At 41.8% G+C, this 72,089-nt stretch overlaps 1 protein-coding gene across 1 annotated transcript; it reads left to right on the forward strand.

Annotated features, from left to right (window-relative positions):
• The first annotated feature begins 1,956 nt into the window (after positions 1–1,956).
• Positions 1,957–40,949, forward strand: LOC126187913 (uncharacterized). Its single transcript, XM_049929270.1, has 5 exons — positions 1,957–2,006; positions 15,086–15,205; positions 21,794–22,086; positions 24,448–24,630; positions 40,630–40,949. The coding sequence occupies exons 1-5, from the start codon at positions 1,971–1,973 to the stop codon at positions 40,670–40,672; spliced, it is 675 nt and encodes a 224-aa protein (XP_049785227.1). The 5' UTR covers positions 1,957–1,970; the 3' UTR covers positions 40,673–40,949.
• Positions 40,950–72,089: the final 31,140 nt, after the last annotated feature.

The following is a 72,089-nucleotide window of genomic DNA, read 5'->3' on the forward strand; positions in this document are numbered from 1 at the left end:
CAGATCCCATGAATGTATTCGAGATATAATCATTTTTAATTCTCTAGCCGATGGCACACGGCTTCTTGAATATTTTTTGACGTGTTAAACCCTTCTGACTGAATTGTTTCGAGCCCGTATTTCTCAAGCGGTGATCTCTGGGGTAAATTATCCCAACTTACTTCTGGAGCAAATTACAACTTCTTCAACTTTTTAATACTTTACAGATAAACAATGATCATAGAAAAGTAACGATGAGTTTCAGTGCAATAAAGCAAGACTGTTGCACGAGTACATGGGTGTGCATATTGTTTCCAGTCTTCACAGTGATGCTGGAAAAACTCTACATGAGTCCAGCTTCTGGGTTACTGCACTCTGATCGTATCGACTCTGTCAGGATTGTGCTTTCATGTTGGTTTTAATCTCGAGAGCAAGACGAAAATCACACAGAATTTCAGCAAATAGCAGGTTTAATTAAGTATATAAATGTTATTTGAAAAAAAAAAGAATATTCGTGGAAAAAAGTGTAGAACATGGAGCGTCAAAATGTCCACTGTGTTCGATCGGAAGCGATTCAGTGTTTTTCTCTTTCCGGTACTTTTTTAAAAGAAAATTGCTTGAGAGTTTCTTCTGAAGGCAACAGTAAAAGAAAACAAATATCTCGAGAATCAGTTACATATCGCAAGTGATTCACACAAGTGAAGAAATCTGGATTATTTTTGATTCTGTCTATAATGTCTAGTAACACATTCGTCTCATTATCTTATTATTCAATTGAGCTGTTTAACAGTCTTAAGGCACATCTTTCTTAGCCTTTATTTCCAATCGCGGGAAAATGCTCCAGCGACTGAGCTGTTCAGGGATGAAGGCAAAGGGTCCTCATTTGCATCCTGGTCTGGTACAAAGTTTAAATCTGCCCAGAACTTACAATCAGCGCACACTCCATTGCAGAGTGAAATTTCTGTCAGCTAACAATATGTACCATAAACCGTAGCTAAGTCATTTTCTCCGTAATATACATCCTTCCAGGAGTGCTAATCCGTAAGGTAGCAGGAGAACCTCTGTGAGCTGGTGGAAGTAAAGCTGTGGTGGTGAGAGTTACAGAGTGCAGTGGTTGCTTCAGGAAAGAGACATACAGGACGAAATCATCTGCAACAGTCATCTACGGCGGTACTACACAGATCTGATTAAAAGCAAAACAGTATATAACGATCTAATTCTTTATTATGCATACGATTAACGAAGCTGTGCATATCGGTCTGAGAATGGTATAATTTACTGAAAGCTAATTGTAGTCTTAAAAGGGCTTTGAAAAATTATTTTAAACTAAATATACTGTCACGTATTATCTGATGTCAAGGAACTTGTGAAAAAAAAGAAAATGCTACTGTCTTTCCGCTACATAACAAACAATAATTTGAATGAATTACATGTTTGCTTATTGCAAGGCCAGTATTGATATTGTACAAAAGGAGAACAAACGTTTGTTTGATAAACTAAGTGAAATAGTGAAGAAGTGTCAGTATAATGAACTACTGGAGTAGTATTAATAATACTTATCCCACAGATATTGTCGTGAAGATGACTTCTATTATGAAGTAGGGACTGATGACTCCTTCGTTTGGTCTCTTTATACCTTAAACGAACCAACTTTTATGAAGTCTTCTACTCTGCTGTTGTGCAAGAGGCCTACTTGAGATGCATAAAACATTACATATCACTTCAGAGTGTGATATACCTGACGGTATACATCACTACTCTAGACTCATCTACTCCATATAATCAAATCCCACTTACGAATCTATGAAGTTTCGTAAACCCCTCCAACTTATACGGCATCAAGTGATTCGATAACAGTTATCAGATCTTCAAAAGTGTCAGCAAGTATTTTTCTGATACCAACACTATCTCGTACATCCCTTGATAAACTCAAGATTAGTCATAAGTATTTAAATAGCTAGTCCAGTACATCCGAAATCATTCAGGTCAACATGGAGCTGCTGACAGGTGTAAAGATAGCGTTTTTGGTAAGTGAGCTTATATGTTTCTAGTTAAGTTGCACGTTCTCATCTACACCGTTAGAGGCGGAAAAATTGTACAATTATTCTAACATGAGAGGAAGAATAGTTCCAAAAGTTTTTAAAACGAATGTCATAATAATTACTTAAAATGATGTTTGGGAAACTACGCTCAGATGACAGAGTGGTCATGTGTCAGTTAGCGTCATATTTGTCTAAAATAATAAGCCACTTACTGTGTATGTTACTACACAAATCATCTAATCGATTACTTTTGTCATATATATATACAATTGTAGTAACTGAATTGGGGAAGGAGTTCGGAATACCTTACACAGAATTATTTTAATTAATACAAATTAATGAAAACACAATATGAAACAATTTATTTCCTTCCAATACACTGTCTACACAAAATTTTATTCTAGAGTCATATTCTGCAGAGAAAATGGTATCGTTTGATATACATGAAAATGAAATAACAGTGAATTTTATTTTGATAATATCCTAGTAACTTTTGTATACTTATGTCTAGCACTATCGTTCTCATCTCAACCCGATTCAGTCATTATGTTAAAAACGTGGTCCACATGTATATCCAACCAGCACAATATGAAGGCCTGCCTTTTACATTATGAATCAGTGAACTCTAATATAAGTTGGTTGTCGCTGTAAATTAAGACTATATTAACTAATAATAGAGATACATGTCAAGGCGGAACTGTGACATATAGATGACAATGCATGCTACACATTTTGTGTGACACAGATTTTACTTTGGCAACATATATTTGATCCTTTGAAACTGTAATAGAATGTCGGTGCAAGGAACACACACACAGAGTGTAGAAGTCCAGTACTTGTTTCTGATAACAGCTAAAACCGTATTGGAACAAAGAGAGTACTTATGCTAATTTCAATCCGTATATCCATGCCTTATGAGGGTACAGGTGTTTAATCATCCACTCCCGCACTTGTAACTTTTAAGGTCACCCCCTCCACCCTCCGACCTCTTCCCCCTTCTTTTCTACGCCATTTCGATAACAACCATGCGATATTCCTCTATTGCTATTCTCCTATTGCCTGGGATATACTCGTGGAATAATTTATGATCCACTCCCTCACGTACCACTCTTAATGTCATCCACTTCCCCGTCCACCTATCTTCTAGGCCAATTAGTTATTGTATAATTAGCTGGCTCTTCTGCTGTTAGTTGGTGCAGTGATGAATGACTCATCACTTTCAGCCACATCCTCTCAGAACCACTTGTGCTGTTATTGCTGTAATTTATTACCCAATTAGTATAAATTATGACCCAAAGTCGCTATGAAAACTTCGGATGCGATAAGTGTTACGTAAGTCGGCATAAGGTCATGCCTATGGTGTTACAGGGCAGGCAATTAAAATAATGTGCATACCAGTTTCACTTTAAAAACTATGCTAAAGAGCTCCTCAGGCGCGGTGGTAATTAAAAATGCTTAGAAATTTAAAATATCAGAACTGTATTAAGTAAAAGTCTGTTAGGCTAAGATAACTAGCTTGTTAAAACTATTGAAAACATGTTTTAATGCACTGCAGCTGTTATACTTGGAGCAGGAACGTCTTAATGTGTCCATGTCACATATCGTACCTTTTAAGGACCACAAATCGTGTTTTTAACACTCATTAGTAAATATTTATTGCATGATATATCTATTCGAGGATTGTAACACTGAAGAAGGAAAGTTCAGTTTTTTTAACCCTCGGGAAATCAATGTTTTCACGTGTCTATTTCAACAAACAAGTTCGTCAAGAGCACACAATACATTGCGTATTTCTGGCGGCTTTGCAGATGTGACTGGATAGCTATGTCCATCAACTCATACAGGTTGCCTAGAGAATTCCTTTGTGTACATCTTCCACGAGATCAGTCACTGCCAGATATGCCACAGACACAGGGGAGTGCAAGATGCTGCACCCACGTCTCCCATATGTGTGTGTGTCTGTACAGAGGTACAAAGGAAGAAGATGAAGAACGATTGAGAAGGAGGTTGCGGAATTCCCATTATGTCAGAGCTAAACATCGAATGTTGCATGTTTAATTACTGTCCAATGCAACACGAATTCACAGTATTAATTTTAATAATTTATTCTTCCTTTCCCTACTCCGTGTTACCACGAATAACATATAACTATTTTCATTCGACTAGAAATGCGGGCATGCGAGGGACCTGGGCGTATTGTACCACATCAGATTACAGATTCTGTTATACTCCACTAAACTGAGGTCATCTATAGAAGTCTTTGTTCCAGTGAAAATCTAATGCTGATGTCATATGTTCCGAAATCTTGATTATCAGGCCTGCAACACAAACCATACTGTGCACCCCTTGTGCCTGGCTGACAAGCCAACCTGAATAACTTCGTGTTGTATCCGGCTTTTGGCGGGAGCAAAAGACCTACAAAGTGCTTAATCTTAATATCGTTATGCAAATGTGAACAAGATTTGTTACAAAAATGAGTTCCGACTGCTGACATAGACCATTAACGCCAGATTTCGCCGCACTGTCCTAAGGGATACGTTTGTCGTACGTCCCACATTGTTTCCTGCGGTTATTTCACGCTGTGTTACTTGTCTGTTAGCACTGACAACTACGCTATACGTTGGCGGACGACAATGAAAGCATTATCAGTACATGTAGTATTCCCGCGGTGGCATGTGCCGTCGTCAGATCAAAATCGACATCGTCTTTCTAAGTGTACTAATTAAGAGCAATCCATTGAATTACAGATCCGTATCATTAACGTCAATTTGCAGTAGGATTCTGGAACAATTACTGTGTTCGAACATTATGAATTACTCTGAAAAAGAAAAACGATTTATTAACAAATACTCAGGACGGATTCACAAAAAAAAACGGTCTTCTGAAACACAAATACCTCTATGCTAACGTAAAGTAATGAGTCTATCGCCAGGGGATCAGAAATTGACTCCATGTTTCCTGATTTCCAGAAGGCATTAGATACTATTCATCACAAGCGACTACTAATCAAATTTTGTGCTTATAGAATATCGTCTCAGTTGTGTGACTGTATTGACGATTTCCTGTCAGAAAGGTCAGGCGATATCCTGTCAAAAGGGTTCGTAACAACTGACAGAAAGGTACTGAGTAAAACATAAGTGATATCTGGCATTCTCAAGACAAGTGTTATAGACCCACAACTGTAATTTTGAAATGAATCCGTTGAATTTACGTTAGATGACAAATTGCACAAACCTAAAGACTGTCGGTTCAACTAAATGATTAAGGATTACAATTCCAAGTATTTTAAACTGCAACAATTACATAGATAATCTGATGGAGAAAGCTAAACAAAGACTGCGTTTTGTTGGCAGAACACTTAGATGATGCAACACGTCTACTAAAGAGACTGCCTAGACTATGCTAGGCTGTGCTCTTCTGGAGTACTGCTGCGCGGTATGAGATTGGCTTCAGATGGGACTGGCATCAGATAGGTTTGACGGAGGACATCGAAAAAGTTTAAATAAGGGCAGCTCACTTTTTATTATCGAGAAGTAGGCAAGAGAGTGTCATAGATATGATATGCAAGCTGGGGTGGCAATCATTAAAACAAAGGCGCTTTCCGCTGCGGCGGAATCTTTTCCGTGAAATTACAGTCACCAACCTTCTCGCTCAAATGCGAAAAAATATTTGCTCGCACCCACTGTCAAAGGGAGAAATGATCATTGTCATGAAACTGGGAAAGGTGCACTGTTCGAGAGTGGAATGGTAGAGAAATAGCTTGAATATCGTACAGGGTATCCTCTGCCAACCACTCAGTTGTGAACTGAATGGTAGTCACGTAAATGTAGATGTGAAAACATCTGCACGTACCATAAGTAGCTGTGGAAAGTCACCATACGTTACAGTTACATCCCTAACTAGGAGTTTCCGAGTGTGAATAACACTGTGGAAACAAAAAGTACATGCCTGTTGCCTATCGTAATACGCAAGTATGATTATAGATCTGTGATGTTGTATGAAAAAATTTAGTCACACATCCAAAAATAAACATTGTCTGCATTATCTACCAAAATGCGCTAATCACGTGTATCACGACTCTTGTAGCTATATTGTTCTACAGCGGTGAAAAAATACGCATGACCCACATGTTGCCACTATTATTATAACTTACATGCAGGTGACAAAAGTCATGGTATAGCAATATGCATATATACAGATGGTGATAGTATCCCTTACACAAGGTATAAAAGGGCAGTTGATTGGTGAAACTGTTATTTATATTCAGACGAGCCATGTGAAAAGATGTCTAACTTCATTACGGCCACACGATCTTGGGCCACAATATTTTGAACACGGAACGGCAGTTGGAGCTAGATGCAGGGAGTATTCCATTTCGTAAATCGTCGGGGTATTCAGTATTCCAAGCTCCAAAATGTCAAGAGCGTGCCGAGAATACCAAATTTCAGGGACTACCTCTCATCACAGACAACGCAGTGGCCGACGGTCTTCACTTAACAACCGAGAGCAGCAGCATTTTCGTAAGAGTTATCGATGCCAACAGACGAGAAACACTGTGTGAAACAACCACAGAAATCAATGTAGGACATGATGAACGCGTATCGATTAGAACAGTGATGGGCAATTTGGCTTTATGGGCCATGGCAGCACATGACCGACGCAAGTGCCTTTGCTGACAGCTTGAAAATGGCTGAAGCAGCTCTCCTGGGCTCCTGACCATATCGGTTACTCTAGACGACTGGAAAATCGTGGCCTGGTCAGATGAGCTCCAATTCAGTCGGTGTGAGCTGACGGTAGAGTTAGGGCGTGGCACAGACCTTATGTTGTCAACAAGGCACTCTGTAAGTTGGTGGTGGCTCCAGAGTGGTGTGTGATGTGTTTACATGAAATGGACTGGGTATTGTGGTCCAGCTGAACCGATCATTGCTGAAGTGGCTATTTTCGGCTACTTGAGACCATCTGCAGCCACACGTAGACTTTATGTTCCCAATCAAAGACGGAATTTTTACGGATGACAATGCGCCATCCCACGGAGCTACAGTTGTTTGCAGTTGGTTTGAAGAACATTCTGGGCAGTTCGAGCGAATGTTTTGGGCACGAGATAACCCAACATCAGTCCCATCGAACATTTATGGGACATAATCGAGAGGTCAGTGCACAAAATCTTGTACTGACAACACTTTCGCAATTATGGAAGGCTGTAGAGTCAACTTAGTGTTTCTGGAGAGCACTTCCAAGGGCTTGTTGAGTCCATGCTACATAGACTTTCTGCACTAACTAGGCAGAAGGAAGTCCGACATGATATTAGGATGTTCAAAAAATGGTTCAAATGGCTCTGAGAACTATGGGACTTAACATCTGTGGTCATCAGTCCCCTAGAACTTAGAACTACTTAAACCTAACTAACCTAAGGACATCACACACATCCATGCCCGGGGCAGGATTCGAACCTGCGACAGTAGCAGTCGCGCGATTCCGGACTGAAGCGCCTAGAACCGCTTGGCCACCGCGGCCGGCTATTAGGATGTATCCCATGATTTTTGTCACCTCAGTGTACAGGTTGGCCATGATTTGTTGACAAGCTTAGCTTGATCTTTGTACCACGCATCACTGCTAATTGTGACTGCAGCTGTTCTGATATTTGAAGTAACCTGGAGGTTGAAAATACCGCTTCAGTTTTAAATTTCTTTTATTATCGCGACCGGTTTCGGGCTCTCATAAGTCCATCCTGAGGTGTCGCAACTGTACTGTGGTCCCCGAGCGCCGCAGTGGACGTGTACTAGGCAGAGATAGCAAACCGCGCCTGGTACACGTCCACCGCGGCTCTCGGGAGCCACAGAAAAGTTACGATACTGGAGGATGGGCTTATGAGAGATAAAAGAAATTTACAACTGAAGCGGTATTTTCATCCTGTAGTATAATGCTCAGTTGCGGTTGTTCGCCCAACATGATTGTTTGATTTGAAGTAAGAATGCTTTTATGACTCTCTCAGGTTGTAATAATAACATGGAAATGTGTCTCATCTATAAAAATATTACAGGGAAATGTAGTACTCTGCTTGATTGTAAATTAAACACATGTAATTATTTAAAGACAATGTTAATTTTATCTATCTCATACATATAACATAATCACATGATTATTCTTCTTCCTTGTTTGCCATTAATCTTATGATCAGATACTATCAAGTCCTTCCTATTTGTTACATCTGTTATCACATATTTGATGGTAGCATCTGCCATTACACATAGAGGAAATTTTGTTCTCGGTTTTATGCAATTCCTTACGATTGTCCAGTGATGATACTTTCCTCTACATAGCAACAACATTAGTTGGCAATCATATAATACTGCTGATCCAGTCTGCTAAATCGTTTGTGTTGAGATGTGGGAGAGCGATCTTGCAGTATAATGCACTGTGTTCCGTCACTTAAGTATTCCTTGCCAAAGACTTACAATGTTTGAAGTAAGATGGTGTTATAAAGTATTATTCCTGGCAAAGGTATTACATCTTGTTATAAAGTACACCGATCTGTCTATAAAAGGTATAGGTACCTCCTTATCTCAGTCTTTTATGACACATTAAAAGTTGTTAGAAAGTACATCGATCCATCAATAAAGGCTGTAGTTAACATCTCGGTAGATAAAAATGTTTAGATTATTATTTGTACGATAAGACATTTGCGGAAAACCTCGTTTCGTTATCTTGCATCGGTTTTACCGATGCTGACAACGTTCAGCATGACGTGAATGGTCTTCAGTAAACATGATGCCGATAAAGGCGCTTCCTTTTGATTGCTTCCTTGTGTGAGAAGCGTCAGTGAACATGGAGGAAATAGACCGATATTCAAGAGTGGTTGCAAGATCAGTGACATATTAACGCCATAAAAGATTCTGTAGATGATCTTCACACGGTATACATCTACGAGATTTGATGTGCATGTGACAAATTCCACACAGACGAAACAAATAGAGCGATTAGACTTCACATGGAGTATGAACACAATACAGTAAAAGCTGTAGAGGAATACCACCAGCAATGTGGCTGATATATTAATTTCCAAGAACCCTGCGTGCTTCCTCAGCAGCTGTAGATGTAGCAACAGAAAATAAGAGAATTTATCGAAATAATTAAATGCCAGAACAGTACGAACAGCATGGCTATAGGTTACTGATGGCCTAGCTGCCAGCAATCCCACTCCATCGTGTCTTCGCTGGCCTGCAGCGCCACATGACCTGGGTAGCACAGTATAAATAAGGATTCACAGCAGTAATGGACAATATTTCACTCCAGGAAAGATGAAGCAAATATCTGAATTATGTAGCTGACGTCACCTTACGTCATCTATAAATCACCCTCAGTACATCGATACTTTTTTATTTTTTCGAGAGAAAAATGCGAAACAAAACTAATTTACTATGAGAGTGTACTGTTAATAATATGTATAAATACATTACACTTTGTGCGAAATACGTTATTTTATGCTATGAGAAGTCTCATATTGCCCTCGAGGGTGGGGTGGAGGGAGCAGGTGGTGCGTAAAAGAAAGTGCTGGCACATACTTGCATATAAGTATTTAGGGGATCAATTACAGGGGTGGTGGCACTGACGTCATCTTGGCTCTCCATGTTTGAGTATGACACCATACAGATAGCCATCTTGACGAGATTTTGACCTTGGAAGAGAGGAGCAAGTTTTGGAAGACCTAACATTTCCAGTTGCAGGCCGCTCACATATGTTATGTGTCAACTGCTGTTGCATATCAACCCGCGTGCTGAGTGATTAACATGCAGTGGTCCTGGTCCCACACTAAAATCACTGTTAGTGTGACATAACCAGAAGTAGGTTGAGTGTTAATTATTGTGGCCGAGCGGTTCTAGGCGCTACAGTCTGGAGCCGCGCGACTCCTACGGTCTCAGGTTTGAATACTGCCTCGGACATGGATGTGTGTGATGTCCTTAGGTTGGTTAGGTTTAAGTAGTTCTAAGTTCTAGGGGACTGATGACCTCAGAAGTTAAGTCCCATAGTGCTCAGAGCCATTTGAATCATTTTTGTTAATTATTGAGATTTAGGTGTGTGGAACTGGCTGCAGTGTTCGATGGGGGCTGCATTAATAGCGTTGTGGGTGGGGAAGTCGAAGGGAGGCACGGTCAGTTGCTGTGAAATAGTCCAGCTGCGAGGGGTGTAGTGTGAGGGGGTCAGGCAGAGACGTAGATGCAGCATCCTTTGCTGCCATGTGTCAGGGCACATTTGACCAGCAGCTGTCTTCCACAGAAGACCTGCAGGTGAGAATTAATGCATTAAAACATCAAATTTTTAACGACACTGAAGCTTAAATAAATGCACCACACAATATATATATATATATATATATATATATATATATATATATATATATATATATATATATATATATGTGTGTGTGTGTGTGTGTGTGTGTGTGTGTGTGTGTTTCGAGCAAGTCTGGAGGCCCTTAAAAGGTGCGATGTGTGACATTAAGGCATCAGAACGTTCATGCATCATGTTTAACAATACAATATAACACATCAATAATAGTTTTAACAAGCAAACTATCTTGGGCTGTTAGATTATTACATACACCATGATATTTTGAATTTACAGCCATTGTACGTAACACAGTAGCAGGGGTGCCTTGAAGTATGGTTTTGATTGTGGTACTGGTATACGTATGTCGGAAACATTCCTAAAAATTCTGATTTTTTAAAGCTAACCACTATTTTTACAATGTAACATTGTAAGGATGTACTTGGGCGGACTCACACATTTCGTATCCGATGTTTTGACATCCTGACTTGAGTCAGAATTTACACTGGTAAATTGGGTAATAAATTATAATGTTAATAGTCCAACTTGTCTACAAGGAATGTGGCTGAAAGTGACAGGACATGCATTATTGCACCAGTATGCCCCAGCCAGTAACAGATCAGCCTAAAATTTGTAAGGCACTCAGTTGGACTAAAGGGGAGGAGAATGGGGAAGAGGGTGACCTTTAAAGCGACAGCCTCTGTATGTCCGTCTTATCTGAGATGGTTGCGGGACTCGACTGTTAGGCCATATCAAACAACTTTCAGCCATCTAATTTCCAAACTGTTATTTTACTGTGCTACTAGTTTTGGCGATATATTATGCCATCTACAGCCCCCTGACCGACGTGTACGTAGGTCTCAACCTCGGTTCCGGTCAAAATATGTGCCAGCATTCGAATGCTGGTCTCTGTAGATATTTGCTAGATACAGCGATCCCTTCAAATATCAGCTGCCGAGTAGGCAGATGTAGCTATGATGTGATCAGGAGAGCTCACAATCTATAAATGTCACAAGCAACGACAACTGATCCCTAAAGGCACGTGCAAACAAGACGAGAAATGGCAGGTTATTGTAATTGATGAAGAATTGCGTTCCACTATAAGAACAGGCTACACGGGTAAGGAAGCTACTGTCGAACTGCCAATAGAATCTAGCCTGACTGAGAAACAACGTTGCGGAGTGCTTTCAAATCAGAAGTGGACAAAAGACTGAGTAAGTAGCCCATGGTAAAACAATGTATCAACACTGGGGATCATCCATCAACTAGCCAGTGTTTATACAGGATGTCGTTGGGTGAATGATGTATCATCTGGGAGGAAGTGGAAAAGATGTTGCCATCACTGAACCTTCAGATAGCCGTTCGTCCTCTCCTTTGGTTCTTGTGAAGAAGAAGGACGGCAAAAGACGTTACCGCATCAAATACCAATGACTGAACGAAATCACGAAGGAAGACATCTGACCACTGACATTCCTTGGTGACATTCTAGACTGCCTGAAAGGAGAGAATTATTTCTCGCTTATGTACATGCGCACAAGCCACTGGCAGTTGAGGATGATGAGGCTGGTCGGGAGAAGGCTGCCTTCATAATTCCTGACTTAAGGTTAGGCCATGTGGACAGTGTAATCCTTCGGCCACCTTCAAACATATAATGGACGACCTGCTTCAGCACCTTAAGTGAACTTTGCGTCTTTATTACTTAGAAGACTTATTGTTATTTTGAAGAAATCTGGAGAACATCAAAGCCTTTTGCCATCCGTTTTTTGACTGCAGGTCTGAATTCGAAAAATACGTCTTCGTCTCCCATGAAAGATATTCCTTGGGGTACCTAGTGAATGATGATGAAGTCTGATAATTAATTGATACCGTCAGCTGCCGACAGGTGTTGTTGATATACCTCGATGGGGACAGCTGAAAATGTGTGCCCCGGTCGGGCACACGTGTTCAGCTGCCCCCATCGAGGTATATCAACAACACCTGTCGGCAGCTGAGGGTTTCAGTTAATTATCATTTATTCTAGAGAAGCTACACGGTCATCAGTGGTATCTGTTCTTTTGAGAACAGTTACTATCTTCATATATGAAGAAGTCTGTTCCAGCCCGCAGGAAATAACAGCAGTCACAGGTTTTACGACTCCGCAGCACATATGTGATGCGGAAAGTTTTCTCGGATTATCTTTTACTACCTACGATTCATATTAAGGAGGGACTAAAATTTGCTCCTGTTCTAGCATTATGTGACGAGAATGGCAAGACAGAAATTCCCACCGATGCTAGTGGTTTTGGAAAAGAGGCAATTCTAGTACAAATGCAGAAAAGTGCTGCATAGACGGTAGCTTATGCTGCCAAATTAATCTCTTAAGTCGGAGATGAACTACTGTGTAACCAAAATAGAGTTTCTTGCAATTGTCTGGACCATTAACAAGAGATGGATGTATTTTCTTGGCAAACCATTCTCTGCTGTGACGGACCACCATTATATCTCCTGAGTGACTAGCCTAAAGCGTCCATCAGGTCGACTGGCAAAATGGGCACTTTGGGTCTGGGAATACTTCGTCACAGCGGGATACGAAAGTGGACGCAAACACAAGGAAGCTTACTGCTTTTTAAGGAATCATTTAGCAGAATACACCAGCACGGATGAAATCTCAGTCATTGGTCCATTATATGGCCATTGAACAAAGATCCAGCACTGCCGAAAACCTTGCAGGAAGAACTGACCAAAGGAGAATGCCTATTACTTAATGGATCATTGTATAAGAGAAACTATGATCCAGTGGGGCATAAATAGTTGCTCATCATCCAAGCTCATCTCTGGCTAGCTACCGTGAAGTTTCTCTATAACATTCCAAGATATGGTCACTAGGGATTCGTGAAGACTCTAGACGAATCAGATGCAGGTTATCACAGGCGAGGTCGCTACGAAACCATTAGACATTATGTAAGCCACTATAAGGAATGTCAACGATCGAAGCATACGCTGAAATTACCTCTGCAATATCGCTTACAAATCCCCATGCAGCAGTGCCCTTCCCTCTCTTGGCCAAGTTGCCAAAGTCGACAAACCTGAATCGATGGATAGTAATCTGCAATGACTACCTCACCAGGTACGCTATCACTAAAGCTGAGCTGAGTTCCAAAGCTCTGGAAATTGGATAGTTTCTTGTAGAAGTCATTATTTTGAATCATGGAGCATGCTCTGTGATGATCTCTGCTCGTGGGAAAGTTTTCCTGTCGAGACTAGTACCAGAGGTAATTTCGGTTTGTGACATCGACACTGAACGATAACTGCCCACCATCCACAGACGAATGGCCTCACAGAATTCTTTAATAAAATACTGGTAGACAAGGTTTTGATGTATGCTGATGTGGAGCAAAGACATAGGGACACAACACTGCCCGTTATGAGATTCTCACAAAACACCGTGAAGCAAGACACTACAGCATCACACCGTTCTTTCTGCACCAAGGCCATAAGGCCAAAACGACAGAGGATGCACTGTTTCCATTTCAATCGGATGATAGTATGGCTACGTGAAACATTCAATCGCCAGCACCGAAGAAGCAAACAGCTGGTCTGCGTAGAGACCCTGGACGCAAAGGGAGTAGCAGCCAGAGCCTAGCACCGAACAGTGAGACACAGCCCAGGCGACTTGATTTGAATTTTTACGCTTGTATGGAAATTCGCATAATCGGAAAAGTTACTAACATGACGTATCGCATCATTTTCTCTTGTCAGAAATCAGAAATGAAGTCGAGGATTATGATAATCAATAATTTGTTATTTAGTATTTATCATTTCTGGAATTAACTTCAAATATGTCTGTAATGTTTGTATATTCTGGAATATTCGATACTTGTATAAATACTAGCATCATGGAATATTCCTTGGGTATAAGCTCACTCTATCAACGGGTGCGCTTCTGTTCTGGCTTGAATTTTCTCATCTTGAGAATACCGAAGGAGAGATGTGTTTTACTTGCTGAAAACAATCAACAGCTTAGATTGCATCAATATTTATTTAAGACATCCGGTTGCGACAGACTTTGCTGTTTTCTTCAGGTATTAAAAATCTTTTTGTTGTGAAACGTGTTCATTTTACGTTGGACCTCATGCCAAGTTGTCATGTTGGCGTATGGTCCAACGTAAAATGAACACGTTTCACAACAAAAAGGTTTTTATGACCTGAAGATGACAACAAAGTCTGTCGAAACCAACTGTCTTAAATAAAGAAGTATTTATTCGATCTAGGCTGTTGAATGTTTTCAATTTTTTCCAGCCGTACATTTGTGTCAGCGATAAGCTTGCTTTCAGTTCTAAGTTACTGACAAACTAGCTTCGTATTTGGGCTTGATTGTTGTTTCAGCCTGACTATATCCACAACAGTCATGCATTTGACGATGTCCGAAGTAACATGCAGCTTTAAGAATAGGAGAGTTAATTAAATCTAACTGCTACTTGTTTTTAATAACTTCAACATTTTGTGTTTGTATAACAAAGAAATTTGAGGCTATTACAAATGAAAATGTAATTAATCTGTGTACAAAGCATGTTAAATATTGCATGATGCATAGTTCATAGGTCTATAAAAGCTAGGAATTTTTTTCCCAGTTGACAGTAACAAAAGGTATCGGAACCATACATTGAATATCATTTCAGTGACCGACCTGTCAACCATACTGCAATTGTTGTGGGTTGTTATGACACACAATGTAGACCTCCTACCATTCTTTGTTGCAGCTGCTGAGCGCCGCCTATGCCAGCCCGGACGTCACCGACGTGCCGACGTCGTACATATTCAATCCACAGGTAGTCTGCACAGCGCCTTCTAAGGTTATCTGCAGCACCGACTGTAAGCAGGTGAGTTTGCTTTTTCTGACCATGTCGCAAGGGGTAAAGTCCGCATAAAATAACTTGGCCCATGTGGAGGGAGAGATTCTCGTCCTGAGCGCTGGACGAGTCTATTCCACTGTGTGAAAGGGGCGGCCGCGTCACTTACTTGTAGTCTTCTGCGGTATGGGCCTCACGCGTTAGAAGTGGCCGCATCAGTTCTTTTTGCGATGACACTACTAATTTGTGAAATCTGTATTTTTCACATTATTAGTCATACTGACATAAACTGGGGTGTAATTCTTACCTGCTGTAGCTCAGTAGCTCAGTTCCGCGAGATAAGCATCTCTGCGATGGTTTTAACTTTCGAATTGCATCTATCTTGCTGCGCGATGGCCATTAGCAATACCACACGGAACAATATGGAGCAAACGCCGTAGAATCCGCCAATTTGGACCAAAGATTTTGTACCGATGCCTGGACGACGCATTTGTGGTGTGGCCACATGCAACGAAAAAACTTTACCCAACATATAAAATTTACGAGGTGACTTGAACAGACAGCCAGTCAAATTTCCTCGGCATGTTAATTAACAGAAGAATACTTTGATCCCTGAGTCATAACTTATACAGAAAAATCACAGACGCTGACCTATGTCTCCACGTTTTCGCGCGAGCACAATCTGTGTATACTCTAAGGAATCTAGTCAAGTGTTACAGCACCAACGAATAGTATTCTGGAGCAATGGGTACCCATAGCGACGAACTGAGTGGGCATTATAGCGAAAATTAACAACGTCTGTGAAAGCAATTACTAAACAAGGAGAAGCTAAGAATCGCTTATCTGTTTTATGCCGGCCAGATCTCTGAAAGATCGCTAGAGTCCTATGTGAACATGACTCACAATTTACTTCAATCTCGTCAAAAGGAAAAAAACAAAAACAAAATGTCTTCTCTGTAATGTTAAAGACGGTCTAGATCTCCGAAAGCCGGGTGTGTACACTATGATATGTGACGCACCATGTCTTACGTGACCCACACTATTAGAACAAAAGAACAGTGGTGCAACGAACATCAGCGATACACCCAAATAAAAGAACCAAAGAAATCAGTGATCACCCGGTACTATCTGGATATATTCATGAAAAGAAATACGACGAGATGAGTATCGGGATGTAGAAGCCATGGTTCTGGGACAGCGTAAGTGAGAAGTGTATCGAAATGCAAATATCAGAAAACCTGATATGCCAAGAGGGGGATTTCCAGTTAAGCAAGGCTTTGGGTCCAGCGCTCCCTTTATCAAAGTTCCATCGATCATGTCATCTACTGGAATTGGAAAACGCTGGGAACTCTGAAAGACAAATGAGCACCAAACGGCGTAGCGGGAACCAGGTGTCGTACTAGCGGCGCGATACTAGCAATACATTACAGTGTGGTTGGACTCCAGGCAGCGAGTGGGCACAGCGATACAGCTCGGAGAAGCTGGGGAAGGCGGCTAGGTCGGTCGCCGAAATATAGTGCTTGAAGTAAAATCAACAATTCGGCTGAACATCCGAAAGCACACGAAGAACCAATATCGCCGAGAAAAAAAAAAAGATTACATAGACCAAAAAATATCTGGGAACCATTAGCATTACCCATAGTCGTGAACTTCATGTTTCAGTTGAATTTTTGTGTTCAGACCAGTTTCCAATTTACAGCCCCGCTTTTTTAAGACCTTATGATGGCGGTAAAGCCGAAACCGACTACATTCAAAAGAACTGTGACCATGATTGCAAATTCCTCAGATTCTTTTTATATCACGGTCAACGGGCTTCTAAAAACATAAGAGTAGCCTCATTTGAAAATAACGCAATACATTTTAACTTTTGTGTTCTTAATAAACCCACAATCCCTTATAACTAGGGAAGACTAGCTTAGCAAAAAAAATGGTTCAAATGGCTCTGAGCACTATGGGACTTAACTGTTGAGGTTATCAGTCCCCTAGAACCTAGAACTACTTAAACCTAACTAACCTAAGGACATCACACACATCCATGCCAAAGGCAGGATTCGAACCTAGCTTAGCACCCTCTGCTTCATGCACGTAGACTGTGTGATCTGCACAGATTTCTTTTTTAATCGGATTCGTGAGTTTTTATGTTGTTCAGAAATTGCAACACCTTCTAAGCTTTTCACGCTGATTAAGGTCTTGAAGCATGGTTGGTTGGTTGGTTGGTTTTGGGGAAGGAGACCAGACAGTGAGGTCATCGGTCTCATCGGATTAGGGAAGGAAGTCAGTCGTGCCCTTTCAAAGGAACAATCCCGGCATTTGCCTGGAGCGATTTAGGGAAATCACGGAAAACCTAAATCAGGATGGCCGGACGCGGGATTGAACCGTCGTCCTCCCGAATGCGAGTCCAGTGTCTAACCACTGCGCCACCACGCTCGGTTGAAGCATGGTCTTTTCCAACCAAAAAACGACTGTGGTAACTGGAGACCAAGGTTTTTGTTAATCATGCCTTTTAGATTCTTATGCTGATATTTACATAGAAACTTTCATCCTCTAATACATATTCTTTTATATCTAACACAGAAGTGAAATACGAGTTTTCATAGATTTAGCTTCAAATATTTTTTAATGTAAGGAAATATTTTCTCAACATTTTTAATCCTCTATTTCACCCTCTTAGGGGCTGATTTTCCAAAAACAGTGAAACACGCATTTTGTAAAATTTCTGACAGAGAAGGCAAATATAAATTTTCATACATTTAGTTTTGAAAATACTTTAGTAATGAAGTAATTTCAGTCCCTGTCCATTATACCCCCGTTCGCTACTCAGAGTTTCCCACAGGAGGTCGGATGTATTTGTGTAGAGGGGATCCATTTCTCAGTTAGGCTTATCAGTTATATGAATGTGCGGTGTCTCTCCGGAAGAACTCACGTAGAATCCACTGCTGTGAAACATTATATGTAAGATGAGGGGAGATTAGTGCTGTCAGCCGCAACGGGAACCAGAGTTACATTGCCATCATCGACAATGGGATCGGATCGAGTCCTTGAGAAAATTGAACATTTCTCAGCTTTCTTCTTAGCTCGAAAAATCAGTAGGACAGCAAATCAGATAAAGATAGAGCTTCCAAAAAATCACCTAGGTGCACCTTCACTAATTCTCTGATTGTACTTTCACGTTGTAAGTACCAGTGTAATCGAAAAAATAAAACCAATGGCAACTCGCCCGTTGATCTAACTGTTTATATCCTTCATTTGTCTTTGTTAATATTCTATTTTCTGCTGTTCATCCTTTATATTAAAGTTGCAACAAAATCAAGTTCTAACTCAAGTTCCATTGGTGCATATACACAAAATAAAAATACAGGACTAACAATTAATCAGTTCCAGGAGACATCACACCGCTAACAGCTTGTAACACCGACTCTAGCTTTGATAATGGCTTCAGCTGGGCAAGGAAGGAAGTCCATAAGTTCCTTCAGTTATGCCATATTCAGCTGAAGACACTCATCGATGAATGGATGCCATAGAGCTACCAAATTACGCGGACGTTGATTCCTGCACTAATCCATTTTATCGTACAGTCTCAGATATATCTATATGATTGAGTGTCCGTGGTGGAGCCTGGATGTTCGTCAGTCGAGGAACCAAATTGTGCATTCCTGTGAAAAACGGACGTTGTCGTACTGGAGGGGTCAGTATCCATAGCTTATTCCTGTGTGTATGGCACTATTGGCCCGAAGTCCCCTTCTTGGCAGTTCGCCGTTCACAGAGACGGGAGCTCCTCTTCATTTTTGAAAAAGTACAGGTCGATTACTCCTCCTTCCTCAGAACTCACACCACACAGCTGTGGATGTATCTCATCTTTCACAGTCAATCAAGGATTTTCATTACGCCAAATCCTGCAGTTCTGCTTATTAACTGAGGTGGAAGTGCGCCTCATCTGAGGAAATTATTCTTTCTGTGGAGTTCTCGTTCTCCGATTGTCGACCCACGACCCTTAGAGCAAATCTGATGATTCGGCTGGAGCAGCAGTACGTCCCAGTGTCACACGCAATTCACGAACGGTTGTCGTGGGATTTTCATTGTTTTTGTAATAGCTTTTTATCACTTGCCTACGTGTTCAGTTGTCATCTGCTCCATGACGAAAATAAACATCAAACAACGATACTCACCACACAAAAGCTATCAGGCTACTAGAGGGAAGGATCGCAGATAACAAACATGAAGAAACCACGGCTGCCAGCCGTCATATGACAAAATGAGGCAAAATTCAAATAAACCCTTACTTCCCAGTCACCTGTTACGTCGATCACCCAAGCAGTTTGATCTAGGACTGCTTCCTAATCAGCTGAACAAGAACAGGAGTGACAATCGGCCGTGATTTACTTGAAATTAACAACCCAAAAATCACGTGAAGTGCATTACGGTATCTGTGTATATCTCGTATGGGTAGCCGAACGCAGGTTTGAAATACGTCATTCCCAGACTAAAATCTCCCACTCTTTTCTTCTTCCCTTTTTTTTATTTTTAAGGAGAAAATCAGTTTTGTTGTGTTCGTGTGTTGGAATATGTGCTTGTGCTTGTGCAATTGAGAGATTCATACCTCATAAATTCGTAAGAGATGGAACTGATCCCCCATGGCACACAAAACAGGTCTGAAGCCTGTAGCAGAGGCAACGGATAAAAGCATGCGAAGTTCAGAAGAACGCGAAATCCCGAAGATTGGCTAAAATTTACAGATGCACGAAATTTGGCACGGACTTCAATGCGAGATGCCTTTAATAGGTTCGACAACGAAACATTGTCTCGAAATTTGGTAGAAAATCCGAAGAAATTCTGGTCTTATGTAAAGTACACAAGCGGCAAGACGCAGTCAATATCTTCGCTGGGCAGTGCCGATGGTACTGTTACCGACTACTGTGCCGCTAAAGCGGAGTTATTGAACCCAGTTTTCCGAAATTCCTTCACCCGGGAGGACGAATGGAACATTCCAGACTTTGAAACACGAACAGTTGCTAGCATGAGTTACTTAGAAATAGATACCTTAGGGGTTGCGAAGCATCTCAAATCGCTTGATACGGGCAGGTCTTCAGGTCCAGATTGTATACCGATTAGGTTCCTTTTAGATTACGCTGATACAATAGCTCCCTACTTAGCAATCATATACAACCGCTCGCTCACCAATAGATCTCTACCTACAGATTGGAAAATTTCGCAGGTCGCGCCAATGTTTAAGAAGGGTGGTAGGAGTAATCCATCGAACTAAAGACCTATATCATTGACGTCGGTTTGCAGTAGGGTTTTGGAGCATATACTGTATTCAAACATGAATCACCTCGAAGGGAACGATCTATTGATACGTAATCAGCATGGTTTCAGAAAACATCGTTCTTGTGCAACGCAGCTAGCTCTTTATTCGCACGAAGTAATGGCTGCTATCGACAGGGGATCTCAAGTTGATTCCGTATTTCTAGATTTCCGGAAAGCTTTTGACACTGTTCCTCACAAGCGACTTCTAATCAAGCTGCGGGCCTACGGGGTATCGCCTCAGTTGTGCGACTGGATTCGTGATTTCCTGTCAGGAAGGTCGCAGTTCGTAGTAATAGACGGCAAATCATCGAGTAAAACTGAAGTGATATCAGGTGTTCCCCAGGGAAGCGTCCTGGGATCTCTGCTGTTCCTGATCTATATAAATGACCTGGGTGACAATGTGAGCAGTTCTCTTAGGTTATTCGCAGATGATGCTGTAATTTACCGTCTAGTAAGGTAATCCGAAGACCAGTATCAGTTGCAAAGCGATTTAGAAAAGATTGCTGTATGGTGTGGCAGGTGGCAGTTGACGCTAAATAACGAAAAGTGTGAGGTGATCCACATGAGTTCCAAAAGAAATCCGTTGGAGTTCGATTACTCGATAAATAGTACAATTCTCAAGGCTGTCAATTCAACTAAGTACCTGGGTGTAAAAATTACGAACAACTTCAATTGGAAAGACCACATAGATAATATTGTGGGGAAGGCGAGCCAAAGGTTGCGTTTCATTGACAGGACACTTAGAAGATGCAACAAGTCCACTAAAGAGACAGCTTACACTACACTCGTTCGTCCTCTATTAGAATATTGCTGCGCGGTGTGGGATCCTTACCAGGTGGGATTGACGGAGGACATCGAAAGGGTGCAAAAAAGGGCAGCTCGTTTTGTATTATTACGTAATAGGGGAGAGAGTGTGGCAGATATGATACGCGAGTTGGGATGGAAGTCATTAAAGCAAAGACGTTTTTCGTCGCGGCGAGATCTATTTACGAAATTTCGGTCACCAACTTTCTCTTCCGAATTCGAAAATATTTTGTTGAGCCCAACCTACATAGGTAGGAACGATCATCAAAATAAAATAAGAGAAATCAGAGCTCGAACAGAAAGGTTTAGGTGTTCGTTTTTCCGGCGCGCTGTTCGGGAGTGGAATGGTAGGGAGATAGTATGATTGTGGTTCGATGAACCCTCTGCCAAGCTCTTAAATGTGAATTGCAGAGTAATCATGTAGATGTAGATGTGCAAAACTAAGCAATAACTGCTGCCACTTTCTCAATTTGTTACACTTCCTGAATGTTTGTTACTCTGTTTGCGCAGGTGATGGTGTGTTTAGGCAATACTACTGGTGGGTACACTCCTACGGTGGTGGCAACGTGCCCCACCACCGGCAGTACGAGGTGCAGCGCAGAGCAGGCCGCCTGCGTTGCAGAAGAGGACTCCGAGTGCCACCCTCCAGTCGCCGCAAGTAGGTTTCCGTGCAACAGCGTCGGATCGTTCCCGGACCCGTACGACTGCCAGACGTACCACATCTGCACTGCGGCCGGCGGAGTTTCTCAAAGAGCTACATGTAGCGGCACTACTGCGTACAACCCTCTGAGAGCAGACTGCAGGTGAGCCACAGCATTTACGTTTAGCTCCAAGAATACGACGTCTTTTCACAGTGGGTTCCAGGACTCATTTCGTGATTACGAAGGCTTTTGGTGACCTGGTTTGATGCAACTCTCCATGCTGGTTTAATGTCTACAAGACTATTCATGTCTGCAAAGCTACTGCAAACCACATTCATTTGAATCTATTGAGCCTTCGTCTTCCTCCAAAAATTTTACTCCCAAATTTCCGTCGATTGCCAATTTGGTGATACTTTGAAGCCTTCAGATATGTTCTGCTGATTGATCCATTATTTTAGACCAGTTATGTAAAATATTTCTTATCTCCTCATTTAGATTCAGTATCTCCTTTTCAGTTGTTCGATGTAGCAGGCATTCTTCTGTAGCCTTACATTTTCAAAGGCTGCTCTTCTTCTCTTGTCTGGATTGCTTATCGTCCATTTATACTTCCGTACAACATTACACTCCAGACCCATTCCTTATTGAGTATTAACAAATTACTACTTTTCAGAAACGATTTTTTGCAGTTGCTACTTTCCATGGTATACAACAACTACAGTATGACCGAGAACTCTCCGTAACTCTGGGTGAAAAAAGTGTACTGTACGAAGAGTTCTTACATGTAAAAATTATACACCGAGGTGACAAAAGTCAAGACATATGGCTGCAATATCGCGTACAAGAAGTATAAAAGAGCAGTATATTGGCGGAGCTGTCATTTGTACTCAAGTGATTGATGTGAAAAGGTTATGGCCGCACTGCGGTAATTAACAGACTCTGAACGCGGAATAGTAGATGGATCCAGACGCATAGAACATCCCATTTCGGAGATCGTCAGGGAGTTCAATACTCCGATATCCATAGTGTCAAGAAAGTGCCGAGATCAGCAAATTGCAGGCATTATCTCTCGCCACGGGCATGGCAGTGGTCGACGGCCTTCGCTAAACGATTGAGAGTAGCGGCGTTTGCTTAGAGTTGTTACTGCTAAAAGACAACCCGCAGTGTTTGTAATAACCGCAAAAAAGAGCGATTACGACGAACGTATCCGTTACGACACTGTGGCGTTGTTAATGGACTATGGCTGCAGGCGATCGACACGAATGCCTTTGCTAACAGTGCGACATCTCATGGGCGCGTGACCACGTCGGTTGGACAATAGACGACTGGAAAGCCATGGCCTGGTGAGATGAGTCCCGATTTCAATTGGTAAGAACTGACGGTGCAGACCCCACGAAAGCATGGACCCAAGTTGTCAACAAGGCACTGTGAAAGCTGTAGGTGGCTCCATAATGGTGTCGGCTGTGTTTATACCAAATGTGCTGAGTACTCCGGTCCAACTGAACCAGTCATTGACTAGAAGTTGTCATGTTCGTCTACTAGGAGATCATTTGCAGCAAACAACATTGGAATTTTTGTGGTGACAATGCACCATGTCAACGGGCCGCGATGGTTGTCGATTGGTTTGAAGAATATTGTTGACAATTCGAGTGAATGGTTTGGTCACCTATAGCGCCAGATTTGAACCCCGTAGAATATTTATGAGACATAATCGAGAGGTCCATTTTATGCACAAAATCCTGTACCGATAATACTTCAGCAAATATGGACGGCTACAGAGGCAGCATGACTGAGTATTTCTGCTGGGGACTTCCAACGACTTGTTGAGGCCATGCCACGTCGAGCTGCTGCACCACCCCGGGAGAAAGGATGTCTGAGCAGGCATACCGTGACTTTAGTCACCTCAGTGTATATACAGTGAATCTGTACGTGAGTAGTCATGCTTTACAGAAAGATGTAAATGACTCTATGTGCTCCTTTACGTCTTGCCTAACATCTCAGGAGTTGTGTTTCGAAAGGCTTCCTCAACATTCTCGCGCTATTCATTAGAGTTGTATCAGTGTTAAGACTTACTTATTCCCAGAATGAGTTGTCTCTCGTAGTAAGTACTGAGTTTCGTGGTGGCCATATTAATGGGACTGGCGATGTTGCTAGACGCAAATCCGAAAAACGGTGGCTCAGAACTTCGACTGCACAGATTTGAGGTTTTTTGTGGCTCGATTCAGGCGAACATTGAATTGTTTTGACTCCATCGTCGGCGGTACATTAAACCCTGATTTTTCTTCCTTTAGAGTTCTTGCCAAGCACGTCTGATTGTAAAGGAGAAAGGAATTAGTTGACGCTGGGATCATGGCAGGTGGGTACAGTTCTTAGTAATGTGTGCCAGAGATCAGAGGTGTTAATGGTGCGTTTCGAACAACGTTCGGCGTACTTAAAGCGAACTGCTGTCTCACCGCTGCTAGCCTGTATTTCTGAAGTGAAACGGTCAGTAACTGTTCTAAGTCAAACCCTGTTTTTTGTTGTCAGCCTGTCGACATCCTACCTGGTGTGCACGAGAGGCCCCATCAAGCCTTGTTCTCAGCTGGGGCAGGTGGGCGTCGTCCCAGAGAACCAGGCCATCTACTACATCTGCACTCAGAACGGAGACGAAATCTTTCCAGAAATGTACAGGTGTACTGGCAACGAGATCTTCGACATTACCGTTGCTGCGTAAGTATCCACAGCAATTAACAATATGCAGTTTGGGGTTAAACAGTATTTTTTTTACTTTCGCAGTACTTACAATCTGCTGTGTTATTATTTGACCAGTTACTGTATTTACTACACTATGTGATCAAAAGTATCCGGACACCCCCAAAACATACTTTTTTCATATTAAGTGCACTGTGCTATTACCTACTGCCAGGTACTCCATATCAGCGACCTCAGTAGTCATTAGACATCGTGAGAGAGCAGAATGGGGCGCTCTGTGGAACTCACGGACTTTGAACGTTGTAAGGTGATTGGGTGTCACTTGTATCATACATCTGTACGTGAGACTTCCACACTCCTAAACATCCCTAGGTCCACTGTTTCCGATGTTATAGCGTAGTGGAAACGTGAAGGGACACGTACAGCAGAAAAACGTACAGGCTGACCTCGTCTGTTGACTGACAGACAGCCAACAGTTGAAGAGGGTCGTAATGTGTAACAGGCAGACATCTATCCAGACCATCACACAGGAATTCCAAACTGCATCAGGATCCAATGCAAGTACTATGACAATTAGGCAAGACGTGAGAAAACTTGTATTTCATGGTCGAGTGAGTGCTCATAAGCCACACATCACGCCGGTAAATGCCAAACGACGCCTCGCTTGGTGCAAGGAGCGTAAACATCGGACGATTGAAGAAGGAAAAACGTCGTATGGAGTGACGAATCACGGTACACAATGTGGCGATCCGATGGCAGGTTGTGGGTATGGCGAATGCCTGGTGAACGTCATCTGCCAGCGTGCGTAGCCCCAACAGCAAAATTCGGAGGCGGTGGTGTTACTGTGCGATCGTGTTTTTCATGGATGGGGCTTGCACCCCTTTTTGTTTTGCGTGGCACTATCACAGCACAGGCCTACATTGATGTTTTAAGCACCTTCTTGCTTCCCACTGTTGAAGAGCAATTCGGGGATGGCGATTGCATCTTTCAACACTCTCGATCATCTGTTCATAACGGCCGACCGGGGTGGCCGAGCGGTTCTAGGCGCTACAGTCTGGAACCGCGCGACCGCTACGGTCGCAGGTTCGAATCCTGCCTCGGGCATGGATGTGTGTGATGTCCTTCGGTTAGTTAGGTTTAAGTAGTTCTAAGTTCTAGGGGACTGATGACCTCCGCAGTTAAGTGCCATAGTGATCAGAGCCATTTGATTTGTTCATAATGCACGGCCTGTGGCGAAGTGGTTACACGACAATAACATCCCTGTAACGGACTGGCCTGCACAGAGTCCTGACCTGAATCCTATAGAACAGCTTTGGGATGTTTTGGAACGTCGACTTCGTGCCAGACCTCACCGACTTGATATCGATACCTCTACTCAGTGCAGCACTCTATGAAGAATGGACCGACATTTCCCAAGAAACCTTCTAGCACCTGATTGAACGTATGCCTGCGAGAGTAGAAGCTGTCATCAAGACTAAGGGTGGGCCAACACCATATTGAATTCCATCATTATCGATAGAGGGCGCCACGAACTTGTAAGTCATTTTCATACAGGTGCCCGGATACTTTTGATCACAAAGTGCGTGTCACTGTTAAAATGGCTCTCTTTTTCACCTGCCAATAGGAATGTTTTTAGAAGAGGACATTAGCCCCCTGGAATATAACCATTTACTGAGCAAATAACTCAGAATAATGTAGGAAAACTATGCGTGAGTTACGTAAGGAAATAAAATCTTCCTTAAACTTTGCTTTTTAATAATGGCTGTGTGTTTACTGGTCTATATACTTCGCCAATAGCGCGCATTCGCACTTTATTATACGTCCATCAATGATATTAACTTGTACTATCAGTTATTCTCTCCCTCCCTCCCTCTCCCTCTCCCTCCCTCCCTCCCTCTCTCTCTCTCTCTCTCTCTCGTGTGTATCCGTTTATTGTTCATCATTAATTCTCTTGCTCTCTCTCCTCTTCTCCCTTGAGTGTCTGTGTTCGTTTCTTTGTCACCATTATTTACTTTATGTTTTGTATGCTTCCTATTTCAAACGCTTCTGTTGTCAAAACCTGTTGAGGAGGTACTTAAGGAGGTGGTGAAATACAGCACTATACGAGGGACGTACAATAAGTAATGAAACACATATTTTTCTTAATGCAGGTTGGTTTTATTCAGGATTTCAACACACCATACTATTTCCCATTCTCCTGCCTACAAAACTCTATTTTTCAGCAAAATCTCCGTTCAGTGCGATAGCCTTACGCCACCTTATTGGGAGGACCTGTATGCCCACATGCTACCACTCTGCTGGTCGAAGTCGGAGCCAACGTCTTGCGGCGTCACTAACTTCTCCATTATCCACTTACTGCCTGCTGATGAGTGGATTCTCCATTAGGCCACACAGATATAAGTCGGAAGGTGTCGTAGGTTGGATGAGGAAGAATAGTCCAACGAAGATTTGTGAGCTCCTCTCTGGTGCGCAGATTTCTGTGAGGCCTTGCATTGTCATGGTGAAACAGACGTTCGTTTGCATTTTTGTGGCTAGGAACACCCTGAAGTCGTTTCTTCAGTTTCCTGAGGGTAGCACAACACACTTAAGAGTTGACCCTTGCACCATGAGGAAGGATATGAAACAGAACGACAACTTCAGTGTCACAGAAGATCGTCGCCATGACTTTAGCGGACGAGGGAACGGCTCTGAGCTTTTTTTCCGGAGGAGAGGCAGTGTGGCGGCATTCCACGGATTGCCGTTTTGTTTCCGGTTCGAAGTGATGAACCCGTGTTTCAACACCTGTGATGATGATCGACAGAACTGTCATCATCAGCCTCGTAACGCGCACGCAGTTCCTCACAGATGGTCCTCCGTTGCTCAGTCTTCTGTTAGGCGGCGAGGAATCCAGCGAACATGCACCTTTGAGTACCTCAACTGGTGGACAAGTGTGTCAGCACCACCGACAGAGACGTTCAGTTGAGTAGCGAGGTATTTGATGGTGATCCCTCGATCACCTCGAGTGAGAGTGTCCACACGTTCCGACATTGCCGGAGTCACAGTTGTGCGCGACCGGTCGGCACATGGGAGATCTGACAGGTTTGCGCGACCTTGCTGCGATGATGACAGGCGCCTCGCTCAAGGACTTACCGCGCTTTTGTTCACTGCCAGGTCTCCATAGGCATTCTGCAACAACCTATAATTATCTGCGATGCTCTGGTTTTTCGCGAAAAGGAACTTAATGACAGCTGTCTGCTCTGGAACGCATCTCCGTTACAGACACCATTTTGAAGGCCAAGTATAACGCCGCCAACTGTCGGAACTTCATTAAACTATCTAAGAGCAATCCGCTGAAATGCAGACCTATATCACTAACGTCGATTTGAGTTAGGAATCTGGTACATATGTTCGAATATTATGAATTACCTCGGAAAAAAAGGTTTACTGACAAATAATCAGCGTGGATTCTGAAAATATCGTTCTTGTTAAATACAACCGGCACTTTATTCTCACGAACTAATGAGTGTTATTGACATGGGATGTCAAAGTCATTCCATGTTTTTAGATATCCGGAAGGCTTCTGACACCGTTCGTCACAAGTGACTTCTAAACAGATTGCGGTCCTGTGGATTATTGCCTCAGTTGTGCGACTGGATTCGAGTTCCTGTCGGAAGGGTCACAGTTGGCAGTAACTGACGAAAAGTCAACGAGTACAACAGACTTAATAACTATCGTTCCTCGAGTAAGTTTTATAGATCGACTGCTGATACTGATCTACGTAAACGACATAGGAGGCAATCTGAGCGGCCCTGTTTGCAGGTGCTGCCCTCATTTTCCTACTTGTAAAATCGTCAGATGATCAAAAACAATTACAAAAAATTTAAAGAAGATATCCGTATGATGCGAAAAGTGGCAGTAGACTATAAATAATGAAAAATAAGAAGTCATCCACATGAGTACTAAAACTAATCCGCTAAATTTCTGCCACGTGATAAATCACAAAATCTAAAGGCTGTAAAACCATCTAAATACTCAGGGATTACAATTACGAATAACTTCGATTGGGACGATCACATAGATAATGATGTTGGGGAAACCAACCAAAGACTGCTATTTATTCGCAGAACAATTATAAAACGCTTACATAACACTCGTACATCCTCTTCTGGAGTACTGCAGTGTGCTGAGGGATCTGCATCAGATGGAACTGACGGAGAACATCGAAAAAGTTCAAAGAAGGGCAACTCGAGTCCTATTATCGTGAAAAAGGAGAGAGAGAGCTATGGACATGATACCTGAATTGGGATGGCTATTATTAAAACAAATACTTCTTCGTTGCACTAGGACCTTCTCATAAAATTTAAGTCACCAAATTTCTCCACCGATTGCGGAAATGTTCTGTTGCCGCCCGCCTACATGGGGAGAAGTGACCATCATGATGAAATAACAGAGATCAGAGCTCGCACAGAAACATTGAAGTGCTCGTTTTTCCTGCCCGTCTTTGGAGACTGGAACGGTAGAGAAGTAGCTTGAAGGTGGTGCGATAAAACCTGTGCCAGGGACTTAATTGTGGCTTGATGTATAATCATGCAGATGTAGACCCAACCATCATCGGTCAAAGTGATGCTCAACAGTTTTTGCAACTGCCGTTACGTGGCTCTGGCAGATAATGGTGGTAGAGAGCTAACCACCACGGGAGGATACAACCTAAATTTCCTGATGAGATTGCGGGATGATGTCAAGACGAAGCGTCCACTGGGTGTTTTTATTCCACGACTACGTCCAAACTCCCGTACAGAACGCAACCACACTCGTTTGGGCTGATGAAATGCAATTTCAAATATCTGCCGAAACACCATAAAAATGTGCTGATGACTCTTCGGAAGAATCGCTGTACGTAAACACAAATTTTAGAGTTATGTAGGGGTATGGCACATACTAAATACAGTTTAACATCGGCGATTTCCTAAGAGCGTCGACTGAAGATTACGCCCATCTCAGTTTAAAACTTGGAAATCATAGATACCTCAACACTACAGGTTAATGATCAAGTTAGGATTCAAACTGTAACTGGCTCGTTAAAGCAGTACCAGTTAATCTCCATTCACAGTTTAAAAAAGCTTTAAACCGATAAAACGAAAGTAATGGCGTTCTTGGGAATAGATCACATAATGAAAGGTCGTTATCGATGGGATAATACTGCCATAAATATTATACATATAGTGCCTTTGGTGTGAATTAATTAAGAACCCTGACGACCATCGAATGTTCCGTGGAGCATCTGCAAGACCTGTCAAACGGAAAGATGTACAAAGATCAAACAAAAAATAAATGCGCGCAGAGGGAGCCTGATGTGTTCTCAATGAAGAAAAATCAGGAAAAGAAATAAAATTTAATGGAATGGATGTGTTCCGCGAATACAGGAGAGCAAGACTGCATAGAAAATCCTGCATTATAACCTATCAGAAAGCAGATTTGTTGGAAGACTGAAGAAATGATAGTACGCTGAGAAGTCAGATGAAGAATGAAAAGAACAGTTTCAGTCTTTTATACATTTTAACTACAGCAGCTCTCGAGCAATCCGAAAGTAAAACTATGCCAAAGAAAGGGGTGGTTAGAAACTAACTAATTCTCTGTTAAATGCTTAGTTTCTAACAAGAGAAAATTAAATACAACTATTCGATCGATTTTTAGTTGCTACACGGCTGCATGTTGTTTAATTGTATGAAACGTCCCCTTAGAAAAATTAATGAATTACTGTGCTGATAAACCTCTTACGTTATTTAATTTTCAAACAGTTGATCAGAACTGAACGTACTCAGACAATTCTGTCTCTACTAATTCTGATCAACACTAAACTGACACACAATATTTTTAGCGCAACGCAATCTGACCTTCAACAATCCCTACAAAAGAATGGCCCTGACTGACAATAACCTACACCTCTCATGAATCACTTACCTCACAAAAATCTTCGTTACTCGAACTACTGCAATACAGTGAGCGCCAACACTGCCAGCTAAATAAAAGATTTTAACTACTGAAGGCACACTTAGCAAATGAAAGATTTTGATAGAGAACAAACAATGTATTTACCTTAATAGTGTTCAAAAATATATATATATATATATATATATATATATATATATATATATATATATATATATCAGTTCATGACATCCAGTCTTTCAAATTTACTCTCTCTGATGGACACACGTCCAGATCATCCGCTCTCAAAACTCCGCCATCTCACTCCCCACATCCACCACTGCTGGCGGCTCACCTCCAACTGCCCAACGCTACGCGCTGTTCGCATCCAACTGCCCAACACTACAATAGCGAATATTCCAACAATGCCAACCAACCACAGACTTCACACAGCACAGTCAGTGATTTTCATATAGAGTCCTACGTGGCGTTACCAACATAAAAACCTAAACAGCCTACTTACAGTTGTTAAGTCAGTGTAGTCGCAGAATATGTGTATAGTATGTTGAGGTAGATGTAATTTATTAATGGATGAATATATTTGACTAAACTTTTTTATAAACTGGTAAATACAGGAAAAATTTCTTTCCCACTTACACTGTATCTGAAGGCTATCTAAATATGCCTCTTTCCTACGTTTTTCTTTCATGGCATTGTCCAAACCAATTAGAATCTGTCATTATATCGTATGCATTCAACAAATATGGTTATGTCTGGGTTGCTTTGGCATTACAATGGCTCAGTATTACAGCGGGACAAGAAGAGCCATTGTAATCACCGAGATAATTTAAGTGGCCCACTGCTTAACCAATTATACTCGAAGAGCAATCGGTGTTCTGCGTTACCGAACAACAAAAATGAGTTCAAATAGTGTGATGCCTCGAGAACGTGATATATCTAAATTTGTGATACGGGTGGTACCATTGGAGCTTCCCACAATCAGAGTTACGGGGAGGGAGTGGCTCTGGAACAACAGGAAACATACGAGGTGGCTTAGTATGAGATCATCGGAGATCTTGAACGAGGGACGGTAGCTGATCACTTGCTCACAGCCCACCGGAATAGACTGCAGGCTACAGATCAACGGCAGTGAGCCTTGCGAACATCAATGGCAACGCCAGCCCAAAATTTCGTTTATCTTTCTAAGGAAGTATTTATACACATACGTCCACAACTTTGGCTCTCATTAAGAAGACGCTGCAGTAATGGAGTAACAGTCTCGGTGACGACAAACCCAGAGCAGTCGCGCTTTGAACTGTGAACGAGTTTCTGACGTGACAGTCTTTACTTGTATGTCTACATGCGATATGTAATGCGGAATGGTATCATAACTGAGACTGAAGCATCCCAGTGCTCCTGATCATGCTCCTAGAACCAGCTCAGGCCAATGCTTGTATCCTCAAGTTCTATAAAACAAGCCAATATTTGTATCCCCACCTCATACAAAGCAGTTGTTTGATGGCTTGAATCTCTAGAGACAAAATCCTTTGTGCTTTCTGTTCCGCTGTATTGTGGTACCACTACGAATTTTTATCTTTACATAGTCGATAACTGTAGCCCCATAGAGGTCAATTTAGTAATGATATATTAGAAACTGAGATTACCACTGGAGCGTTGACACAGGCAAACGCCCTGTACCTCAATTCTGTTGAAATCTGATTATTCACTTGGACGACATATAACAGCATTTTTCGTAGTTGTCCCTCAATGGAAGATTGCTATTCTTCACTGGTGACAAAATTTTTGTCTTGATTCTCATCAAGTAGTGTTGGCCAGTAGCAATGTTTGCACACTGTTATAGTGGACTGTGATCGCTCGTTTCGGTGCTATTACAGCAGCAAAAAAATTATTCCACCTGGACTTGATCACTGTACGTAAGATTTATGGAGCACTTTCGTCGTTATACTGGGTGTAACAGGTATAAGCGCAGACATTTTTATATGTGGTACGTTAATATGTACACATATCAGAGTGTTGGTTGTTATTTACTATGTATCGAACACTCTTCCCACAAACACGTCACAGATTTTACGACTGATACTTTTCACATGGTCGTACTGCACCTCTAGGTGGACTACACCCGTCACTATAAAATAAACGTTCCGTGTCAACGTCGCCACATTTCAATACCTGACCTGCTACTTAGGAAAAATACGAATTAATGGCTCGCTCTTGCCACATGTATTTCGAGGTACTAACCAACCCAAACAAATATGACTTATAATGTGTCTAATTATTAGTCTGAAAACGACTGAAATATTGATGTAATGTTGTTCAGCACCCGGTCCTCAGTCACCAAAAGAAATATTTGCACTTATATCCCTTAAACTCATAATAAGACATAATAAGACATTTGGTATCCACTTCTGGAAAAAAGCCACCTTCAGATTTTTACATGCAGTCTTAAGGAATATATCCATGTTGCTCTTGCATGTTTTCTAATGTCACCTACCGGCCTCCCATTCAATCATCTTCTCTTGTACACTTGATTCAATAGAAGACCTTACTCGATTCCTCTATGATCCACTTATTTGGCAACGTGTTCCGCATTCCTCCATTTTCAATAGAGTCATAATTACGTTTTCTACCTCACTCCGCTTCGTCATGGATTTTTTTTTTTGCTTCTCGTTGTAATTCTCATTACGCATCTCGCCCTTCGTGTTTCATTGCCGCAAGTCAAGACTGGTAATATGCACTGACTGTGAGCTTGTCCTAACACAGCAAGTTTAAATTCGGAAACTATTCACTTAACGAAAAGCACTCCAGGCTGCGACGCTACCAAATGGTTTTCTGCTGCTGAGTAGCCGCTCTCTAACCAGAAGTCCATGAGAAAAAAACTAGTTTTGACCTTACTTGATGTTGCTCGCACTTTAGGTAGTTGAGCTCTGCAAGACCCTGTTTAGAAAAGAATAGCTCGATGGGGTCATAGGGTTGTGCTGCGCGCGTCTGCTTTCACGCCCAGCAGCTTACTCACTGCAAATAACAATCTGCACCCGTGATCTCGCAGTCAAATAATCTACGCATTGGCTGGAATTGCGAAATTAATAAAATACACAGAAATATTTTTAAAATAAAAGAGAAATCAGTCATTTAATAAAAAAGAGTTTTCTTCTAACTTTTGTAACTGATGAAGATGACAAAGAATAATGCTGAAAACTGTTTATTCAAGAAAGGACATCTCAAATAACAGAAAGTGGTCCTACGACGTCCATTTGAATTACAGACAGAACATACTCTTATCAAATACAGTAAAGTTAGGTTGAGAGAGTTACGAGAATGGTAGCAAAATCGCCAAACCAAATACTCATCAAAGGCACGCGAAAACTAAGTCCATTTCGTGATCACAGTACACGAAATATTCACAGCTCAAAACAATTGAGAGGCCAACATGATTATTTACAAATTAACACTTGCGATACAAAGAATAGTAGCTCATACGCTGTCTATTCTCAATTCTGTAATGCAAGCGGAAAACGTTAAGAGTTCTACACTGGAGCACATTCAGAAGCTAAAGTATAGTATCAGCCATTTACCACCCAGAATCAATCAGCTACACGGTCGAATAACAACCGCTACTACAAGAAAGTCCACCTTCTTCCAGAACTTACGTAAAACTGTCCCCTGCAAGCTCTCAATGAAAAGTGTCAAGAATCGCTCCTTTAATCGTACCACCCAAAACGTTTGTCTCCACTTGACTCCAATGGTGTTCTAGCACTGCCTGGTTGAAAGAAGTGTCTTTTGGCACTCTTTTAATAGTGGTGTCAACTTGCACAAGAGCCTGACCACTTCTTAAATTGCTATGATGTTGTGTTAGTAATCTTAATTAATACGACTGCCTGCTTGTCCACTGGCTGAAGGCCATCCCCACCAAAATAAATCGTTCTTAAGTTTTAATTACATGATTTGACTAAACTTGACCGTTTCACGCACTGAACAAATATATTATAACAATATTTAAATAAAGAAATATTATAAACATTCAGTCATATTCTGATCATTTACAATAAATTATAAATAAAAATTTGTCGATAAGTAAATAACCTAATATTGTTGCACAAGTGCATTCACATTAAATGACAACTAATTGTTGTTAAATATTGTGTAAACATTTATTTTTGCCTGCTTGAGATAAGCGTTTTTTGACCCTATTTTAATAGTGGTGTCTGCTAACACAAGTGATTGACCACTGCTTAAATTAAAATGATTTTGTGTTAGTAATCTCAGTTAATATTTAAATAAAATTACTGTCAAAATAGTAAAATATTCATTAAGTAAATAGACAAGTATGACCAGGCAAGAGGCGTTGGTGGTGCATTCATTCGCTTTGTTATTGTGAAGAGTGCGATGTTCTGACAAACATCTGCGTCATAAAGCAGGTATAAGAGACGTTGTAAGGCAATAAATTCCCTTAAGTGTTATAGCTAAAGTGCAAAGCTGTAATTTGAGACACCGCTTGTTGAAATGGATGAAGCGTTTAAAAGTTGTTAATTCAGACGTTGGTGGTGAAAATGTTGAGTAAATATTGACTCCTGTTGTTTTATTATTATTTTCGTACTGACGAACTAGGATCACGTAACAACCCCAATTCCTCTTTATTCCTTGTTGTTTTTTATTTCTTCAGTGCCGCTTCATCTTCTCCCCATTTCTTATTTCTTTTGAACTGGAACCCTTCTAAATTTAATATTTTAGTCTTAAAAGGATTTCGATCTGGCATTTCCGATCCTTTTATACTCTTTCTTTCTAGATCTTCCCTTATTTCTGTATTCCATGCTATTATCAGTTTCTTCTTCCAGAAATACAGGAATATTTGTTTCGTGAGCCTGTTCTTATTTGCACGGTAAAGGTGTCCAAGGAAAAAAAAGAATAATCTTCTTTTATCCATTACTTCTGATACCTCCTCTATATTTTTGTAGATATCCTCATTACTTCTCATATTGCAGCCATCTCTAGTTTCTGCTGTTGTACTGCACTCATTATTTTTCTAACCATCTGCCTTTCAAATATCTCTATTCAGTTAATCTTATAGTTCATTATTAAGCATTCACGTCCATATAAACATTCTCTTCGTACCACTGTCGTATATGTCAAACTATATGCTCTCTCCATTTCGTTAAAGATACTGCAAATATTGTTGCGTTATTGGATGCACCCCATTTATCTGAAGATCGCCAATGTATTCATATTCACATTTGCTTTATTATTTTACTGTTAATTTTTGTCGAATTTCTGACACCTATACAGGGTGTTACAAAAAGGTACGGCCAATCTTTCAGGAAACATTCCTCACACACAAAGAAAGAAAATATGTTATGTGGAAATGTGTCCGGAAACGCTTGCTTTCCATGTTAGAGCTCATTTTATTGCTTCTCTTCAAATCACATTAATCATGGAATGGAAACACACAGCAACAGAACGTACCAGCGTGACTTCAAACACTTTGTTACAGGAAATGTTCAAAATGTCCTCCGTTAGCGAGGATACATGCATCCACCCTCCGTCGCATGGAATCCCTGATGCGCTGATGCAGCCCTGGAGAATGGCGTATTGTATCACAGCCGTCCACAATACGAGCACGAAGAGTCTCTACATTTGGTACCAGGGTTGCGTAGATACGAGCTTTCCAATGCCCCCATAAATGAAAGTCACGAGGGTTGAGGTCAGGAGAGCGTGGAGGCCATGGAATTGGTCTGCCTCTACCAATCCATCGGTCACCGAATCTGTTGTTGAGAAACGTACGAACACTTCGACTGAAATGTGCAGGAGCTCCATCGTGCATGAACCACATGTTGTGTCGTACTTGTACAGGCACATGTTCTAGCAGCACAGGTAGAGTATCCCGTATGAAATCATGATAACGTGCTCCATTGAGCGTAGGTGGAAGAACATGGGGCCCAGTCAAGACATCACCAACAATGCCTGCCCAAACGTTCACAGAAAATCTGTGTTGATGACGTGATTGCACAATTGCGTGCGCATTCTCGTCAGCCCACACATGTTGATTGTGAAAATTTACAATTTGATCACTTTGGAATGAAGCCTCATCCGTAAAGAGAACATTTGCACTGAAATGAGGATTGACGCATTGTCGGATGAACCATTCGCAGAAGTGTACCCGTGGAGGCCAATCAGCTGCTGATAGTGCCTGCACACGCTGTATATAGTACGGAAACAACTGGTTCTCCCGTAGCACTCTCCCTCGGGCATGGGTGTGTGTGTTGTCCTTAGCGTAAGTTAGTTTAAGTTAGATTAAGTAGTGCGTAAGCCTAGGGACGGACGACCTCACCAGTTTCGTCCCATATTCCTTACCAAAAATTTCCAAATCAAACATCTGACATCGCTGCGACCGTAAAAATATTGTGAAAGAACGGGACCAACGACGACTAAAGAGAACCGCTCAATGTGACAGAAGTGCAACCCTTCCTCAAATTACTGCAGATTTCGATCCTGGGACATCAACAAGTGTTAGCGTGCGAACAATTCGACAAAACATCATCGATATGGACTTTCGGAGCAGAAGGCCCACTCATGTACCCTTGATGACTGCACGACACAAAGCCTTACGCCTCGCCTGCGCCCCGTCAACACCGACATTGGACTGTTGATGACTGGTCGGACGAGTCTCGTTTCAAATTGTATCAAGTGGATGGACGTGTAGGGGTATGAAGGCAACCTCATGAAGCCATGGACCATGATGTCAGCAGGGGACTGTTCAAGCTGGTGGAGGCTCTGTTATGGTGTGGGGCATGTGCAGTTGGAGTGGTACTGGACCCCTGATATATCCAGATACGTCTCTGATAGGTGACACGCACGTAAGCATCCTGTCTGGTAACCTGCATCCGTTCAAGTCATCCCTCACGTCCAGAATTGCTACAGAGTGGCTCCAGGAAATCTCTCCTGAGTTTAAACACCTCCACTGGCCAAAAATGAACATTATTTTGCCTTGCAGCGTGCTGTTCAGAAGAGACCTCCACTTTCTCGTACTCTCACGGGTTTATGGACAGCCCTGCAAGGTTCATGGCGTCAATTGCCTCCAGCACTACTCCAGACATTAGTCGAGTCCATACCACGTCGTGTTGCGCACTTCTGCGTGCTCGTGGAGTCCCTACATGATACTAGGCAGGTATACCGGTTTCCTTGGTTCTTCTGTATATAAAGACTTGTTTCTATGTGTTGATTACTCATTAGTTTAGTCTCATCTTAACTGTTTTTTCAGCCCTGATTTCAAAATAACCGTCATTTGTCAACCCTCAATTTTATTTAGTGTTCGAATCTCGCCAGACCATTCAGCTAACTAACGTAAATTGTGTGAAAGCCTAGTGCCACATCTGTCACTACACTGGGAAACATCATAAGTACGACGTTGGTTATCTCCAATATAAAGACCAAACTACAGTAAATGAACTCAGTATTTATATAGAGACGAAGAGACACGCTTATGACAGAGTCACGTGGCCGACGGCATCTACCAGTCTTCATAACAAAACGCTTACATTTTCAATAAAAGGGCATTCCCATTGGCTAAGAATGTTCTAATTAGGCCGTCGTGATAAGTTATGTCGCCTAACATCATGTATACACAAAATGCGCCTTACAGGGTTCAGAGCAATATGTTACAGAAATTTACATTTTCCACTGCTTCCCGCCATTGCTTAATGCGAACAGTGGGACGATTCTCTGACGAAGCACGATCGATTCTGTTTCGCTCTTGTCTCCATCTGAGGTCATTTGTTTCCCTTTTTTTAATGATCTCGAACAAATAAAAGTCAAGATTCCGCATTCATTCCCATTACTGCTAACAAAGTTATCATGTCACTAGACACCGATTTCGCAGAAACACTAGCTTTTAGAATCGAGGAGTAGTATAATATCGCTTCCTGAAAACAGTCAATTTCTCAAGCCTGTTTTGTTCATAATTACATCGCAGACTTAAAGTCTGCTTATGTGGCGTTTCTGTTCATTCAGTCTTACAAAATTTTATATTGTATTATATCAGTCACCTCAGTCACTACAGGCATAATCCTTCATTATTAATTCAGGATGTCAATACGAGCTTCTAGGAAAATCGTGGTACATGAAGAGGTGAATACTATGTCGTTAAAACTTGGCACTTCTGTACGGAGACGTATAAGTAATTGTATCTTTGTCTTGAGTAAAGAATTAACTAATTACTTACTCGTCTTTTGCAACAATTTTATTTTTATTTCTTGAGAAAGAATGTTTCACGTAATTATTTTCTGCACCTGTAGTGGTCTGCAATGGGAATAATTATTGTAACAATTATTTTGAGTAGTTTGGTTTACATATGAAGTGTTTTGTATGAACTCCTTACAAGCATTACACCAAGATGACAAATTTCATGGGACAGCGATATACACATATACAGATGGCGGTAGTGTTGTCTAAACGAGGTAGAAAAGGACAATACATTTGTACTCAGGTGATATATGTGAAAAGGTTTCCGGCGTGATTATGGCTGCACGATGGGAATTAACAGACTTTGAGCTCGGAATGGTAGTTGCATCTAGACGCGTGGGACATTACATTTCGGAAATCCTTACGGAATTTAATATTCCGACATCCCCAGTGTAAACCGTGGGCTGAGAATACCGAATTTCGGGCATTACCTCTCACCACGGACAACGCAGTGGCCGACGGCCATCACTTAACGACCAAGAGCAGTCGCGTTTGAGCAGAGTTGTCAGTGCTAACAGACAAGCAATACTGCGTGAAATAACCTCAGAAATCAATGTGGGACGTACGACGACCGTATCCGTCGGGACAGGGCTGCGAAATCTGTCGTTCATGGGCCATGGCAGAAGGCGTGTCTTTGCTAACAGTGCGACGTCGCCTGCAGCGCCTCACCTAAGCTCGGAACTATATCGGTTGGATCTTAGACGACTGGAAAGCCGCGGTCTGGTCAGATGCGTCCCGATTTCAATTCGTAAGAGGTGATAGTAGGATTCGAGTGCGACGCAGACCCCATGAAACCATGAACCCAAGTTGTCGACAAGGCACTGTGTTAGCTGAATAATGGTCTGGGTTGTGTTTACAAGAAATGGATTGGGTCCTCGGTTATGTTGGCTGCCTGGGAAACATTTGCAGTCGTTCATGGAAATTTTACGGATGACAATGCGCAATGCCACAGTTATTCGCTATTGGTTTGAAGAACGTTCTGTACAATTCGAGCGAACGGTTTGGCCACCCAGATGGCCCGACATGAATCAAAGACATCGGACATGCATGGGACATACTCAAGAGATCAGTTCATGCACAAACTCGTTCACCGGCAATACTTGCTCAATTATAGTCGACTGGATATTTCTGCATGGGAATTCCAAATACTTATTGAGTCCATGTCACGTCGAATTGTTGCACTACGCGGGGAAAAAGAAGGTCTGGCACGATATTAGGAGGTATCCTATGGCTTTTGTCACATCAGTGGATTTATAATTATACTATGTAGCTGAGAATTTACTTTTATTCTTCGTATCTTCTATGTATATCCGTTCCCTCGTCTGTTACCAGTTCTGGATCCCAACTTCGTCGTATAAACGTTCCTTTTGAATTTAACTATGCCTCGCTTTTAATACTGAAGTTGACACTGCTGTAGCCACGAAGTGGAGCTCAAAGTGATCTATGCTAGCACACTTCGGCGTTATATTTGGGATAAGTATACATAAATCTTACTTTTTGGGATCCTATTCATGTTGTACACCGGGAAGTTTTGTATCACTACATATCTTTCATGAGCTACTGAATGCTGTAAAGAAATACCTCGTTCCAATGAAAATTGTATTTTTCCTTTTATTTCAGAACATCACTTTGATATACTGAATCAGTTATCAATCTTTGGGGGTGTTATCACTTGCGTGCCCATGTAAATAGCATATATATTAAGCTTTGTGCTGTGTAAGAAGGTGACATTTAGTTGAAGCTAGCATTTCGTGCAGTAATAGATATGAGCACCGCTCCGCATGCTTATGCTCCGACGCACGGGCTTTTAAGTTTTCTGTGTCACCACTCAAGTTTTTTTCTTTCTTTTTCTTGCAGCTGTGTTGACCAATCCACAACTTTGAAGAAGATGCAACCTTAACCAGTAATGCAGACATGTGCAAGCAACTACGACACTGACGCAGAGCAGTAAACATGGTGTCGTGGTCAGTTACGTCGGACGAGTGGATTAGCACCACGTACAGTGTTGTTCACGTCCCATATCCGCTGCGAGAGCGGCTTCACTCATATAAAGCTTTTTTCCCGAACTACCGGTGTTTTTATTTACTTCTTTTTACCTTCCTGTAGCTGAAGTTACTAATTTAATGAAGGTGTACTATTTAAAATTTACAGAATAAAGTTTTTCGTGCTGTTTATATCTGTATTGGTTGTGTTTATAAATGTTTCTAGCAAATTTCAGAAATTAAAACTATTCTGTCGTAGTTTATTTCATCCTACTAGAAACTGCCATTAAAATAATCAAAGATAATAAAATAAAACATAATCTAACCTCATATGAAATAGTCTGAGCAATAGAACACAAAGAACCTAGTAAAGAATAATATGAATTGCAGTTAATCAATTTAAAAAATTAAGTTTGAATAGCGATCGAGTTTAAGCAGAAATTGTTGCAGCTGAATACAAGGAAATACGATAGACACTTGAAAAATTAAACTACTGCCCACCAAAGTTGCATCAGTACAATGGTGGCATGCAATATACGCCAGAACAGCGTGAAGAGGTCTATATCCTTGATACGGGAATGATTAGCATTTCAACAGAATCGTACACACTAACTGGGCCTAATGTCATCTACATTCTGCACGCAAGGAAAGATTATGCAGTCGATTTATCGTACAGAAAACGCATTTTAATGTTGGATGATTGGGAGCAAATCGTGTTAAGCCCCTTGTAAGAAGGAGGAATGCCTACCAGCAAAGTTTGGAATCGACAGTGACCTATCGAGGCAATCGTTCAGCGATATTTCTGCTCGCTTTGGTAGGCAACCCATGACTATCAATCGAGTATAGAATCAATTGGTTCAAGTGGACCATACTTAACTTCATGCAGGATCTCAATATCCTTACGTGATTAGCGCCTGAGAGGACAGACATGATGTTCACTCGGGCGTTCGGGTCGAACAGCCACGGAACGTACCTTCAATCAGCGACTGGACATGTTTACAGCTAGATAAGTATCCTCATTGACAGCTCGGGGACATTTAACGCGTAACGGGTTGCCAGCGTGGCGAAATTTGAAGACTTAACATTCCAAACGTCCTGAGAACCAAAAGTAATATCTAGAGATAAAAAAGAAAATGAAAAAAAAATTGTGTGCATAAGAAATTAGCACACACCTTCTTGTAGTATTTTTTTCTTATCAGCCAAGAAATATAAACTGTACTATAGACCAACAGAAAAATTGTTTTGAATTGTCCAAAAAAAGAAAATTTAAAACATTAGACAAGTGTCTCACACATCACTTACTTCAGACTTAATCTGCTAAGTCCAACAGAGATACACTGATCAGCCAGGAAGATAAGATCTGTTGTCGACATAAACCCGTCCAAACAATAGCAACGTCACATGGCAAGGAATGACTGCTAGTCAGACACACTCACGATACATGTAGTAGCAGTGAGTCTGCTGTCCGTTTGTAGAATAGTGAAGGCACGCGATGTATCTGTGTTTGACCGAGAGCGGATAGTGATTAAAAAATGTAGTGTGACGAGGGCCTTTCAGCGGGTAGACCTGATCGCCTGGTGCAAGTCTTTTGAGGTGACGCTACTTCGGCAGGGACACCCAGTCCCTGAGAGGAGAAAGTCTCCAACCTAGCCGGGAACCGAACCCCCCCCCCCTCCCCACCCACGCATGACAGGTCGGCGAGCTGTCCACTCAGCTACGGTGGCGGACGGCGGATTGTAATGGCCCGGAGGCTCGGCACGAGCATTTTGGAGACTGCATGAGGTGCCGAGTATTCGGTGGGTACTATGGTGACAGTCTATATCAGGTGGCGAAACCATGGTGAAACCACGTGCAGAAATCGTTGGGATGGGCTGCCACCGTCGTACAGACGTCGGACGTCGTAGGCTGGTCAATCTGTTGAAACAGAACAGGCGGTGATTTGTGGTGGAACTAATATCAGACTTTAATGCTGGGCAGCGTACAAGTATGTCCGAACACACAGTGCGCCGAAAATTCCTAACGATGTGCCTCCGCAGCCGATGACCCAAGCATGTATCACAGTTATCCCCACGACATCGGCAACTAAGATTAAAACAGGCACGTGACCATCGGACTGGACACTGCCGCCATGGCAAAGCTTTATATTGTCTGATGACTCCCAATACCTCCTTCATCATGCCGATTGGAGGGTGCGAATACGTCGTCTTTCAGGGGAACAGCTACTTTACACCTGTACTGTGGGTGGATGACAAGCTAGTGGTGGCTCCATTATGCTCTGGGGAACATTCACGTTGGCATCCAAGGATGCAGTGGAGCTTGTGCAAGGCACTATGACGGCCAAGGAGTATCGTACACTGGTTGTTGACCACGTACTCTCCTTCATGACTATTTTGTTTCCCGACAGCACAGCATTTTTCAACAAGATAATGCTCCATGTCACAAGACCAGGAGCGTGATGGAGTGGTTGGAGGAACAGAGTGGCGAGTTCCAGTTGATGTACTGACCCCCCAACTCCGCAGATCAGAACCCGGTCGAACACATCTGGGAAGTGACTGAATGTGGCGTCAGAGCTCATCGCCCCTCCCCCCCCCCCCCTCCTCCCGGAATTTGCAGGAATTAGGTGACTTGAGTGTGCAGAAGTTTCTTCAACTCCTTCCAGCGGTCTTACGAGGCCTCATTGTTTCCATGCCATGATGCGTCGCTGTTCTTACCCTTTAGTCAGTGTACCATTCTATAATGGTTGATAAAACATACGTGACCAGTGTATGATACTCCTTGGTCACTGTGGTAGGTTGAATGGGCTCCACTGAACCCATGAATGTTTACGTGAATGTTTCCAGCCGCCGGCTTGTCTCCGTCCCAGAGCACGGGTGTCAAAGAGGCGTATCTCCAGAAGAGGATGGATTCGCGTCCTCCCATCTGCATGATGAAGAATGTACCAGGAGTCATCAGATCACGCAACACTACTTCACTGCGCCAACGTCGAGTGCCTTCGGTCACGTGCCCATTTCAGTTCGTAGTTGCTGATGTGGTGTTAACATTGGTACAAGCTTGGTTCGTCAGCTGCGGAGGCCCATTGTTAGGAGTTTTCGACGCACTGTGTGTACAGACAGACTTGCACTCGCCGGCCGCGGTGGTCTAGCGGTTCTAGGCGCGCAGTCCGGAACCACGCGACTGCTACGGTCGCAGGTTCGAATCCTGCCTCGGGCATGGATGTGTGTGATGTCCTTAGGTTGGTTAGGTTTAAGTAGTTCTAAGTTCTAGGGGACTGATGACCTCAGATGTTAAGTCCCATAGTGCTCAGAGCCACTTGAACCATTTATTTAGACTTGCACTCTGCCCAGCGTTAAAATCTGATGTTTATTCCGCTACAGTTCACCGCCTGTCCTGTTTACCAGTATGCCCAGCCCACGACGTCCGGTATCCCTAATGAGGGGTGGCCGGCCAGTCGCACGACATCTGGACGTGGCTTCACCTTGAAGACACTCAACACAACACTCCTCGAACACAGTGCAGTTTCCGAAATGCTCGAGCTGAGCCTCTGGGCCATCACAATCTGTCCTCGGTCGAAGTCAGATAGATAACGCTCCTACCCCATGATACACACGGACAGCACGCTCATTGATATAACTTGCACCAGCCGGCCGGAGTGGCCGAGCGGTTCTAGGCGCTATAGTCTGGAGCCGTGCGACCGCTACGGTCGCAGATTCGAATCCTGCCTCGGGCATGGATGTGTGTGATGTCCTTAGGTTAGTTAGGTTTAAGTAGTTCTAAGTTCTAGGGGACTGATAACCTCAGAAATGAAGTCCCACAGTGCTCAGAGCCATTTGAACCATTTAATTTCCACCGTGCGTGTCTCTCACTAGCAGTCATGTCTTGCCAGGTGACGTTGCAATCGGCTGGACGAGTGTATACCGATAGTAGGTCGGTGGTCATAATGTTCTGGCTGATCACTGTAAATGTTTTAAGGCTAGTAAACAATACGAAACAAAATTCACACAAATCAAGTCCCTTTTTTCAGCAGATAATCGTGGAATATTTTGGGCTACTGAAAGTTGTATGTGAAGGAAATCGTCAAAAGTTTTGCCTTTCTTTTGGATGTTACCACTTCTATTCAATGTCAATGAATGTCCTTGTGATGTGTACTTTTCCCAAGTGAAGTGATTTTGTGCCACAGAACTGATGATGTTTTGTTGATGACTTAATCAGCGGCAGCTGGGAGGTCAATAAAGTATTTTTCCTCCATTCTGAATGTGTTGAACGGTAAAAAATAGTGTGCTGGAGAGATTACAAAGTAAATAAATCATAAGATACACTACACTTAGCGACAGTGGCCAGCTTTCTTTTAAGAAAAAGTTTCTATCATAAGATAGATACCCGAAATCATATACTTATGCTATATACAGTAAGAACATGCACATATGTATAAGGTTGTTTTGGTCCACCGCAGTTTTTACTCCAAGTCACACATTTGCTTTTGATATATGTTGTACTGACAGTATTTTTAGTGCAACTGTTAGGTCCAGGAGACCCTTAATGGCACAAATACATTATTGCCTCAGTGTTGTCAAGAGAAGGAATACAGAAGTTGTGATGCGAAAGCTGCCGTAACTAGAATGTATATGGAATGAGGGAGGCTACGACGCTGGGATTACAGATTTACTTCAAACTTTGTACAACACTAGTAGGTCATTAAAACAACGTACTCTGCAAGTAGTAGGGTGCACTACTCTGGCAGTTGCGAGAAAATCGCAAGTGAAGTTTTATGTGTCTGTTATGCAGCTGATGTATATGAGCGTAGGTACGACACGTTAGAGTTCATGATGGTAAAGTGGTTAGCGTTCGAGCTTCGTAAGACGAACGTTTATAAGGCGACGTTTCGACTACCGCTCATCCGTTCATATTTGTAGTACATATGTAAATTCTGTGATATTTGAAGAATTTTTACCTAAACTATTCGTTCTTGTTACCTAAGTAATGTCTGACCGATATGCAGGTTCACTGCGAAATGGGGCGTGCCTCTTTGTTTGCAGCTTGAAGCAAAGTAGTTCCGGGTACCTTACCAGATTGCACGCTTAAGGGATTTCGAAAATCATGACAGGCACACATTTTCACGAAAACTCTATGCGTTTGTTCAATTACGTGTCGGTAGCTATAAATATGTTTGTTCTAATAATTAAATTTCATTAAAAATAGTAAGTAGTAAAATAACATGAAGTTCACTAAAACTTCATGCAAATTAACTTTTTTTTAGTTATATTACCCCTCAAATGTCATATAAATGAAATAACATAACCAGTGATGAAAGAAAAAGGGATTAAAAATTAAAATTATACCCGAGTCGAACCATTGATTATACAAGTTTCCTTTACGAATCTCTTACGCTAACCACTTTTTTCATTTTTTTCGGATTTGTTCGTTACGTTTGGTCTTTGCGGACATCACATGACATATGTTCAATTTGATGGTTGCTTCCTTTACTCGCTGAGTAACCGTGCCTGCTTCCAGTTGACTACCACAAACTCTGACTGGTAGTATCTACGCACAGCTACATGAGTTACATAATAGACGCGTAAAACTTCTATTGCTATTTTCTCGGAATTTCCAGAGTAGAGCATCTTACTATTTGCACATTATGTTCTTTTAATGGCCTACTAAAGGTGTACAAAGTCTCAAGTAAATCAGTGACCTTAATGTCGTGACCTTCCCTTGTGAGTGTGTAAGAGTATGAACATAAAATACTTATTGTAGATCTATTGCTAATGTACAAGTGTTACTTTCAGTCATAGTTGAATCAGTTGCATCACTCCTCCTGTTTTTCATTACACTTTCTGCCTTCCTGTTATGCAGCTCTAGTGCTTTCTGAGATTTTCTGCTATCTGCTGTGTGTCCTTTCACCTCGAGGTGGAACGGGTCACGATTCTTTCAAGTATCTAACCGTGGTCTCTCAAATGATAGACTTTGGAAAGTATTTTACAAAATATCCTTCTATATTGCATTTGTTTGGTCTCTGGAAATTTGACTTTAAATGCTTTGGATGTGCGACTAACATTAAGTTCACAGATGAGGTATTCTTTATGAGACTTTCATCTACTTTAGTGACCTTCTTATCTCGGTACAGATATTATACATTACCGGAAAAATTAATACACCCTTTCAGAGGCTTCAAATTCACTCATGATTTATTGCTGCACCGCTACATACGAATTACATGAAATGATTACATTACAGATCAATAGCACGAGCAGTTCTTAAGTACCTAGATCAGCCCATGCTGAAACACCCATATTAGTATGTGGTGTAGCATCCACAGACAGCAATGCAGGCACTGACTCTGGCATCCAGTCGATCGTACAGATGGCGAATACTGTCCTGTGATACGTTACGACTCTCCTGCTCGAACTGTTCACGAAGTTGTTGGTTTGACAAGTCGCATCATGTCGCACGCGTGCTCGATTGGAGACAAGATAGGAGATCGCCTGCTGGCCAGTGAATTTGCTGCATATCTTCTAGAGCAAGTTAAGTTTTACGGGCAGTGTGTGGGCCAGTATTATCCTTTAGGAACAACATATCACCTTTCTGTAAGAAGAACAGCTAAAGAAATGGTCTAACAACTTTGTACACGTACAGAGCGCTCGTTAACGTTCACTCTAGAAACACCAAAGGTGAACGAGGTTGTAGCTTGTCGCAACCTAGACCATTAGGCTTGGAGCGAGGCCAGTGTGTCATGAACGAATGCTCTCTACTAGACAGCGCTACGTCGTACGCGCGAACAAACATCACTTACGTGCAGGCAGAATCTTCTCTCATCGCTGAAAACCAAACCACGGTGTGCCATTCCATCTTCCAAGTGATTCTCTGACAGTGCTAGTCGAGCCGTGCACGTCGGTGCTGTGGCTTTAGTGGAAGACGGGATAGAGTTGTGCGTGCCCTACAGTCCCACTGCTTATAGCCGTTTCAGAGTGGTTCGTGTTAACACGTCTGGACTCACAAGCCCTCTTATGACAATACGACGATCCTGGCGAGCGTCTGTGCTGCGTGGACGTCCGGAACCTCATCTACGGGTGTGAGAACGTTCACGTGACCACTTACACCAGCATCTTTGCAAAACTGAAGCAACACATACCACTTGTGTTGCAATTCTCTGACAGCAGCATTCCACCACTCGGAAGGCCGCAGTTTCATCCCTTTCAAACTCGCCCAGTTGGCTATAGGAAGCACGACTGTGCCCTGGTTGCCAGCTTGCTTTACACCACACTGAGGCTTTTGGCTGAGAGCTCAAATGGTTCAAATGGCTCCGAGCACTATGGGACTCAACATCTTAGGTCATACGTCCCCTAGAACTTAGAACTACTTAAACCTAACTAACCTAAGGACATCACACACACCCATGCCCGAGGCAGGATTCGAACCAGCGACCGTAGCAGTCCCGCGGTTGCGGACTGCAGCGCCAGAACCGCTAGACCACCGCGGCCGGCCTGGCTGAGAGCATTCCCTTTTAAAGGGTAGACACAGATGGCGCTATGCTAGCTACGCAAGTGTTTAGAACTGGAAGATGCTGGAATACTGAGCTCCTAAAGATAAGTGGTTAATTTTCTAACAATTTTGATTATGTTAATATTACTCCGTAAATCAGTTAATGAGCACCTACTGTAGCGTATCTCTTTTCCGAAGGAATTTTTCGATGAAACAAAACATTTCGTTATTGACGATTTCAGGTTTCCCAGACGTAAATTTACAGAAACTTGCGGCGTTTTCGTAAGTGTTAAGTGCAGAATTTAAGTCGTTTTCATTCCACACATATAAAATAGATCTTTAACTACTCGAGGAATTAAACGTTTAAATTTCTGTCATTTATTTCTTTTTAAAATGCAAAAGGTCCGTATCGCGATTGCACAATTTTAGGCTTAATTTTTTGAGATTGCAAGTTCAACTTCTTAATGTAAGTTTAAGTGCATTAAGCTTCTATATTAACAGTACATACATATACTAGTTTCCTACATAACTTCAATGTTTCCTGGGATCTGCAGATAACAGAAATTTACCTTTTTTTAGCTGAATTTCATAAATAAGTGTGAACAACCATGAGTGTGAAGAGTTTGAGCTGCCGGAGGAAAGTCAGTCCTGGGGTTCTAAGCAGCTGTCGTGACAGATTGTTTCATTGGGGGGAATGTAGTACCGTGGGAATTACGGAAGTAAATGAGACTCTTCCACGGTATTGCGAAGTATGTCCAAGGGACAGGAAGGGATCTTGCGGTTGAACCAGATAGTGTAAGGGTGGCGCTGATGAGGTTAAGGGAGGAGAAGAGTGAAGACAAGTGGGAAGTGGTAGAGGGAACAGGGGTCACAGAAAGAGAACGGTATCTGATCATCATTGACATAAAAACAGATTTGCCTTGATACCTCAGTTAAGTAAGGGAGAGAATCAAGTAAACGTAGGTGTAGCGAATAACCAAGAGTCTCTCACCAGGAAACCAACTGTTTAAAAAAAAAGGTAAAAGACAGGAGGAAAGAACTGTTGTTAGGAACAGATGTGGGCTAGATTTTGCAGGAAAAAGTAGATGACTGGTACTGGGTCACCAAGTTTTTCAAGCCCAATGCATGCCCAGCTAAGTGATAGAGTTTGTATGAGCCTTGTGCAAGGACTTTACAAAACAGGATCATGTTGCGGTAGAAGGTCGAGCAGGAAACAGTACTGATAGGGATCTGGCCTGCAATACTGCGTGTAACCTGGTAAAAATGGCTTCTGCAACGAACCATACAAATCTTGTGTTCGTTCTTGTTTTCATGCACTATGATTCAGCTGGATAGCTCTGTGAGGAGAGTCAATATGGAGTCTGATTGACTGCTTCGAGCGGCTGCTGGGTCAGACATGGGTTTGGTTCCTGTAGCCGCTATTGGCAGGTGGGATTTCACTAAGCATGGCCTGCATCTCAGTAGGAAATGGAAGGGTAAATTGGCTGCGTTGATAGCAAAATCCTTAAAGGCAGGCACTAAAACTTATGGGACTACCTCTTTTTTTAGGCTAAGGTCAGTGTCCAGTGATACAACACTGAAAGGAATCAAGCATAATGAGAAGCTCAGACAGAGGTGTACTAAAAAAGTTAAAATCACATGATTCTTATAAAAATACAGTGAAAAATAATGTTAGTATATTGCATAAGAATACCAGAGGATTAAAAAACAAAGTAGATGAACCTTTTGTTTGTTTGGAAGATTTAGAAACAGAGAATGAAACAGATGTACTATGCCTGTCTGAACATCATACAGTCACAGATATGGTAAAGGTAAATGTAAGCAGATATAAGCTTTCAGAACATGTGTAGGAGTTTCCATACGTGTTGAAGTTACCATAGTGTGAAAAATTTAGAAACTAAAAAAAAATTGTGCAGAGTAACATATGAGAGCATGTGTCTGTAAGCTTAAACGAAATTGTGGTAATTTGCAAGTCGTAAATGTGTATGAGTCCCAATTGGGAAATTTGCAGCTACATCTGAAAATTGTAATAACACAGTTTGAGAGACTTTACTGATATGATACAGATATGATTTAATGTATACAGACTGAAGTGGTGAGTGAACATTCATACTAAGGCTGGGAATCAAACGCAGATCTACTGCATACTAGGCAGATACGTTAGCCACTAAACAACTTTGGCACAGTAGTTCACACAAGTGAAAGGATTACCCTGGCATGCCTCCTTCCTTGATTAAAATTCTCGCCCCCCTTACCCCAGTCTACTTTAAATCCGCTCTTACACACGAACAGAAAGGAGGAATTTAAAGTAAACTGGGGCAGCTGTGAGAATTTGAGTCGAGGAGGGAGGTATGACAGGGTAATCCGTGCACTTGTGTGAACTACTTTGCCAGAGTGGTTTAGTGGCTAACGTATCTGCCTAGTAAGCAGTAGATCTGAGTTTGATTCCTGGACTTGGTACAAATTTTCACTCGCTGCTTCAGTCTATATTCATAATTTCTTAAAAACTTGGATTCCTTGTTGTGCTAGAGGGAAGAAAGTTATTGTTTATGGCGATTTCAATGTAGATTTTCTGAAGGTCTGATAGGGAGAACGATCTTGAATTATCACTCGGTTCTTTCAATATGACACCAGTAACTGACTTTCCTGCTTGGGCAGTGCAGGAAAGCAGCACACCAATAGATAATATAGATAATATAAAGATAAATTTAATCTAATGAACATTCATCCCATTAAGAATGGTCTTCCTGATCATGGTGCACAGCTGGTTGCAGTATGCGACATAGCTCCTTGAAGTAATGCAAAACAGACCTCCTAAATTGTACATTCAATAAATGATTTAACGACAGGATATTTTAGGGAAAGATTACAGCAGTTAGTCTGAGACGAGATGTACTGGGAACCAGATGTTAATGTAAAACATAACTTCTTTCATGTTATGTTTTTGAGTGTTTTTGAAAACAGTTTCCCTAAAAAAAAACAGTGAAATATAATCATAAGAAACAATGTAAGAAAACCATGACATACTAAATGTATAAAAACGTCTTGTAATTGGAAAAGGGAAGTGTATCTAATACAGAGAAAGAATAACGATCCAGAATCATTGAATATTATAAAAACTACTGTACTGCATTCAGGAAAGTTATTATAAAGTCCGAGATTTGCAACTCTGATAATACAAGAATACAATTTGGAATATTGTTGAAAGAGGAACAGGGCAACCAAGAGCACAGGAAGATTGTATTAACATCAAATTGAATGAACAATTTAGCAACAAAAAGTCAAAGGTTGAAAATACTTTTAATAATAATATTTTAAATGTTGTGGAGAAAATAGGATCCAGATGGTCATTGTGAAAGGCAAAACCAGTACATGAAAGAGGCAATGTCTACGCAATTTGATATGAATGAAATTCTTCCTATCTCTCAATCTGAATTTAGGAAAATATTAAACTCATTCAAAAGTAGTACCTCGTGTGGAATTGATGGCATCTCCAACAAATCACTAAATACTTGTTCACAACAGATAAGTAGGATTCTCAGCCATGTATGTAATAGCTCACCGAAATAGGACATTTGTCCTCATAGACTTAAATATGCTATTATTAAACCAATGCATGAGAAAGGGGATAGGTCTGAAGCTATCAACTACCAATCAATCTCACTTCTCATAGCTTCATCCAAAACGCTTGAGAAAGTAATGTATTCAAGACTAGCTTCACACAACTGCAAAAATTAAGTACTGACAAAATGCCAGTGTGGTTTTCAGAAAGATTTTCCAACAGAAAATGCTACAAATGTTTTCACTGATCGAATTTTAAATGCTCTGAATAACCAAACATCACCAGCTGGTATTTACTGCGATCTCTCATAGGCTTTTTTTGAGAAAATCATTGAATTCTTCTAGATAAGCTTAAATATTATGGTATGAAGGGGACGGTGCACAAATGGTTAGTTCATATTTAACTGGTAGAGAACAGAAACTTGAAATTAACAATTCACATAATGTGCAAAAATCAGCAGTTTCCTCAAACAGGTGAGATGTCAAGAATGAGGTCCCACAAGGTTCAATATTGGATACCTTATTGCTCTTTATATATATTAATGACTTGCCACTCTATATTCACTAATATGCAAAGCTAGTCCATTTTGTTGACGATACAAGTATATTACTCAACCCAACTACAAGAATTAGCTGAGGAAATTATAAATAAAATCTTTCAGCAAATTATTAAGTGATTTCTACAAATGGACCATCATTAAATTTTGATAAAATAAATTATATACTCCTATGAACAGTAAATGACACAACACCATTAATAAATACAGAGTTTGAACAGAAGTCCATAGCTAAGGCTATGCGAGTGTGTATTGATGAGAGATTGAATTGGAAGGAAAACATTGAGGATTGGCTGAAAGCTTTGAGTGCAGCTACTTACACTGTTAGGATTATTTCAGGTTTTGGCGATAAACATATAAGTAATTAGCTCACTATACCTATTTTCATGCACTAGCATCATATTTTGGAGTAACTCATCAATATGGGAAAAATATTCATTGCACAAAAGTGTGTAATCAGAATAATACTAGAGCCCAGGCGAGATCTCCTTGCAGATATTTATTTAAGGAACTAAGGGCACTCACAGTAGCTTCGTAATATATATATATATATATATATATATATATTCACTTATGAAATTTGTAATTAATAACCCATCCCAATTCATTACTTTGAATTAAATCTAACTTCAGCTCAGGAAGGGGTGAATTATGCTGCCACAAAGATCTTGGGTCACTTATCAACTAACATCAAATGTCTGACCAACTTTTAAAAACGAATTTAAAGAAAAATAAGATGAACTGTCTGACAGACAGCCAACCAAAATTTATAAACGATCTAAAAGAACTTCTGAATGACAACATGACAAATCCCTCTACTCAATAGGTGAATTTTTAGATATAAATTAGTAATCTAACAAGTAAAAGGACTTGAATTATGGCCAGTAAAGAAACCTTTTGTTAAATTAACACATTCGACGTAGTTACAAAGTGTCATGTTCGTGATATATGGAACATATATTAATCTAATCTAACCTAGGCTACCTGTTGTTGGACGACGTTGAAATCATTATCAGTACATCTACCGGTACTATCCCACACATGACATCTTCCATCATCAGACCAAAAACAATCTTCATTTTTCCCAGTGTATTGATTTTTTCTGGCAGCGTACGTTGCTTTATCAGTAGAATATTTTCCTCAGTACATTTACAGCTGTATGAACCACTTTTGTTATCATGGTACGATACTTGGTTCTACTTTCAGTTTACTGATTAATGTCACAATCCTCACTCTTGAAACACAAAATCCGTCCATGAATTTCTATTTCAGTCTCCATAATGATCATGATTTCCACAAGGAAACACATACACCACACTTGATTGATGAAGGCTGTCCTCAGGATCGTCATATTTGCCAAAGCTCAGCCTGGAGACTGGTAATATTTTCATTAAACCCATTAGAAATCTGTTTTGGATAGTTTCAATTTGCTTTTAGAAGTCGTGAAATAAATTTGTTTTTAATTCATTTGACAAGGGCTTGCACGATAAGCTAAATCTGGAGTTCAACTGATGTAAGAAAGATTATTACTTTAGTTTAGTACACTCAAAAACAGTTTTTTATTACACTGTATGTTTCTACATTTTATGTGTTTCACTAAAATAAATACCCTAACGCATACATTTTGCAATATTTCCTAGTCACGTTAGAATCAAACCTAGTTCTGACAAGAATGGAACAATACAATATATAAATAAAATTGCTAAGTGTGTTGTATTTTTATTAAAACTGCTAGGTATGTTGTAAATAGATAGGTTACAGATAGATACATTGGGAATTAGTTAAGTTCGGTGGCAGGAGGAACAAGACATCTGGTCTGGCGAATACAGGGTTATAAATACAGAATCAAATAGGAGTAATGCAGGAGTAGGTTTAATAATGAATAAAAAAAATAGTAGTGCGGGTAAACTGCTATGAACAGCATAGTGAACGCATTATTGTAGCCAAGATAGCCACGAAGCCCAGGCCTACCACAGTAGTACAAGTTTATATGCCAACTAGTTCCGCAGATGACGAAGAGATTGTAGAAATGTATGATGAGATAAAAGAATTATTTAGATAGTGAAGGGTGTCGAAAATTTAATAGTCATGGGTGACTGGAATTCGATAGTAGGAAAAGGAATAAAAGGAAAAGTAGTAGGTGAATATGGAATTGTGATAAGGAATGAAAGAGGAGGTCGACTGGTAGAATTTTGCACAGAGCATAACTTAATCATAGCTAACACTTGGTTTAAGAATCATGAAAGAAGATTATATACGTGGAAGAGGCCTGGAGACACTGGAAGGTTTCAGATAGATTTTATAATGGTGAGACAGAGATTTGGGAACCAGGTTCTAAATTGTAAGACATTTCCAGGGGCACATATGGATTCTGACCACAATCTATTGGTTAGGAACTGTAGATTAAAAATGAAGAAACTGCAAAAAGGTGGTAATTTAAGGATATGGGACCTGGATAAACTGAAAGTACCAGAGGTTATAGAGAGTTTCAAAGAGAGCATTATGGAAGTATTCACAAGAACAGGGGAAAGAAATACAGTAGAAGAAGAATGGGTAGCTTTGAGAGATGAAATAATGAATGCAGCAGAGGCTGCAGTACGTAAAAAGACGAGGGCTAGTAGAAATCCTTGGGTAACAGAAGAGATATTGAATTGAACTGATGAAAGGAGAAAATATATAAATGCAGTAAATGAAGCAGGCAGAAAGGAATAAAAACGTCTCAGGAATGAGATCGACAGGAAGTGCAAAATGGCTAAGCAGGGATGGCTAGAGGACAAATGTAAGGATATAGAGGCTTATCTCACTAGGGGTAAGATAGATACTGCCTACAGGAAAATTGAAGAGACCTTTGGAGAAAAAAGAACCACTTGTGATGAATAAACTAAGCAGATTCAGAACGATGTACGGTGCAGTAGTTACTTGTAGATGAAGAAGCTTGCACAGGATGGAGTAGCATGGAGAGCTGCATCAAACCAGTCTCTGGACTGAAGACCACAACAAGTGTGTTGTTTCAGAGTTTGGTTGAACCTTTTTCCAAAAGCTCGCAGTATGTTCTGTCCCTTTAAGTCGTGCATTATGCAGTCTGTCTTTTACAGATAAGCAAAGTTTTGAAACATTAGTAGCATCGTTTTGTTTTTCCATAGTGGAAACGTGCCCACTACACAACAAGGGCAGTGGCAACTATTATGTTCGCGCGTCAAACTGACTTAATTCAATGATTACTGTTAACCACATTTGGTATGAATCAGGCAGTAGAGCTAGCATCAGCGCTATGCGTAGGTCACCGTAACTATTCCTTACCTTCATCACACGATGTAGCACTTTTAGTAAACACTGAGGTGACAAAAGTCTTGGGGTACCTCCTAATATCGTGTAGGACCTCTTTTTGTTCCTCTTTGTGCAGCAACTCGATGTGCCACTTGCGGTAATGCTGAGCCATGCTGCCTCTACAGCGCAATTGCGGTGCCGAATTTTGTGCACGAACTAACTTTTCGATTATGTTCCATAAGTGAGCGATGGGATTCGCGTCGGGCGATTTGGGTGGCCAACCTATTCGTTTGGAATGACCAGAATGTTCTTTAAGCCAATCGCGATCAATTGTAGCCCGACGACATGGTGCATTGTCATCTACAAAAATTCCATCGCAAATTGCAGCAAATGCTCTCCAAGAAGCCGAACGTAACCATCTCCAGTCAACGATCGGTTCAGTTGGATCCTCTGATCCAGTCCATTCATGTAAACACAGTCCACAGCATTGTGGAGCCACTAGCAGCTTGCAGTGTGGCTTGTTGACAACTTGGGTTAATGGCTTCGTGAGATCTGCGCCTCACTAACCCTGCCATCCGCTCTTACCAACCGAAATCTGGGTTTATCTGACCAGGCCACTGTTTTCCAGTCGTTTAGGGTCCATCCTACATGGTCACGAGCCCAGCAGAACCACTGCAGGCGATGTTATTCTTTTTGCGAAGGCACTCACTTCAGTCGTCTGCTGCCGCAGCGCGTTAACATCAAATTTTGCCGTACTGTTGTAACGAATAGGTTCGTCGTACGTCCCCCATCAATTTCTGCGGCTATTTCACGCAGTGTTGCTTGTCTTTGAGCACTGACAACTGTACGCAGACGCTGCTTTCTCAGTGAAGTAATGGCCTTCGGTCACTGCGTTGTCCGTGGTGGGAGGTAATACCTGAAATGTAGTGTTCGCGACACACTCTTGACTCCGTAGGTTTCGGAATACTGAATCTCCCAACGATTTGCAATATGGAATGTCCCATGGGTCTAGCTGCAACCACCATCCCGAGTTTAACGTCTGTTAATTCCCGTCGTGCAGCCATAATCACGTCGGAAAACTTTTCACACGAATCGTGTGAGTATAAACGGCAGGTCTGCCGATGAACTTCCCTTTATACCTGGTGTACGCGATACTACCATCTGTATGTGTGCATATAGCTATCCCATGACTTTTGTCACCACCGTGTAACATACTCGGATGAACGTATCGCCTTTAGAGCGAATGAAATAAATTTTAAAAGAAATGTTGCTTATCACGTTTAGAATGTTAGGTCTTCAATTGTTGCAAATTTCCTTGACGTGGTGGCAGAGACTGGTGCGCTCAGAGTCTTGCTCCTAACGGCAGCATTAGAAACAGGAGTGGCACCACTTCTTTTCAGTTGACTCCCAATGCTGCATACAGCAAAACGATGGAGGTATCCGTACGTGAAAGCATAGTGGAGAACGAACGTTAGCGCTTTGCATTAACTGTCGTCGTACGCGCATTTGGAGCTATGATACGGGATGGTGTTGGGTACAAAATACGATCACCCCTGATCCTCACAGCAGATGATTTGGACGTCAGACGTTACATCTCTGACCTGTTAAGGCCAGCTGCCGTGCCCAGTCATTGAGGCCTCGGTGACGCTATCTTCCAATAAGGTAACGCTAAATACCTTGTTGCCCGTGCCGTACTGTCATACCTCCATACAGAGGATGTTCGATTGTTTCTCTGGCCAGGATGCTTCCCAGATGTGTCACCCACTGAAAACATCTGGCCATGAGATTCCTGGAGACTCGCACGCGACCACTCGTCAACAACAACGATTGCTGAGCTCTAGCCTAGATCTGGAACAGCAGGGACGTTCCATATGTGTGATCTTAGCTTAATTCGAGTCTCTACCAAGACCGGTTAGAGCCACTGTTGTCTCCAGCTAAGTGTACTAAATTTCATACCTGTGCAACCAAAAGTTATCTTCAGATTTAGTCATGTATTCTTGCAACTAACGAAAAATACGTAAAATGTCAATATTTGCCGTGGTGGGTTTGCTTTGGACCTTTGGACAGCTTTGGCGCACTGGATGACAAAACTTTTAATTTTTTTACCGCTTAAATTAAATTATTATCACGGAGTCCTCTAATCAAACGGTGTGCCTACGGAGTATCGCCTCAATTGTGCTTCTGGATTCATGATTTCCTGTTACAAAGGTCACAGTTCGTAGTAATAGACGGGAAGTCATCGAGTAAAACGGAAGTAATATCCGGCGTTCCCCAAGGAAGTGTTATAGACGCTCTACTGTTCCTGATCTATATTAACGGCATAGGAGACAATCTGAGTAGCCGTCTTAGATTGTTTGCAGATGATGCTGTCATTTATCGTCATGTAAAGTCATCAGATGATCAAAACGACTTGCAAAATGATTTATATAATATATCTGTATGGTGCGAAAAGTGGCAATTGACCCTGAATAGGGAAAAGTGTGAAGTTATTGACATGAGGACCAAAAGAAATCCGCTAAATTTCGATTATGCGATAAGTCACACAAATCTGAAGGTTGTAAATTGAACTAAATACTTAGGGATTACAATTACAAATAACCTAAATTGGAACGATCACATAGATAATATTGTGGGTAGAGCAAACCAAAGACTGCGGTTCATTGGCACAACACTTAGAAGGTGTAATAGGTCTACTAAAGAGACTGCTTACACCACGCTTTTCCGCCCTATTCTGGATTATTGCTGTCCGGTGTGGGATCCGCATCAGATGGGACTGACGGATGACATCGAAAAAGTACAAAGAAGGGCAGCTCGTTTTGTATGATCGCGAAATAGGGGAGATAGTGTGACAGAGATGATACCTGAAGTTTAGGGCAATCATTGAAACAAAGGCGTTTTCGTTGCGACGGGGTCTCTCATGGAATTTCAATCACCAGTTTTCTCCTCCGATTGCGAAAACATTGTGTTGGCACCGACCTACATAGGGAGAAATGATCATCACGATAAAATAAGAGAAATCAGGGCTCGCACAGAAAAATTTAAGTGCTCGTTTTTCCCGCGGACCGTTCGAGAGTGAAACGGTAGAGAGACAGCTTGAACGTGGTTCATTGAACCCTCTGCCAGGCAGTTTATTGTGAATAGCAGAGTAATCACGTAAATGTAGATGTAGAGTAAGCGAGGTAGTATGCATTTACAGTCTATGAAGAATGATCTAGAAGGTTGTGACTTCCGTAGAGTAGTACTGTATTGGCAGAACTGGACTCAGTGTTAACCGTGAATGTTTCAACAGCTTTTACACCATAATAATTTCTGCATTGAGGGTTCCCATCAGTTAAGCTAAAAATGTGGTAAGCGTAGTTTTGCAATTTTTCAGTATTATGAGATAAGGTGACAACCTGTTATTTATTTTGAACAATAATCTATATGTAATTTTTATTGATGGAATTATTTCTATTTCACATCCAAAGCGATCCTGCTAAGAAAAGAAATGACACCCCATATCACCATTGCTGGTCGTCGGCCCCTGTGGCAGGTGGTAATTAGGTTGATATCCCACTGTTGTCCGGAACGTCTCCAGACACATCTGTGCTGGTCACTGGGCTCAGGTCGAAGAGGGACTCGTGACTGAAGACCATTCTACTACAGGCAATGACTTTCTAGGCCGAATATGTGTATGGAGGCGCTGCGGATATCGGTGGGATACAAACCCGACTCTCGCTCGCCGTATGCCCCGACAACTTGGAGTGAGTCTGGGATGCCGTTTCTTTTCATAGTACGACCCTTTTGGTTGTCATGCACGGCACCCTTACAGCATAGCAGTAGGTCGACGATATTCTAAGCCCCGTTTTGTTTTCCTTCAAGGCAAGTTAAAAAAAAAAAATTGGTTCAAATGGCTCTGAGCACTATGGGACTTAACATCTGAGGTCATCAGTCCCCTAGAACTTAGAACTACTTAAACCTAACTAACCCAAGAACATCACACACATCCATACCCGAGGCAGGATTCGAACCTGCCACCGTAACGGTAGCGCGGTTCCAGACTGAAGCGCCTAGAACCCCTCGGCCACAGTAGCCGGACATGGCAAGTCATCCTGGCGTTACATTTCAGGAAGATAATGCCCGTCCGCACACAGCTAGTGTTTCTACTGATTGTCTTCGAGCTTGTCAAACCCCACCTTGGGCAGCAACGTCGCCGGATCTCTCCCCAACTTAGAAATTTTGAAACATTACAGGCAGTGATCTCCTGCCATGTTAGCATTTTAACTATCTAACCGCCAATTGGACAGAATTTGGCATGGTATCACTCAGAAGGATATCCAACAACTATGTTAATCAATGTCAAGCCGAATAACTGCTTGCATAAGGGCCAGAGATGGACCAACACGTTATTGACTTGCTCAGTTTGTGTAGCTCTTTCTTTTGAATAAATCAACCAATTTTTCTGAAATTGTAATCATTTTGTTGTCTGTACACATACATTACATCTATCGATTTCCGTCCCATTTGGGTACTTCATGGTGCTTTTCTTACTGTCTTATAGTGTATCCGCATAGAAGACATTCACCTCACGCCATATTTCCAACGTTTAAGTAAAACAGGGCAGTCGGTACCACAGTATAATTGCCGAGGAGGACTTGTTTGACCAGATGAGGTACCTGCAATCAACGCACGTTCAATTGGACTTGAAATGAATGTTTCGTAGAGTACCGTGTGGCGAGTATTATTCGAAATGAGTCTAAGCTTTACTATAGACAGAAAATGCATGCTATAAGTCATGCCGACTTCGGACATCACGTCGTGTTCAGCCGTTGGCCTTGCAGCCTCGTCCAGGCGGTGCTCACTTTCCTGTGTATCTGATTTTCACGGACGACACCTGTTTCACCAGAGATATTGCGCCAAGTAATCGCAATAGTCATGTTTGAGAACCTTCGCACTACAACTGTGAAGAGCCGTAGACACAGATTATGTTAACATCCGGGCAGGCATAGTCAATGATTACTTACTAGGCCGATTTCCTCTTCGTCTCCACTTAATTGCACCACTGTACACAGTGCTTACCAGAGACATACTAGCCAGGATCCTAGAACATATCCCATATGTTATTTCTCAACGGATGAGGTTTCGACAAGATTAAGCTCCTCCTCACTTTGGACTGAGGGTTCGCGAACACCTAGGTCAGACATTCTTTGAATAGTGGATGGGTAAAGGAGGTCATGTTTCATGTACAGCACGTTCACATGATCTCACCTCCCTTGATATTTCTTTATGGAGCCATGTGAAAAGTCTTGTGCACGAGACGCTTGTCGAGACTCGAGAGCATCTCCTGGTCAGATTTCTCGCTGCCTCCGACACTATTTATACTACATCAGGGATGTTAAAATGCGTACGGCAGAACTTTACACCATGACATCATGCCTGAATTGGCACTGGAAGACGCCATTTTGAAGAATTACTGTAAATGTAACAGCTGTCGAAAATTGTGCAGGTAAATGGAATTCATTGTTAATGTAAAGTAGACTTAGAATTTTCAATCTTTCTGACATCAAGCTACGTGCATCTTTTCTAATCCATGAACAGCGGAAGTTATCTGATGATGGTGGGGAATACTCGGCGGTGATTCTGTAAGTTATGATCGGGGTTCGGAAGCTGAGGCCCTTAGTTTGACCGCCGCGTGAGGTTAAGGCAAAACTTGAGTGGATTTTCGCTTATGCATCTCGACTCGGTCATTTCTGGATAGGATCCCTTGCCTCAGATTGGTATATTTAAGCTTCTCTATCAGCCCTAAAAATCTGTAACATCATCACGGAATCACTCTGTATGTGTACCTTCGCGTCTTATGTTTTATGGATTTTCCAGAGGGAACAAGCGTTAATGGATCGTATAAATTACCTGAAGATTCATTAGGTATGAAATGAGCTTTATTCACTGGTTACCATTCATTACAAAAGATGAAAAGAAGCTAAGATATAGTCCACCCCCCTCCACGTATGGACACAATGAAAAAATACTTTCCTAGTCTGATCCCTTTGTGAAAAAGCGGTATTGGAGGCAGAAATGAAGAATCTTCACTTAGTCATGTATTGTCATGCGCAACGTCTCAACAACACCAGTACTCTCACACACAAGCTCACGGAACTCAAAGAGTGAGTTAAAGTGCAGGGACCTGCATATGTCCAGGCAAGGCCATCACATAAAATTGAATAAATGTGTAGAAATTGAAGAATAAAAGGAATCTACCTCATACAGGTAGGCACTGAATTCAGAATTGATCAGTCCGACACATACGTGTTCTGGAGTAAGCACAGAGGAATTAATGGCGTTAGTTACGAGTGGGCATTGATTTAAATCACCATGGAAAGCTAAAATTTTTGCCAGGCCGATGTACTGACCACTGAGTCGTCCATATACAACGGTCATCGCAACTGCATGGACTACACTAGGACGCCTCCCGTCAGACGAGTCCGAAAGAACAGAAACCACACACACACACACACACACACACACACACACACACACACACACACACACACACACACGTAAATATACTTTGGTAACCTCAGACGACTAAGTAAAAGTTTACGATCAGTCCAGCAATCATCGATGTTTCGAGCTGTTTTTGTGATGAGAATGGCATTGAAGTCGTCCTGTAGGATTAACTTATCTTTACCAGGTATCTCAGAGAGAGTACTGTTCAGCCGGTGGTAGAACTGATTCTTTGAATATTCGTCACTATCTAAAATAGGAGCATATGCACAGACGAAGGTGATGAAGCTGCCTGAACGAAGGGGCATGAGCATTTCGTTTATTTTGGTGTTCACTAATCCCTGTACCCGTTTTGATGCTCGTTATTAGCTCAGTGCAGTGGGAACCGGAGGGGAGAAGAAGAAGACGACGACCAATGACCACCTGGCTCCAGAATGTACAGCACACAATGAGGAGAATTGGCGCAGAGGAAGAGGACACACAAGATCGAAACACCTGGAGCAATATTTTGAAAATATAATTTAAGAACATTTATTCTTTGTATTATAATTTCCGAGTTAATTGTTATGTTGGAGATAAGCCTCTGTAATGAGGAAAAGCTCAAAATAATAAATATTAGCTCAGGAGGGTCAAGTGTGTTTTCAGAACCATTTTCTATTTGAGTGGGCTCATGAACTAATTGCACGAAATAATTTCAGAGTATGCGTTTAGCACAATTTCGGATGATGTTTTATGCGTACCCGAGGATTTAAACATGTATTTTCGTCAACATGTCGAGGGTAAATTTGAGTCACCACCAACTAAAATTATCTGAGTCGACTACGTGTTTGAAATTGGACTAAAGTCTTGCTTGAACCATTCAGCAATTGCATTATCTGAGTTGGGAGGTCGATAAAACGATCCAATTATTATTTTATTCCTGTTGTCAAGAATGACCTCTACTCATACTAACTCACAGGAACCATATACTTCGATTTCACTAAAGTATAAACTACTTCTAACAGCAACAAACACACCACCGCCAATTTTATTTAGTTTATCATTTCTGAACACCGTTAGGTCCTTCGTAAAAATTTCGGCTGAGGTCATCTCCGGCTTTAGCCAGCTTTCAGTGCCTATAACGATTTGAGCATCAGCGTTTTGAGCTCTGGTACTTTCCGACATAATTGTGATAATTTACAACTGTTATACCGATGGTTCGTTGATCTACGTGATTCCTGTGTTCGAGTTGCTCCCTTTTAGACTGAAGCCCTTTTTTGGGTTTCCCCGAGACCATCTAATCTAAAAACCACGCAGTCCACGCGCCACGTCATCCATCAAAACGTATTTAAATACACTGCTTATAGCTCTGCAGCCAAATAACAAAAACGCAGCAACACAAGGTAAGTAGAGGTGCTCATGACACTTCAACATTACACTCACAGGGGTAAAAGCTTAATGGCTTGCCTAATGACACAAAATGGATCACAAAGTTAAATTATAAGGACAATTTAGGCAATAAAATTACTAAAAATAAGGGATCGTGAAACAGTTCCTTACCTTTGCAAAGGAACTGCGCGAATTATCTGCAAACTCAAGTTAAACTAATTCACCCAAACAGTTTTGTTGACGATACTACAGGAGCACTTTAGAGAAAGCATTCGTAACTCACCAATCACAGCGGAAATGTGGCCACACCCTGCACGCAGGGAAGGAGAATTTTTGTGTTACAAACTACCCACCTGAGGCGTGGAAAGCAGACTTCCATCCTGTGCTACTGATTAAGCCCTCTGATTCAGCACTGCCAACCTAAAAATTAAGCTGGCACTACCATTTCACTGCTCTATGAGTACTCTGGCCATACTGCAGTGAATTTCAGAAAACTCGCATTCTCTCATTTACACAGTCACACCGGGTAAAGTAAGAAACTGAACGGACTGTCCAAGACAAAATAATAATAATAATATTAAGACACAGATGCTCTTCCCTCTTTCGGAGGCTGCGTGTTGCTTTGTTGAAGTGAAACAGCAGGAGGACCAGACATTGTCAGCATTATTAGGCGGCAGGCGCACGTAACACTTATGAAACGGATACCATTGCTCCGTTTAAACTACACCACAGAGCTGAGAGATAAAGATAGACAAAAGGTAAAAGACCTCACATGACGTAGAAGAGATTATCACAAATCGTACATCAAAAATATTTGATTTTAGTTAAGGTGACAAACAGGCTGACTTTAATAGTGAATTTAGCACTATGGACCAATTGCTTGTTGTCAACTGCCGACATCCGCTGTTGCTATAACCCTATGGTAGCAGACTGGGACACATCTTCTTCAGCACTGGAGTTCAGATGTCACTTAGTTTCACGCCCTCCTTCTTCTTACTGAAATTCCCGAGGAATTCAGGACACAATATCCCGTAAAATTTTATTAATTGTGACATTTCCGGCCGTGAGAGTTCACATTTTGCGGTTGCATGTTGGTATCAAAATTGTAAAACAGCAATAAATGTGAATTGACTCTTTGTATTTGATTCATAGATTCTGAAAGAGGTTTTGACAGTGTTCCAACTAAATAAGTACTACTACACCTTGTTCTAGTATACTGAAGAATATATACATCAGTATTACAGCGTCCATTAGACTTCATCAACATATAGAATTTGCGCAATCGCCCCATTGCGCTTGGTTGCTCCTCACCTTGCGAATATGAACCATAGGAACGATATTTCCCTGCACTGCACATTGACAGCTAAGCAAGTATGGATGACGGATAGCAGACTTTTCACAATTTCTAACTCTCTGTTATCTTTCCCTCAGACGCATCATTTTTTCAGCAACCTTGAAAATGCAAGATTCGATAGTTATAGAGCATTCGGTAATGTGTCTTTGCAGTTTACGACCACTGACAGATATCCACGTAAGTAATAGTAACATCGATGTCCCAACATGTCATAAGATGTCATAAGCTGCTACAATTGAACCACTATGTAAGTAAAAAGGTTGCTGTGAAAGAGCTTATACAAACCTAGGCGATAATTATTTGCAGGCATGCTACCTATAGCTCAGAATGAGTTATGACCCGTTGTTGTAATAGTGGTCTTCACTGCACAGACTGTTCTGATGCAGTTCTCCACTCTAGTTCATCCCGCGCAAGCCTCTTCACTTCTACATAGCTACTGCAAGCAACTTCCATTTGAACCTGTTTACTGTTGTCAAACATTATTCTCCTTCTACAATTTTTAGCCCATCACTCGTCCCTCCAATTCCAGAAAAACTACTGACTGATGCCTCAGGATGTGTTCTACCATCAAAAACAGTATTATAATTAAATTATGAGTAAATTTATTTTCTCCTGAATCAGATGCAGTAATTGTTCATTAGTTATCCGACTTATCTATCTAATCTGTTACAATCTTCTGTAAAAATACATTTCAAAAACTGCGGTCCTTTCCCTGTCTGTGTTTTTTATTTTCCACGTTCACTTTCGTACTAGGCTGTACTCTAGATTTGCTAACACCTTAATTTAAATCATATCTTAAACTGTTTCTCTTTTTCAGAAAGTTTTTTTTGAACTGACATTTTGCATTTTATACACTGTTTTTATGACCGTCGTCATTTATTTTGCCACCCAAATAGCAAAATGTATTTACTACTAACTGAGAAACAAGGCGTTGCCTAGTTATTTGTTTATTCCAATCTCCTATTAGTCCATCTCCTCCTGCTATTCTCTTTCATTCCCTTTCTTCTCCCTCTCTGTATCCACCTGCTCCTCCCTCCTCTCGTCCATCTCATCATCCTACCTCCAGTTGTGTTGTGCATCTTCTCCTCCTACCTCTCTTTGTCCATTTAATCCTTCCCCCTCTCTCTTCCATCTCTTCCTACTCGCTCTCTTCATCCATCTCCTCCTCTATCTCCCTCCTACTCCCACCTCTTCCTTCCTGAGATCACCCTTCTCCTTCTCCGTTTCTGCTCAGACGCTCCTGTCCTCACGTATACCACCTGGAACGCATTTGTTTACTAGTCACACAACACGCCGGTCCCGCAAGGCAGCCAAGATGTCAGGCATTACCAACCCTTTACTCTCCCACGCCTGCCATCATCCCTGTTCGAGCTAGGTGGTTCTTACCCCACAGTACTTCTCTACAGATAAAACATAGTATGTGTACCAAGTATGATTGAAATTAAACTAAACTAAACTTCTCTCGAACAACTCATGAAGGCCTAACGGCACTGACCGGCCGCCGCGTCATCCTCAGCCTTTAGGCGTCCCTGGATGCAGATGTGGAGGGGCATGTGGTCAGCACACCATTCTCCCAGCCGTATATCAGGTTCCGAGATTGTTGATTGATATTAGTCTAGTGGCTTAGGATGAGATTTAAACAGACATACATACATCCATTTTTGTAATATGTAAGTATCTTTACCATCTAAATCGACAGGACCCGCCAGGTTACCCGAGAGCACTAATGCGTTGCTTCCTGGACTCGGGTAGGCACGCTGGCCCCGGATCGAATCCGCCCGGTGGATTAACGGCGAGGGTCGATGTGCCAGCCAGCGTGAATGTGGTTTTCAGGCGGTTTTCCACATTCCACTAGGTGAATACTGGGCTGGTCCCCACGTTCCACCTCAGTTACACGACTCGCATACATTTGAATGTGTTCGCACTATTTCATGGTTTACACTAGACACAGTCAGCTGGGGCCACTAATTCTGTCCTGGTGGGTGCAGGGTGGTGACAGGAAGGGCATCCAGCCACCCTCTGACACTAACATCGCCAAATCCATAGCAACAAGGCCGACCTCACGTTGAAGTGGAACAAAGACCCAAAGAAAATGATATGTACCATCTAAGTTCCTAATGTTACATACTCAGCACTGGATGATTTTATTCAAACACTACATTACCTTTGTGATACTTTTGTCCTTGTTCATCTAACAAATTGCTTTAAATGTAACTGACCTAAGACCTTTGCTGTTTCTGACAGGAAACATTAAACTTTTTGTTTGTTCTCTGTAATTATTAATTTGTTTTAGAAATGTCTGCTTGGTTTCCTTTACTGCTTAATCTGTGCACTCTGTCTCACTCCCTTCTCCACCATTGTCACTCTCTCATTTCCTTTAATTCATGCTACTACAGTCCGGTATTTGTATCCACGAAGGTAGGTTTATCATTCTTCAATCTATCTTCTAAGATAGGTTGTGGTGTCGGTATTGTCTCGTGTGTTATTACATTTCTGTGAAATGCAGTCTGATCTTCGCAGAGGTCAGGATCTACCAGTCTTTCCATTCTTCTGTAAATGATTCAATTTAATAATTTGCTATCATCACTTATTATACAGATGGTTCAGTAATCTCACACCTGTCAGCAGCTGCCTTATAGGAATTATACTCGTAATTTTTCTTGATGTCTAGGGGTATTTCACTTGTATTATACGTCTTACTTGCCTGGTAGAATAGTTTTGATATGTCTGTGGGAATTTCGCCTAACTTATTTCGACTTGTGAGTCTTTCAAATATCCTTCAAATTATTCTTCCTGCACTGTTATATCCTCCAAGTCATCTTCTACCCTTTCCCTAAAACTGTCTTCAAGTTTTTCTCTCGTATAGCCCTTCTATGTATTCCTTCCGCTCTTTCTGTTTGTTTACTATTGGATTTCCATCGAAGCTCTTGATATCCATGTAGCTGCTTCTATTTTCTCCAAAGATCTCCTTAATTTTGCTATTAAGAGCATCTGTCTTTCCCACAGTCGTAGTGGTACATGCTTCTGCGGCTTTGCATTTCTTTTCTAGTCTTTTCTACTTTGTCACCTCGTGCTCACTTTCAGTCTAATGTGTTAGACATTTGTATTACCTTTCGCCTGCATCATTTGCTGCATTCTTTTTCTTTTTCCAGAATAAAATTCAATAGCTCGAGTGTTATTTAAGAATTTAGTGAGCGTCCTATTTCAGCCTAATCCTTCCTCTGCTGCAGAAGTAATTTTATCAAAGCTACCCATCCATCTTACAACGTATTCCTTTCTGCTGTTTCATTCAGACGTTGTGGGACCTTTCCCTTGGAACTCTTAACAACATTTGGTTCTTTCAGTTTATCCATATTCCATCTCGTTAATTTCCTACTTTTCTACAATTTCTTCGATTAAGTCTGCAGTCAGAAACCAATACGTGATTGTCAGAGTCCACGTTTGTTCTCGTCCAGTATTTCCGTTTTAAATCCGGCTTCAGACGTGATATCTTACTATTCAATAATCTTTATTAAATTTTTCTCTCTGTTCATGTCTCTTTCGTGTAAACAGCCTCCTTTCAGGACTATTAAACCAATACTTGTAACAATGAAATTGTGGTCGGTGCGAAATTCTATCCTTCCATGCATTTCCCCAGTCCATGTTTTCGTATTCCTTTTTCCTTCCCTTCTTTTTGCTGCTAACAAATTCCAGTCCCTCATCACATTTGCATTATCGTCACTTTTAAAGAATCCTTGCTCTCCGTGGCGGTAACACTCTTGTTAGAATTCTGTTGAATTGCCTCTAGACTCGGGGGCACTGTTTCGGCTGCCCTGAACACTTCGCTGGATTGATCCAAACTGTCTATGATGATACGGTAATCCGTGCAGTTTTGTGCCAAGGTGGCTTAGTGGCTAGTGCACCTGGCTGGTAAGCAGGAGATTCGGGTTCGATGACCGGCCTTGGTACAAATTTTCAGTGGCTGCTTCAGTCTATACACATAAAATCATATCTGTATGAGACCATTAAGATCTGCGTCATTTCATTTGTACCTGAAAAATGTATGTCCTCGTGCCGACGCTGTTTGCCATGTACTTCACATCAATGCATTATGAGACATCGTCTGCAGGTACTGTAGCTCTAGAACTTAACTACAGATTGTGCAGATTTAATCACATCAAACCCCTTTGTGGAAGATTCACAAGTATCATCCAAGTATATGAACTGCATTACGCAGACGACAATGCTTCTCCAGCTCATACATCGACAGAGCTGCAACTGTCTGCAAAATGTTTCGGTACTGCATGTGATGATCATTAACATTCAAAAAAACAAAACTACTCGCACAGCCAGCACCTGGAACTGCCTTTCTGAATTTCAATGTCTCTGTTTCCAGAACAAATTTGGAAAAAGTAGGTCACTTCCTCTGTACAAGAAATACATACATCAAAAAAAGTTTTGCATCACCCCGGTTCCCAGAACTCCTGAAGATATACGTTGACTGTGGGTATTGTATCACAGACACAGTCCCTTTGACTGTTCAGAGATCGATTTGCGCGGCTCTCTCCCCCCTCCCCCCCCCCCTTCCGCGTAGGAGATTCGAAACCTTCCTCAGGCATGGGTGTGTTTGCTGTCCTTCCCTTAAGTTAGTTTATGTTAGATTAAGTAGTGTGTAAGCTTAGGGACCGATGACCTCAGCAGTTTGGTCCCATAAGATCTTACCACAAATTTCCAAAAAGAAAAGAAGAAGAAAAACCGCACAAAGACGTAAACAACCATGTATGAGCAGCGCCTATTTGACCAAGGGGTCCGACAGCCGATCATTTCTAGTCATTCCACCTGGAAGGAGGTACGTGGCTCGTGTTGTCTGTAGTTCAACCATGCCTAGACGGTCAATACCACGGTTCGATCGCGTCCGCATTGTTACTTTTTGCCAGAAGTGTCCAGGCGTCTCAGAGTGAACCAAAGCGATGTTTTTTGGACATGGAGGACAGGGAGACAGGAACTGTCGACGCCATGGGTCGCTCAGGCCGCCCAAGGGCTACTACTGCAGTGGATGACCGTTATTATGGTTCGGAGGAATCCCGACAGCAACGCCACCATGTTGAATAATGCTTTTCGTGCAGCCACAGGACGTCGTGTTACGACTCAAACTGTGCGCAATAGGCTGCACGATGCGCAACTTCACTCCCGGCGTCCATCTTTGCAACCACGGCACAATGCAGCGCGCTACAGAAGGGCCCAACAACATGCCGAAAGGACCGCTCAGGTTTGGCATCAAGTTCTCTTCACCAATGAGTGTCGCATATGGCTTCAACCAGACAATCGTCGAAGACGTGTTTGGAGGCAATCCGCTCAGACTGAACGCCTTAGACACACTGTCCAAAGAGTGCCGCAAGGTGGAGGTTCCCTGCTGTTTTGGGGTGGCATTATGTGAGGCCGGCGTACGCCGCTGGTGGTCATGGAAGGCGCCATAACGGCTGTAAGATACATGAATGTCTACCTCCGACCTATAGTGCAACCATATCGGCAGCATACTGACGAGGCATTCGTCCTCATGGACGACAATTCGCGCCCCCATCGTGCACATCTTTTGAATGACTTCCTTCAGCACAACGACATCGCTCGACTAGAGTGGCCAGCTTGTTCTCCAGACATGAACCCTATCGGACATGCCTGGGATGGATTGAAAAGGGCTGTTTATGGACAACATGACCCACCAACCATTCTGAGGGATCTACGCCGTATCACCGTTGAGGAGTGGAACAATCTGAACCAACAGTGCCCCGATGAACTTGTGGATAGTATGCCACGACGAATACAGGCATGCATCAATGCAAGAGGACGTGCTGTTGTGTATTAGAGGTACCAGTGTGTTCAGCAATCTGGTCCTCCACCTCTGAAGGTCTCGCTGTATGGTGGTAGAACATGCAATGTATGGTTTTCATGAGCAATATAAAGGGCGGGAATGATGTTTATGTTAAGCTCTATTCCAATTTTCTGTACACGTGCCGGAACTCTCGGAACTGAGGTGATGCAAAACTTTTTTTGATGTGTGTGTATTATCAACCAATTTCTCACGGAACAGGTGCAGACAGTGTTGCTTTTGGACGTCTCCAGCAACTCTTCCTGAATAAAGATCTGCCACTATGCACCAAACTGATGTTGCTTCGAGCAGTTGTTGTTGCTACCCAGCTCTTTGGTTGCGAAACCTGGTGTTTTATACCACCTTGATCTTAAGAAACTAGAAAACTTCTATCAACAGAAGGACACATTACGAACATAGGATGACTTCCTATCAAACAAAAGTGTTCTTGAGAAGCATAAGATGGACAGTATAGAAGCCACTGTCCCAGATGGATTGGGAATGTCCAGCGAATGAGCTACGACGGACTTCTTCTACAACTTTGTAAACGAAAGTGAGCGAAGGTAGAAGGCCCTGTTGTGGTCCTCTGAAGCACTATGAGCAGTAGTTGAAGGAGAATCAAAAGTGTCTAAACACAGACCTGAGTAGTTGGCCCGCAGAAGACCATAATCGCTGGCGCACAAGTATTTCAGCCATTATTTTACGTCAGTGATGTAAACTTGGTTAGGCACAGCCACGATCTCCACCCTCTATTATGTATAATTCTTTTTGCCACATGTTTCATGCAAGGAATGGTCTGCTAAGACATCAAAGGCATCTCCACACCTGAACTGGGGTGGAGTAAAGGAAACACAGGAGAAAAATGCAAACTCGGTTACGAATATCAGCCGATGATGACAACTTCATTCCTCCAATCACTTCATCTCTGAGAGACCAGTAAGTATACACTGCTGGCTATTAAAACTGTGTCATGCGGAAGGCTAGCAAACATCGAAATTTCACTTATGTGCATGTGCAGTATAGCAGAAAAATACATGGTTGAGATTGTAGATAATCTGGGGGTGCGAGATTTAGTGCACAGAACAGGCAACCCCAGCTGTTGCCTGCCTGGGCAACGAGTCAGACGGAACTTGGATGATAGATACAGGTAAGTGTTTAGATGCTCCAGAATATTTTACTCGAGAGGAGGTCAACATCGTTGAACCATACATTTGAGCTACATGTTGTCGTGGAATATAGCACCTGAAGTTTCCCCTGGCTTTCAGCACTCACCCTGTATCATAGGCATAGCCACAGCAACGCCCTCTTGGCTACTTTGAGAAGACGAGTTCAGATGGCCATGTAGCTACTGAAAAGGCAGTTACCCCTCTTTAGAAACCATATGTTAGTTTGGCTTCTCCACAGAAATATCGTCGATGTGGTTG

The sequence above is a fragment of the Schistocerca cancellata genome, chromosome 5, assembly GCF_023864275.1.
Source record: "Schistocerca cancellata isolate TAMUIC-IGC-003103 chromosome 5, iqSchCanc2.1, whole genome shotgun sequence".
Classification (NCBI taxonomy): domain Eukaryota; kingdom Metazoa; phylum Arthropoda; class Insecta; order Orthoptera; family Acrididae; genus Schistocerca; species Schistocerca cancellata.

Coding starts and splice junctions, on each gene's coding strand:
- LOC126187913 (XM_049929270.1), top strand. CDS start 1,971: ATGGAGCTGCTGACAGGTGTAAAGATAGCGTTTTTG. Junction 2,007..15,085: donor GTGTAAAGATAGCGTTTTTG/GTAAGTGAGCTT, acceptor TCTTTGTTGCAG/CTGCTGAGCGCCGCCTATGC. Junction 22,087..24,447: donor CCTCTGAGAGCAGACTGCAG/GTGAGCCACAGC, acceptor TTTTGTTGTCAG/CCTGTCGACATCCTACCTGG.